Source organism: Ursus maritimus, unplaced genomic scaffold (assembly GCF_017311325.1).
Source record: "Ursus maritimus isolate PB19 unplaced genomic scaffold, ASM1731132v1 scaffold_3, whole genome shotgun sequence".
NCBI lineage: Eukaryota > Metazoa > Chordata > Mammalia > Carnivora > Ursidae > Ursus > Ursus maritimus.
The window spans coordinates 68028846-68100934 of record NW_024425563.1 but is presented as its reverse complement, the minus strand read 5'-3'; positions in this window follow the sequence as shown (position 1 = coordinate 68100934).

Below are 72089 nucleotides of genomic sequence, written 5' to 3'. Positions count from 1 at the left end.
TTTCCTACCAGCGGTGTATAAGAGTTCTACTTCCTCCATATCCTCACTGGTAACTTGCTATGACCATTCTTTCTATTTAGAGCTATTTTAATAATTTTGTAATGGCATATTATGTTTTAAATTGCAGTTCTCTGTTGACTGATATTATTGAACATCTTTTCATATGCTTATTTCACATCTGTATATCTTCTTTAGTGAAGCGTCTGTTCAAATCTTTTTTATATTTTGTTGGTGTTTATTATTGGAGTTTTGAGAGTTCTTTGTGTATTCTAGATAAATCTTTTTTCAGATATGTGACTTATAAATATTCTCTCCCAGTCTGTGGCTTGTCTTTTCATTGTCTTTACAGTGTCTTTTAAGGAGCAGAAGGCTTTAAATTTTGTTCGTATATAATTAATCAAATTTTTTTTATGGTTCATGCTTTTGATTTTCATATCTAAGAAATTTTTTCTAACCTAGTGATTTTCAACCAGAGATATTTTGCTTCCCAGGGGATATTTGGCAAGTCTGAAGACATATTTGGTGGTCACAACTGGGAAGGTACTACTAGCTTCTAAAGGGGAGAGGCCAGGGATGCTACTAAACTTCCTAAATGCACAAGACAGCCTTCCACAACAAAAAATTATCTGGCCCCAAATGCCAATAGTGATGGTTTTAAGAAACCCTGCTCTATTATTTTTAATAATAATATTTTTTAATTATATTATGTTAGTCACCATACAGTACATACCTGTTTTTCTTTTTTTTTTAAGATTTTATTTATTTAACAGAGAGAGACAGCCAGCCAGAGAGGGAACACAAGCAGGGGCAGTGGGAGAGGAAGAAGCAGGCTTCCAGCAGAGGAGCCCAACGTGGGGCTCGATCCCAGAACGCTGGGATCACGCCCTGAGCCAAAGGCAGATGCTTAACGACTGTGCCACCCATGCGCCCCACATCCCTGGTTTTTGTAAAGTTCCATGATTCATTAGTTGCGTATAACACCGAGTGCACCATGCAATACGTGCCCTCCTTACTACCCATCACCAGCCTATCCCATTCCCCCACCTGTTTTAAAAAGTTGCTTTTTTGTATATGTTATGAGGTATGAGTCACAGGTTGTTATTTATTTGTTTATTGTTGCTTTCCATATGGATGTTCAATTGTTTTAGCACAATTTGTTGAAAAGACTATTCTTCCATAGAGTTGCATCTATGTAAAAAAATCAGTTGTCAATATATATATGGTTTTATTTCTGAATGCTCTGTGCTGTTCCATTGATTGTTTTGTCTATTTTTTACTCCAATATCAAACTGTCTTGATTATATAGACAAAGATAAGTTGAAATTAGGCAGTTTTAGTCCTCTAAATATGGTGTTATTTTTCAAAGGTGTTTAGACTATTCTATGTCCTTTGAATTTCCATGTAAATTTCAGAAACAGTTTGTCAATTTCTACAAAAAATGTTTGCCAGGATTTTGATTGTAATTGCATTTAACCTATGAAGAATTTAGGGGGGCGCCTGGGTGGCGCAGTCGTTGGGCGTCTGCCTTTGGCTTGGGGCGTGGTCCCGGTGTTCTGGGATCGAGCCCCACGTTGGACTCCTCTGCTGGGAGCCTGCTTCTTCCTCTCCCACTGCCCCTGCTGTGTTCCCTCTCTCGCTGGCTGTCTGTCTCTGTCAAATAAATAAATAAAAAATCTTTAAAAAAAAAAAATTTAGGGAGAATGACAACAATATTGAATCTTCTCACTCAGGGTATAATGCTTCATTTATTAAGGTTTTCTCTAATCTTTTCAGGACTGTTTCATAGATTTCACGGTACAGATTTTCATATCTTTTATCACATTTACCCCCAAGATTTAATATTTTTGGTGGTATTGAAAATGATACTGATATCTAATTTCAATTTATGTTTATTGCTGACATGCAGAAATACAGCTGACTTTTTGAATACAGACTGGATGATTTGAACAATAGAAATATATTTTCTCACAATTCTGGAGGCCAGAAGTCGAAGATTTAAGTGTGAGCAGGATTGGTTTTCTCTGAGGCCTCTTTGTTAGGCTTTCAGATGTCTATCTTCTCTTGTCTTTGTATGGTCTTTCTTTTGTATAGGTCTGTATCCTAGTCTTCTATTCTTATAAGGACATCAGTCATATTGGATTATGGCCCATGTTAATGAACTACATTGAACTTATTCTTTTAAAGACCTGATCTCCAAATACATCACATTCTGATAGAGTGTAGGTTAGGACTTCAACATATGAATTTGAGGGAAACACAATTCAGCCCATAACACTAAGTTAGCTAGAGGATTGAATGTTTTATTTTGGAGTTCCTACCTAATTAACAAGCTCTTGGCTTTCCCTAACTACTTTTGTTTGGGTTTGGGTTTTTTCTCCGTCCCACCCTCCCGCCCTCCCTCCTTTCTTTCCTTTCTCTCACCCTTCCTCTCTCTCTCTCTCTTATTTTTTTTACTTTACCTTTGTATTAATACCTCTAATATGTCTAGAATTCTTTATTGCAATAAAGTAATACTTTCAGGCACATTCCATTTTTCTTAAACCTCAAATTCAATGTTTCGGTATGATGTTTTCACTCATATGTACTTTCTTACACCTCACATTTGCATGCTATATATTTTTCTCATCCTTTTACTTTAGATTTTAAAGTAAAATCTCTTTGTTTTAGGGGGGTCTCTTATAGACCACAGAGGTTTTTTGGTTTGTTTTTTTTTCCAAACTCAGTTTTATTCTTTTAATTAATGATTTTATCCCATTTTTATTTGTTATTATGACAAACATATTTAGCTTTACTTTTGTCATCTCATAAATTTTCAGTTTTATACAAGTTTTATTATTTTCTTTGTGTTCTTATTTCCTCTCAAATAGCTACTGTGCAGTTGTCATGGCTGCTGTTGTTTCCATTCCTACCTGAGCAGATTTGGAAAGTCTTAGAGCAGTTTTCTGTCCATTTGTAGTTACCTTTTGCTTAGCTAAAAACAACCACTAAACTATTTATAATGGAAATATGCCTCTTCACAGTCATTATTTTTCACTGAAACCTTTTTGTTGTTATTTAACTGCAGGGGCAGTTTCTGTTTTATAGTCACCATAATCAAGACCTGTAGTCTATGTTTATTCTATGGTTATTATAGGTTTTTGGACTAGGCATTGGAACTTTCCTTTCAATATATGGTTATGATGACAGAGCATCATTCAAGGGCATTTTACACACTTCCCATAAGAGAATAATTTTTGCCTTGCTTTATTTCCATCTCTTAAAATACAGACAACAGTTTTTTCCCCACAAAAGAGTTTCAAGGATCTTATCATTCTAAGGTGATTATGGCTTGTCCTGAAATGAATAATAACCATCATGGTCTATCTCTAGCCAGATATAAGAGTTACATTAAAAAGAAATATATTCTATATGGTTGCTATCCTGACAAATATCCTTATCAAGCATCTGCACTATGATGAATATGGCTCCTAATATAATTTATCTTTAAAAACTTGTTTTAGCAGATCAACTCTTGTTTACTTAGTGAATAGAAATGATGGTCTTGGCTTAACACTCATATAGCTTTTGATTTCCATACAAACACTCCACTTTCTAAGCAGACTGCTGATTTCCTGGCTCAATTCTCAGTCAGAATCTAACTTTCAAAGAAGAGCATATGCTGTTGGTGGATAATGGGGCTGTTATCCCTTCAGGTATCTTCAGCAGTTGTCCTCAAAGCCCCCCAAAGGCTGAAGGAGAACAGAATATAGCAGAATTTAAGGTTTTAAAGTTGGCTTTTCAGTCAAAAATAAGTTTAATAAATTAACAAAGAAGTCTTTGAGAAAGTCTTCATTTGAAAAAGTAGAAGTATTCCATCTTCTCTCTCATTTATACCATGCCTTAGAAAATACATTTATATTACAAGACATTCCTTAAACAGTACACCCAGATAAATAGGAATCAGAAAGGGCACTTAGATAAATAGATATCAGAGTTGGCTCTCTTTTTGCTTTACCAAGCTTTATTTCCCACAGGCACATCAATGATGTGAACTAAATGGTATCATTCCACAATTCACCTCTCAGTGCTTAAGTCGGGTGGCGACAATCCTGAGTTTAGCCACCTTGAATAATAGGTTGGAAAAAAATATAAAGAGGAGTTGGGAACTGATAAATAGACTCAAGTCTTCTATTGCTTAGATGGATGAGCTAAAAAACAAATCAGGCTAATCTGAGATTTCACTTGGGAGCTATGTTAGTTCTAAGTTAAAGCTGCCACTGAATAATTCCTTGCCTAAAAATAAAGTTTTGCAGTCAATCCTTTAGGATATGTCTCACTCAAAGGTGCTGCCTCCATGATTTTTGTTCTGGATTGTCACTGTGATTGAGTTTTGAACTTGTTCTCTTTTACCTTCAGAAACTTTGAGAATTGTCTAAAAGATTTTTTAAGGTCAAGATTATATTGACAGATATTATTCCATGTAGATAAATCCCTTGGAAAGAAGGACAAAGTAATTTGTTATTAAGGCATAAAAGAAGAACAAGATTATAGGAAAAAAATATAAAGTATAATTCATGTAAAAAAAAAAGTGAGTGAATGAGAATCCTTTGTGTTTGTTTTTTTTTTAATTTTACTTATTTGTCAGAGAGAAAAAGAGCACAAGCAGGGGGAAGGGCAGGCAGAGGGAGAAGCAGGCTCCCCCACTGAGCAAGGAACCCTAAGTGAAACTCCACCAGGAACCTGGGATCATGATCTGAGCTGAAGGCAGATTCTCAACCAACTGAGCTACCCAGGTGTCCCAAGAATCCCTTTAAAAAGAAGAACTTGTACTCTGAGGTAAGATAAAGGTGAAAGGACTGGAGAGCTTCCCCAAAGAATTATTAAAAACTCCTTTACACCATAAATAGAAGCATACTTAAATCCTTGACTAGTATTGAAAATTCTTGATTCAGAAATGCAAAATTATTTGTTTCTGAGGAATTTCCCCAGGGAATTGATATTGCTCAATAAGAATATCTGTACATCTACTTATTGAAGCTTTGAATTCAGAAGTTAGTAGCTAGTCGATATATTGTGTAATTTCTAAGCAAAAAAAAAAAAAAAAGAATCAGGCCTTTAATACTAATTCCTCTTCTCCAATACTAGTACGACAGTAATCTCATGTCTGGAATTCCCTTAAAATGTCATTGGAAATCCCCTGTATAGTTTTTGCACTGTGAAAAAGTCAGGAAATTATGATGAAGTTATCAAAGTGATATAATTGCCAATATTTGCTCATTCCAAAGTTACATTGCCAAATCCAAATTCCTTCTCATGTATCTGTGTAGAAACAGGGCTTTCAAGAATGGGATTCCATGGAATATGACATAGATAATGAAGGAGCTGTGGTGAACAGGGTGGGAAAAAAGAAATTCTCAGACATGATCTGATGATGTAAGGGACTTAATGCCAAAGATTATAATGTCAGAAAGTCAGAAGATTTGGGATCGAGTTTAGCTCCCCTATTTCTGTGCAGTGGAAACTTGGAAGATTTACTGGATTTTGCCAGGCTTATTTCTCCTTTAGTAAAATGGGTTTAATGTTATTTATCTTGCTGGGTTATTATGAAAATTAGGCAAAATATTGCAGTTGAAAATACTTACAAATTGTGAAGCGGCTGCTGTTGTTTTTGTTGCCGTTGTGTTCTTGCTGTTTGTATACACTTTATCAGTTCTTCTCAAGCAGGGCTATACATAAACATCCACAGTGGAACAGCTTCAAAATGCACATGCCTGGACTCCATTTAAGCGTTGAAGGTGGTCTCAAATATGCCTAGTTTGAAAAGGCCATTCAGGCAACTCTGGTGTGCAGCCCTTGTTAAGAACCATGAGGTTTATTATACTCTACTCTCAAGCCTCCGACTTCCTCGTCCCTAATGTGTTATCACAGCCATGAACTAGAAGACCATGAGGAGGCATCCTCTCTGCTTACAGTCCCAGAAGTCAATCAATGGTCATTTTATCCCCTAAGTTTCTAGTGAAGTGAATATGGCATTTGCTACAATAGTGAGGAGTTGTAGTTTGGGGAATAAATAATTCAACAGTTTAAGGAATGCCAGTGTTTTGTTCCTTCCAAAACTAGCTAAATACCCATTTCAATTCTATGTAACGTACCTATCACAAAGCCCATTCCCAGACTGTTTGACTGATGGGGTCTATTCCTAAAGATTATTCATCCTTCTCTCCATATTGTTAGAGGTATAGAGATGTCAGGGTACAGGGCTCCATTTGCTGCTTACTGCATCTCTCAGTGGCAGACAAAGGAGTTGAAAACTGCCCTCTCAACCCACACAATTGGCAATACTTACTCATTTCACTATATCCATGTAACCCGCATATTATATGACAGGCACTGAACTTTACTTAGGGAGTACGTGTAAGTAGTGTTTGCTGTTGAGAAATTCCTGTCAAACAGAATCACCAGAAAGCAAATATAAATGTCAGCAATTATAATTTTGTGTAGACAGCAATAAAAGGAAAATGAATAATATCTTCAAGTTAATTTAAACCAAAGGCAGGACATGAAGTGTGCACTAACCATAAAGAAAACCTTACACCCAAAGCTGTGGTGATTAATATTGCTTATATCTGCTGAACATTCTAACCCCTTCCAAGGCTTATTGCTGTTTATTTTAACACCATTTATTATTCTTTACTGCATGTAAACCCCCCAACTGGTATGATCCTTTCCCACCAACCCCATTTGTGACATTCACTCATAATGGACTTTGTTGCCTGGCTAACTCATATCCATCCTTTCAGTTCACTTCAAGAGTGTCCTCTCTTCTAAGTCTTCGCTGATAGCTACTCTGTTCCGTACTCTGTTCTGCTCCTTGCTGCACCCATAGCATGCTACTGAAAACTGCCTTCTAGATTTCTAGGTTTCATGGTAACTATTTAATAGTTCATGAGTATGGAAAGTATCTTAATTAACTTTCTTTCATTCCTAGAATTCTCTGCTTTTTCCTTCATAACAGTTGTCAAATTTCTACTTTCCTTATTCTTATATATTTGGCCCAATTGTTAGGAGATCTTTAAGCATTTCAATCACACAATTTATCTTTTAAACTGATTCAGATTTTACCAACTAATACGTGACATCACATACTTTCACAAAAAGAAATGCATGAAGTGACCTGTCTTTCAGGCTTAAAATATTGTTGTGATTTACACTCTCAAAGAAGGGCTTAACTTAAAGATAAGGAAGCTGTGTGCATGTGTGTTTATGTGTGTGTCAGCTATACAAGCAAAACAAAAAAATTTGTCCCTTTTCTAAAATTATGACACCAGGTCATACAGTCTGAATCAGTGATTCCAATGTCCTATATGGGCCTGTCATCATAAAAGGTGACATAAAATCAGTATAATAAGATTAATTCATTTTAAGATATGTTTATAAGTATGTAACTTTTTATAAATATTTTATTATATGCTATTATTTGGTTGGTGCAAAAGGCAAAAAAAATCAAAACAGAAGGTTAAACTCCATATCCCCCCACCTTGCAATAACCACTGTAAATAGTTTGGCATGCATTTCCAGACTCCTTCTGCTATGCCTATGACATACACCACACACACACACTATTTTACATAAATAGTATCATACATCAATTTGGTAAGCTACCCTTTTCACTCAGTAATATATTGTGGACACATTACTATGTCGTAAGTAATATATATATTTATGTATGTAACAGTGGCATAATATACTATTGAATATATTTTAAAACTTTTAGGAGAAATAACAATGATATACTGAAATAAGAGGACATCAAAATTTCAGGGTAATCCCAGAACTTTGCATGGCAGGAAATAAGTGCATTGAGCCATCTGGGAAGGCTCTACATGGTGAGCCAAGTCAATATCCTGTCAGCTCATAGTTGTTCATGTCTCCACTTTGCGAGGCCCCAAGAAAAGAAAAACAGATGCGTGATTACACTGCCTAACTCTGAACTCCCTTTTGTCTGTTGGCCTCTTCATCATTCCTGGTTTGACTTAATCATCCATCCTCAGCTTTTAATTGTAATTTCCATTGATACCACATGGTCTTTAAATTAACTTCAGTTTTGGTTTCACACACACAACAGATATTCATAAATCCAGCTCAAATGAACCTGCATATTTTGAAGGCTCCACCAGGGACAGAGCTAATGGAAACCAGTCCAATCAGCCTAATCATACTAAATATTCAGTAAAGACAACAGTGGAGTCTGAGGACACACACACACACAGGGACAAGTCAGAATAAAGATTAGATCGAAGTCAATAAAAATCATAAGTTTTGGAAGAATATCACATGTAAAGAAAGACTCACCACACTTAATAGGAAGTAATTTCTAAAAAGGAACAAAAAGAAGAATCTTGGATCCTGTGACTATGTGCTTTCTTGTTTGTAGTCGGAAGTTCTAAGTTAGTCATCAGTCAACAAAAGCATGTGGAATATAGTTCTGGTCCCACTATGACCCTTCCAACATGAAAAAAAACCAATTCGCCAGGCCACTGGGCCCAGTCTTCACCTTCATCTGAGGTTTCTTGAGACTAAAACCTTTAAATAAATTCCCAACATGTAAGACCTTTACTCTCAATCCTCCACCGCATCATAATCTTCATGATACTGTGTACTTCTTTGCCTGAACCCAGCCAGTGGGCCCTGTCAAAGTATCATTTCAGAATTTGTTAATTCCTCTTTATTTTGGCCTCTTCTCTGAATTTGCTGTCTACTTTTTTGCTGTCTCAGCAACCTGCTCTTACCTTAAAATGCCCTCAAGTTTTCTCAAGGAATAACATCACATTATTTTCTCTCATCCTGTATACCCGCAATCTAGAAAGTAGGATTGATGTTCTCTTGTTCCTCATTGCTACTTTTAGGTCATTATCTCCTCATTCTCAAGAAGAGGAGAAGGGGGAGGAGAGAAAGGGAAAGAAGGGGAGGAAGAGGGGAAAGGAAAGACTCTTTGAGGCTTATATCATTCAGTCACATCAAATTCTCTACCTCTTAAATGCTGCCATCTTCTGAAGTCAGGATCACTGTCTGTAGATCACTAGAGAATTTGATTATTGGCTTGTTAGAGTCCCCACCATTCCCAGGACAACATCCTTGTCTCCTTGGGTCACCTGGCCCAATACTTTGGGATCTCAGTTCCTTGGTCTCTGCATCTCCAATAAGCATGGTCTTGCCTTGGACTTCTCTATGTCCAAAGCAATAATTCAAATATATTTCAAATATATTCTTTGAGCACTAACTTTTTTTCTCTCATTTTTTTTCTTAATTATTTCTATTACAACAATTCTTTGACTTTGTCATGATCTCCAATCTAATGCTCCCTCTACTTTGTCCCAGTTTATGTCCCTCTTCCTTCCTTATTTCCCTTCTGAGACCATATAGAATACATGCTCCATTGCTTCTTGACAGTGCTACAAATTTCATTGCCTTTCTGCTTTATTCATTACTCCCCTCTAAGGAAACCCCATAACTGAATGTGTGTGACTATCTGCTTTCTTGATGCTACCCTCCCAAGAAACAGCATGCAGTCAGAGAAAATCACACAGTAGACCAGGTTCGCTCCATCATAAACCTGCAGTCACCAACCTCAAACGGTGCCACCTAATCTCATCACCTGTCTCCAGTTTGGCTCCTTCACTTTTACGCTCACCTCAAGGATTATGTCCGAAGTTTTCCATTCTCCTGAAACCACTCACCTCATCTCCCCAACTCAGCAAAATAAACTTTTCATGAAGATATAGGAACTTTTCAAAGTACTGGGAATTTACCTCATTTCCTTGATATCAGACAAACATCCACCTACATTTTCAATCATTGAAGCTTTCTTTTTTCCTGAAAAAAAAAAGCTGTCTTTTTTTTCCCAGCTAAATTGAAATTCTCTACCACTTCTGCTTTGGACTCATTGTTTTCTTGAATGATTAAGAAGGTTTTGGTACTGACTCTCTTTCCTCTCTCCTGTATATTCAATATCTCACCTCTCGATTGAACTTTTCCATTGAGTTTTACACAGTCTAAGTTTCTTTCATTAATTTTCAGTGGTTCTTTATTCCTCTGCAGCTACTTCCCCAATCTCTTCTTTTCTTCACGGTCAGACTTCTCAAGTTGTCTGAACCTTTGTCTTTGTTTCATTTCTTCACTCCTCAGCCTAATCTATCACCTGGCTAAATGTCTTCCCTGTAATGGCTCTCAATAAAGAAACAGACATCTGTAATAATGCTTAATCCAGTGAACATATTTTATCTTATTTGATTCTGCAACACAATATGTCACCATTAACCACTTTCCTTCCTGAAATACTGTGATTTCTTGATAGATGAGAAAAGGAGAAGGCCTAGGAATTAAACTCAAGAAGCCTCATTATCTATTGACCTCAGAGAGAAAGATGATCTTTTGAATATAGCAGAGAAGGCCCGTGCCTTGTGGTCTTTTTACTCATTCAGACTTTCATCCTGGCAACTTCATCTGTATCTACAGCCTTAATATCCAACACCCACAGGACTAGAAAACTACCTCCAGCCAGTACATTTCCTCTGAGCTTAGAGTACCATATTCAGCTATCTACACATCTCATCCAGGAATTTTCAAAGACATTTCAACAGATGTCCAAAACCAGACAAAACAGTCCCCTGAATCTGGTAATTTTCCATTGTTTTTAAACTCAGGACATGGCACCACCTTCCAAACATTAAACCAGAAACCCTACATGTTTTTATTTCCCTCCACCCTACTTTCCATATTCTTTTTCACCAATTTCTATTCATATTATATCCTAAATATCCCTCAACATTGACCACTTTCTCCTTCTACACCACAATCACTCTAGTCCAGGCTATTGAGAACTCTCTCCTGGATTAATGCAATGGTCTTCTAACTGGCTGGTCTGCATTCATCATAACTTCTTCTAACTGTTCTCTGTGGTAAAACTAGTGATCTTTTCAAATTAAAAATTTGATAATATTACTTTCTGCTGAGTCCTTCAATGTCTCCCAGTTACTCTTAAACTCAAGATAAAAATATGTAATATGACCTAGGAGGCCGTGTGTGGCCTGGCTCCTACTTGCCTCTCTAGTTGTATTTCATATTATACATCTATTACTCTTCCCTTCAAAGCTCTGCTGACCTTTGCAGCCCTTCAGACTGAGCACAGACTTTGAACACACGGTTTCTCCATCTGTAATCCTTGGCTACCCTTTCCTTACATAATTAATGCGTATGTATCTCTCACTTCTCAAGTCAAGTATCACTTTCTCAAGGAAACCTTCCCTGACCTTCTTAGCAGAGTTAATTCCATTATCTCTCTATCTTGGTCCTCTTCACAGTTGCATTTATACACTTCTTTGTGAAATTATGTGATCAATATCTTCTTCCCTGTGTTAAATGGCAAGCAACATAAGGGCAAGTAAAGATTTGTTTTCTGCCCATCGTTTTCTCTCTGGGCCCAGGACAGTGTTGTATAGCAAGCAGTCAGTAAATATTGGTTGAATCCGTGAATTGCCTGAAGAGGATTGGAACTCTCCTAACTCTGGTGCAGCATTGTTTTATCCCAGAGAATTATTTTATGAACCCCTGAGTCAGATCTCAATTCTGTGATTCTATGACCTATGATTCTGTCCCTCCTCTCAAGAAGCAGGCATTTCCCCTCTCTACACTTGCCCATCTGAGAAGCATCATCAGTAGAGAAGATAAGTGAGGAAAAAAAGAAAAAAATAAATGAAAGACCACCCCTTTACTCTTCTGTTAAAAATATGAAAGTTAATTTTACTGTGTACTTGATTCAATGTCATCTACTCAATCTGTACTCAGATACATGCCAGAGGACACTAGAGGCTTTGGGCCTCAGTTGGGCCATAGACAAGTTATTCCTCCATCCTGGGGGACAATTGAATGAAAATCCATGCATGGTGTAGTTTAATCTATTATTTTAGGTAACAATAAGCTTGAAACACTCAGCACTATTTGTCCTTATGATATGGTGTGGGACTCTCAGCTTTGATTGTTTATCTAACATATTTGCAAACTCACATTGCATGAGTTTAAACTTTGCCAATCATCACTCCTACTTTACTCATTATTGATGGCCATGGTCTGCTTTAGTCTATTTAGCACATTATATTGGATGACATTCCAAAAGAGTAAATGTGCATTTTCTCTAAGCACACACAATAGATTACAGTCCCAATAGCTTTTTAGGCACAAATGTTGACTCTGGTAATTTAACCATGACCCTATCTCTGAATTTGATTATACAGCCCTTGTGCACTTTGGTAGAGCAATAAGTCTCAAGCAGCCAAAAAGAGGCCAGATGCTAACTCTACAATATCCCAGTCTTGGAACTGGCCATTTCTATCAGAAATTTCACAGGAAAGATCTTTAATTTAAAAAGAAAACAAGGTAAAGCTAAAGTAACAATGGGTATGAAATGATGAACTAGCACCACCCCAGGCTGCTGCAGAGACAGCACATGAGAAGGATGTAGGTAGGAAGCTGGGCTTTGTAACTCCTGTGCTATGGTGGATGCCTTTGTTTTCCAGCTCTAACTACCAGCTCATCTTCATGTGGAAGATAAGCCACAAACAGTGGAAATTGGGACCGTTTTTCTGAGAAGTGTAGCAGTATGCATCTAGAGACTTTAAAATATTCTTAGGGTTTAACTCAGAATTTCCATTTCTGGAATTTATCCTGAAGGCAGGCAGAATACAGAGGTAAAAGTACAAAGATTCTAGTCAAAGCATGATTTAAAATAGCAAGGAAAACAAGTGGAACAAATAGAGTGGTTAAAATAATTATGAAATAATTATGAAAACACAAATGATAAATATAAAAGGCCAAAGCCAGTTGTTAGAAAACCATTCATTTAGAGAATATTTAACAACTTACGAAAATGTCATATGTAATATATAATTTAAAAATCCAGTGCTATAATTATGATATTTGCTTAATAAAAGATACGTTGTTACATATATGCACATAAGGTGTCAGAAAGGAAAATCCCCAAAGTACTGTTTACATGTGAGCAGTAAAATCATGGGGGATATTTATTTTCTTCTGTACTTGGCATATTTTCAAAATGTTCTTCAAAAAATAGTATTATTGTCAAATAATGTTACTTTTTAAATAAACAGGAATAATTAACTTTTAAAAATCTCCCCACCACCTCAGCAGGTATCAGCTAAGAAACATGCAAAGTAAACAGGACCCCAGGGCTGTAGCAATGGGGATTATACTACCAGAAAAACAGTAAGTAGGGCCTGCCCATTAGGGTCAAGGAAGAGACTTGCCTGTTCATTGAGACTTGCCTGTGGAAAGCTTAACAAGTGCCAAATACTGTGCCAACTTCCATGGGTGCAATAGCAAACAAAACAGATGTGTTCATATCCATGGAGGTACAATTCCACTGTCTGATAGAGGATGTTGAAGCCTATGAGCAAGGAGGGAAACAGTAAATAAGTTGGCAAGAAGATGAAATGAGGACAATATGTGTCTTGCCCTTATCTGGCTATGATTTTATGAAAATTCTTATTGAGAAATGACTGAAAGTTACTATCAGAGCTACACTGTATATTATTTGTTATGTTGCACATTAAATGTGTACAACTTGTATAGAGTTCATTGTTCAGTGCTAGCTCAACCAATCTCATTTAGTTATCTTGATGAAGTTCATAATAGAAGAACCCTTGGCTCTTATTATAGATGGAATTCAAGCACCTGATTTCAATCATCACTGTAGTTATGATTCCAGTGCCTGCAATGAGTAAACAAGATAAACTGCTCTTCTTTTGTTACTGAATGGCAGTTTTCCTCTAGGTAGGCCAAAATTGGCAGCAATTGCATGCTATCACAAAAAAGATTTTATAATCTACCATATTTTTTTTATAATCTGCTTACTATTTAAATACTGGATGAAGTTATGGCAGTGTTCCCTAGAGGAAATTGAGTTTGACAAACTTTTGAAAATTCCTGGAATAGTCTATTCCTAGAATTGAAAACTGAAACTATATTTATCTTTTCAAATATAAGGAATATTAAAGTTAACCACATTTGTTTCCTACAGAAATTAACCATTTCGTAAAGACCATCAAATATTAGTATTAATGACAAATTAAAGATTAGTATTAATTGCCATCATCTGTTATGTCCTCTCTCATAATAAAGTCTAACTAATTCTATAACTGTCAGGCTAATTGCTTAGTAAACATACTACAGCAATGTTCTCAGCTGTGGAGAAAAGTCATGTCACTGACTATAATCTAGTCCTAACAAGAAAGACAGACTCATTTGCCATATCAAAGGAAATTTGTGCAATTGGTACAGCCCTTGGACTTCAGTATTTTGGACAGACAGGAGACTCAGAAGAGATTTCAAGAATTGAGAAAAATTCTGAGACATAATTCAGCAAGAGGCATTCTGAATTCTGGTATTCTGTAGCTCCCTATCCCACTTCCTGTATTATCTGCATGGAGTTCTTAATCCCTTCTTTAGAAGGTACAGTGCAAAACTGTGACTCTGCTCCAAAGTGTCAAGGCTTGATTGCCTCCTAAATCTGGATGTGTGTTTGATGACCAGTAGATCATTTAGTCTCCTAATTTTATGTCCAACTGAGTATTCATTATTTATTTGTGTAATAGAAACGTTTTCTCTTTTTCTAAAAATGAAAGGGCTACCAGAATATAACAGGGATATACTAACTTTCTGTTAAAGGTAACTTTTAAGAACTGAAGAAATATTCATGTAAAAGAAAGTAGTATTTTCTATATGCTGGGGAGACAGGGTTGTGGGGGACAGTGATGATCACGAAATGGTGATGAGGGAAGGAGTTAGGGCTTTTCACAATTACCAAGTGCTCAAGATGACAAGAGCTTGAATAGATCTTAACTTCCCCACCCCCGTTTTTGGCAGGTGGAGGGACAGGTGGTTGCAGGCAATGTAATTTGTCTACACGTTCTGACTACTTCAAAAAGGCAGGTCCCAGTTTCATAGGTTAGAAATGAATCACTCTGTTAACCTCAAAATTCTATTATCTTTTATGGGATGGATGCAGTAGTTAGGCCCCTCTTTTCTCTAATAACATTAAACAGCAGCTGCAACTTGAGAGAGAAATTTCTCACTGGAAAATCTTAAGAATTAAATGGTTCATTTGTTACAAGATGTAAAATATATCTTCTGGGAAATATGCACAATAATCTTAGTGTGACTAATTCTAGAGCCTTAGATGAAATTACCATTTGTTAATTCCATTTGTTTCCAGGGAGAGAGGAAAAAAATCATAATGGGATGTCAAGTGTTAGAAACCTTAGACCTATAAAGGAGCATTTTACCAAGGCTTTCCTACAAACAACTGGTTTAGATGGTATTTGGCTAGTATACACTAGGAAGTGGGATGGAGTAAGCAATAGCTTCAGTGATAGGATGTAAAGAGGACTCGAAAGAGCTTTTCCATACTAGGACAATGTAGTGCTTAAAATTCCCATCATTGATTATTCCTATGAGTGAAATGTTTTATATCTTACATTATATATTTTTTTCAATGACTTGTTTCCCACTGCACGTTTTTGTCATTATAATCCTAATAATTTTGGATTATGATTAATGAACCATCAGAAGATTCCAGTATAATTTCAGTACTAATGACAGAGGTGGTAAGACCTATGTGGTCTTTTTCTTAGTACAGAATTGATTAAAAGCATGTATTTTGCAGCCTGTCAGGCTGACTTTGAATCACAACTTCACCTTTAACTGGATGATCTTGGACCTCACATTCCTCATCTATAAATGAGAACTTAAAAAAAAAAAAAAAAAAAAAAAAAAAACCTAGGGGTTCCTGGGTGGCTCAGTCGATTAAACATCTGCCTTCAGTTTAGGTCATGATCCCTGAGTCTTGGGACTGAGCCCTGCATCATGCTTCCTGCTCAGCGGGGAGTCTGCTTCTCCTTCTCCTTCTCCCTCTAGTCCGACCCCCACTCCCCCTCTAGTGCTCTCACTTTCTCCCTCTCTCTTGCTCTCTCTCAAATAAATAAATAAATAAAATCTTTTTAAAAAAACCTACATAGAAGGTTGTTCAAAGAGTAAACAAAATAATCCATAGAAAAACATATACAAGATAAATATTAGATATTATCACATAGAGAACAATTCCATTAAAAATCAATGTATTTCTTCTTTACAATTTGCAGAAACATTAGAAAAAATGCACATAGCTTGGGATTTCATAAATATTCAAAATAAAGAACAAAAAAACACCTACAAATAATTTTTAGTTCCTTTTTGTTCTATACCTTCTAGGGAGGGCACATCTTCAGCCAACAAGCCATGTCACCTTTCAACATCTCAGTTCTCTTTTCTAATAAATGAGATGAGTAGACTAAGTGTTAAGGTTTCAAAAGTTTTTATTGTTTCAGTTGAGATGCTGTCATTCAAATGAAAATTTCCCAGATGCTCAACTATGAAAAGCTATTCCATTTAAAGTTGGGGTTGGGTTGGGAGCAGAACTGCACCCACCCCACTAGACCAGAATAAAATGTTATTTCTGTTAATATTCTATGATCCCAGATACAAATTCAAGGTTCTTCAAAACCATACAGGCAAAGATCAAAGGCAACTGCTAATAAATGAAGTGATAAATCACAAAGGAAACTTTAATAGCATTATTTACTTAGTGGCTTCATTCTACTGGTTGTTTAAAACTAGGTTTTAAAGAACTAGGCCTGAATTTCTTATTGCAAGATACTTCCACAAAGCTATATTTCATCAGCAAATGAAGAGTGTGACATCAATGGAATAAGATCAAGCATTTTTAAGCGCTGTCGTTATGGGAAAATAATAATAATAGATGATAGCTACTGAGGATCTAGTTATTTTGTTTCATTTTCATCAGTTTATTAAAGTAATTTTTAAAATGAACAGAATACTTAACTGTAAATGTTTTTAATAAAGCAGATTATTACAAATTATATAAAATATGTTGACACTTTCAGAGGAAAACTGGACAAAGTGTTAGATTTCATGTTAGTAATGCTTTACTTCCTATAGTAAGCCTATAAATAAACTCAAGAGCATTCACTGTGTGATGTCCTTCCTCTGGAGAAAACAAACAAATACTAGTAGCTTCCAGCTAAGGACATAGTAAGTTTTCCCTTGTAGAGGGCTACTCTACTTTCCTTTGAGAATATCCCCATCTTGTGGAATCTCCGCTGCCCTAAGGGCCTGTCACGTGGAAACTCCCATCTGCTTTTCAAACTGGAGGCTGGAGAGTCCTCAGATAAATACAATCCCTGATGATCTGGGCAAAAATCCCAACTTCCAAAGGGGTGTCTACACATGTTCAGTGCATATGCCCAAAGCATGTGCCCCGAAGTCTCAACCAGAGAAATGTAGAGTTGTTCCAAAGGCTTCAAACTGTCTTTTTGAAGCCTTATCTCCTGTGTGTTCTGATTACTTGGGGTTACCAGCAGGAAGACTGTTTTGCTAAATTAATGCACAGGAGATGCGAGGGAGATGAATGTCCTCCCCGTTGAGAGGCAGCAGGAGGGCCAGCTGCGGTGGCAGATGCTGTCTGTTTAAACACCCCCCACTCCCAGCGTAAGTGCCTGAACCTTGAGGAAGACTGCCTGAGGCAGAAATCAAGGTTGTCAAACTCCAACACACTTGCCACCCTGAGGGCTCTCCTATCTTCTAGCAAGATTGTGTGCTTTGCGGTGCCTGTTCTCTGTAAGGGCGTTAAATTAACAACACGGGAGGCGTGATAGGGCCAAGCTACGAAAGAAGTAAGGTTATCTACAGGAGAATCAGTCCACATCTGAAAAAAAGAAGAAATCAAAACCTTCAGAGCGACAAGGAGAATTTCTTTCCAACAGGCCCAATTCAAGTTGTTTTATAACATGAAGACAACCCATCCACTAAGCATCAACCACTTTAGCACTTAAGAATCAAGACAGTTGACATCATTGTTCAGGACTCCCAGTGCACATGGGCGAGGGTTGTTCAGCTTTTTAGAAAGTAGCTTATGGCTTCTTGGTGAACCATGAAATCAGTTTTGTGAGGGGGAAAATCATCTGTTTAAAAAAATGAAAACAGAGGAAAGAAGAATTAAAACATCTTCTAACCATGTATTGTTTACTATAACATACTAAATACACACACACATGTATACATATACACATAAGTTGTGAAACAAATTAAATCATGACCCACCCCCAATCCCTTTACTTGAATATTACTTATCCCTATATCATGTTCAGAGTACCTGTGGTCCTTTCATATCCCATCTCTTGCCTCCCCATTATAGCCCAGAAGTAACTTCTATCCTCAAGTATGTGTTTCTCATTCTTTATGTTCGGGACTACAGTCCCTTATTTGAAAACCCTTAGAATCAGATGTGTTTCAGATTCGAATTTTTTTTCCCCAGAAAGATCACATAGGTCATAATTCGTGTATTACGAACACTCTCAACAGAGTCTGGAGAGAATTCTGTAGTCAAGCTCATTACTATATCCAAGGCAAAATGGGTAGATAGTCACATCTCTTTTAAAGAAACACCACAAATAGCCTTGTGTCTATTTTTTTTCCACCAAATAATAAAGTTGCATATGAAAATAAACTTTCATGGGGCACCTGAGTGGCTCAGTGGGTTAAGCATCCGATTCTTGATTTTGGCTCAGGTCATGATCTCAGGGTCCTGAGATGGAACCCCGAGTCGGGCCCCACGCTGTGCTTAAGTTTCTCTCTCTCCCTGTGCCCCATCTCCCTCTCTCTCTAAAAAATAAATAATAAATAAGCTTTCGTATTTCATAGCTGTATGGATTTTGCAATTGCAGGTAAAGGAGCTGGTGTCTACAGTTAAATTTATTAAACTTTTCTCATGTAGCTAATCCTTTTTGCATTTGTTTAAGAAAACTTTTCTACCCTGAAATTATAAAGATATACTTTTAAATCTTTCTTTTTGTAAAATTTTACCTTTCTTAATATATTTAATTCATCTGGAAATAATTTTTGTGTATGTTATAAGAGTTTTCTAATTCCTTCTTTTCCCCCCCTCTATGGATAAATAATTATTGCTGTTACATTTATAAGACTCCAGCACAGTTATTTATCTTATTTCCATGTATGAGATCTATTTCTGGGCTGACTATTCCACTGATCAATTTTTACTCTTGCACAAATACCACACTCTCTTAATTAGCTTAGTTTAATAGATCTGGTAGCTGGTAGGGCAATTCTCTTAACCTTATTCTTATTCATCAGGAGTATCCTGACTCTTCGTGACCCCTTGATCTTCTATTCAAATATTATCATAAGCTAGTCAGGTTCCTCAGAAACCCCTTTTGGGAGTTTGATTGGATTTGCCCTGAAACTCTCATTTAATTTAGAGAAAATTGACATCTTAGCAATATTGATTCTTCCTAACCCTGAATATGAGGCTATCTCTGCATTTATTTATTTTTTATGTCTTTCAATAATGTTTTATAATTTTCTCCATACTGACATTTCACCAACAATATAATTGTTGCACTTATTCCTGAGTACTTTATAATATTTGTTTATATCGAAAATAGTTTCTTTTTTTTAAGTTGCTTTCTCTATTTGTTGCTAGTGTTTAGAAATGCACTTGATTTTTTATTTGATCTCATATCCACTTTCCTAATTTTTCATATTAATTATAAACTATCTCTACACTTGTTTAGATTTTCTAAACAAACAATTATGTTATTTGTAGATAACAGTTTTGTTTCTTTCTTTCCAAAGTTATATTTATTTCTTGTTCTTAAATTTTACTGGCCAGAAACTCCAATGCAATGATGAAAAAAAAAAGGGGGGGGGGGATAGAAATCCTTGTCTTATTCCTAATTTTAAAAAGAATATTTCCAAAATTCGCCGTTAAGAATGTTTGCTGTAAACTTCTGATAAATATTTATGTTGCTCAGTTGGAAAAGGTGATAATCATGAACGGTTATTCAATTATATGAAATGATTTTCTGCTTCAACTGAGATGATCAAGTGGTATTTGTCCTTTAATCTGCAAATGTGGTGAAACATATTAATTGATTTTATAATGTTAAAACACCTTTATATTTCTGGGATAAGTTTAGTTTGATCATGATATATTATCATTTTTAGAAAAACCATTGGATTTGGTTTGATAATCCTGTGTTTTTCATTTTGGCATTAATGTTCACGAGTAAGATTGATCTATAATTTTCCTTTCACATACAGTCCTTAACTACGTTTGGTAGAAGGATTATACTTGTATTAGAAAATAAGTAGTGGAGATTTTTCTCTTTGTCTATTACCTGGAAGAATTTGTGTAAGTTTAGAATTACCTGTTTTCCTTTAAAATTTAAAGAATTCATTGATAAAATTGTGCTTGCTATTTTCAGTGTGGGGAAATTTTTAGCCACGAATCTGGATTTCTATTTCTTACTGAGTTAGTTCCCATAAATTATAGTTTTCTACAAATCTATCCATTCCATCTACGTTTCAGTGAAATTTTTGATAAAAAATTATTACTCTTGTGCCTTGTCTTTGGCTTGATAAATTCTACCACAGGTTCATCTATATTACTAGTCTTTTAAAATAACTAACTTTTGTGGCGCCTGAGTGGCTCTGTCGGTTAAGCATCTGCCTTTGGCTCAGGTCATGATTCCAGGGTCCTGAGATCAAGCCCTGCATGGAGCTCCCTGCTTAGCAGGGAGCCTGCTTCTCCCTCTCCCTCTCCCTGATGCTCTGCCTGCTTGTGCTCTCTCTGCCAAATAAATAAAATCATCAAAAAAACACAAAACCTTTTTCTTTGTTGATTCTCTTCATTATATCTGCTTTCTATTTCATTAATTTCTCTTACTATCTAGTTTTTATACTTTGAATTTATTTTGTTGATTTGCTTTTAAAATCTTAAGATTAATAATCAGCAAATTAATTTTCAGCCTTTCCTTTTTTCTATTTTTAGCATTAAAGGCTTTATACATATATATACATCACCTTCAAAATATTCATTATTCTTTGTTTTAGTATGTGGTAGTTTTATTATTATTCTGTTGTAGGTATTTGTTATTTTTCAAAGAGATGATGGTTGCAAATTTTATCCTTTAATGTATGATCTCTATCTTAATAGTATTGAGATCTATATGATACTATTCTTTGAAATGCATAAAGGCCTAGTATGTAAAGCTACATGTGTAATGCAGAAGAATATGTATTCTCTAAGGATTGGCAATATGGTTCCATGCATGCCCGTTAAATCAAGCTTGTTGATGTTTTGTTCAGATGCTCCATATTGTTACATTTTTTCTTCTGCTTGTCCTAGAAATAACCAAAGATAAGGATAATTTGTGGATTTGTAAATTTCCCTTGCAGTTCTGTCATGTTCTGCTTTTATGTATTTTGGTGCTGTTTAGATGGATCCATATAAGTTTAGAATTGTTATATTTTTCTGGTGAATTGAACTTTTTACAGTCTTATACGGATCTACTTTATCCTTAAAAATGCTTTGTGTTTTACATTTTATTTTTGTTCCATTTTTTATAAGATTTATTATTTATTTGAGAGAGAGCGAGCATAAGCAGGGAGAGGGGCAGGGGAAGAGGGCCAGAGGGAGAGGAAAAGAATCTCAGGCAGACTCCCCACAGAGTATGGAGCCTGACATGGGGCTGCATCTCATGACCCCAAGTCCGTGACCTGAGCCAAAATCAAGTTGGTTGCTTAACTGACTGAGCCACCCAAGCTGTTGTGCCTTGCTTCTTGCTCCCTTGACTTTCTCCTTTTTTTTTTTTTTTTACATTCACCAAATTGAGGAACAGAATATTACCAGTTCCCCAGCCCCTTGGTGTTCCCTGTCAATCACTATCCCTCTGTACTCCCCAAAATAATCATTCACAACTTCTTATTTTATTTTGTTTAGCATGTTCCTGGTTATCTTTCTTTCCATTCTTTTATGGTCAATCTCTCCAGGTTTCTATGTGTCTCCTAATTTAATCTGATATTCTCTTTTAACTGGTAGTAGTTAAATTGCTGTAACTGGGGAAATTATTATATTTTTATTTATTTATGATATATAATAACTTGTGAATTTAATGTAATTACTTGTATTGCTCTTTGTATCTGATTGTTGTTTATAAATATTTATGTTGTTACCTTCACATCATGGAAGAACACTTGCCCATTCCGTGGATTTTGGCATTGGCCATAGGACTTGATTTGGAAAATAGGATGTAGTAGACTTAATGCAGCCTAGGACTGAATTATGTTTGTATGTTTCTTTGCTATAGCCATGAGGAAAACACTCCTAGGTTAGCCAGCTGGTTTTGGAGGAGGATGAGAGACATATGGAGCAGATCCAAACCATTTAGCTCAGGCACGCCTTGATTACCAATCCTTAATCCATCTAAAAGTCCATGAGCATGGATGCTTATGTGTTAATTCACTGAGTTGTAGAAGGATTTGTTACTAAGAAATTTGTGGCAATAGCTAAATAATATACTTATTGATATGCTTTTTCTTTTGTTTCTACTATTTTGACTTTGTGCTTCTTATTTGTCCCACTATTATCTCCTTTTCCTTTAGGAAATATGTCAAAATTAAGATTCAGTTGTTTATTTGCTTTTTCTCATTGCAATACCTCCCCCTGTTTGTTCGGAGGTTATATTTTCCTTTCTATTTTTTGATAAATACTCCTAAAATTTTATCATAAATGTTAAACAAAATCTAAAGTTAGTATCTTATCCTTTCAAAAAATAACAAACAAGAATTTCAGAATAATTTGATTTTAATCACTTCTTCCCAATATACCGTTGTTTTCTAGTAGGTTAGTTATATCTTATTTAACTCCCAAATTAGGTGTCATTAAAATTAATATTTTATGTAGGTTATTTTTAAAATAATTTTTAAAGATTTTATTTGAGAGAGAGAGACAGAGACAGAGAGCACAAGCAGAGGGGAGAAGCAGAGGGAGAAGCAGACTCCTCGCTGAGCAGGGAACCCAATATGGGGCTCTTTCCCAGGATCCTGGGACCATGACCTGAGCCGAAGGCAGATGCTTAACCGATTGAGCCACCGCAGGCTCACATATATGCAGGTTATTTTTATCTAGGTTTTTTTTTTTTTTTTTTTTTTAGATTTCTTTAAATAGCTTTTCTTTCTTCACTCATTATTTTTAATTCTAATTCAGGTCTTCATTTTTTTTCCCCCTAAAATATAGCCTTTAACTAAAAGCAAAGGTCTTTTAATGATATATTCTACCAGGGTTGCTTTATTTTAAATACTTTCATTTTACTCTTGTTTTTAATTTAATTTAATTTAATTTTTAAATTTTAAATTTTATTTACTAAATTTATTAAATTTTAAATTTTATTAAATTTATCAAAATTTAAATTTCAAATTTTATTTATTCATTTGAGAAAGAGAGAGAGTGGGAGAGAGAATCTGAAGCAGACTGCACTGAGCGCAGAGACAGACACGGGGCTCAAGCCACAACCCCAGGATCATGACCTAAGTTGAAACCAAGAGTTGGACACAACCCACTGAGCCACCCAGGCACCCTGTACTCTTGTTTTTAAAACCTAGTTTTGATAAGTACTAGTTTCTTCCCACAATATCTTCAGTACTATCTTTTGGCATCCATTATTGCTATAAAAAAGTCTGCTGTTAGTATAATTGTTACTCCTTCATGTGTAATATGTATTCTCTTTCTGGCTATTGTCAAGATCCTTTCTTTGTTACTAATATTCTGCCGTATTGCAAAAAATTTACTCCATATGGACTTATGTTTTTATTTATCTGCTTAGAATAAAATGAGATTCTTATGTTGTAGATTTCTGTATTTTATCAGATGTGAAATTTTTTTAGCCATTATATTTTTAACTATTTCCTCAATTTAGAGGCATCTTAATTTTTTTTCCTTCTAGCTTCTGTAATTATGGAACTTTCATATTCCATCTCGTCCTCTTTCTGTGCTGCTTTTTGGGGGGCTTATTTAAATTTATATTTTAGTTCAGTCTCTCTTCAGTGGCATTAACTGTGGTTAAGACATCCATTGAGCTCTTAATTTCAGCATTTACATTTCTTATATTTGGAGGCTTTATGTAGATGATTTTCAGATATGCCTGGCTATTTTATATATTCTTGATTCTTATTTTTTATTTCATATTTTACCTTTCAAAAAAATTTAGGGTTGTATGTTTCATATCTGCAAATTCTAATATTTGAAGTCCTTGGGGATGCATTTCTATTGTTTGCTATCCTTCCAAATCTCTCATGGTGGCTAGTTGCTAGTTGCTTTGGAGATTTTTACTGTGAACTTATTTTGTTGAACTTATTCTGAATTGAAAGTGTCTAATATGTACATACTTACATTCAGAGAAGATTTGTACTTACTTCTGCTGAGAGTCAGAAGTTACTACTAAGCTAGGACACATTATTCCACTTCAAGGGCCCTGAATTAATGAGAATCTCAGGTTCATCTCTTCTACCCTACTGCTTATCCAAGGCTTATTCTCCATTCACAAAACTGGTATCTACTTTTGCCTAGACAACCTTAAATTTCACCTTTGGGTTTTTTTTCCCCTCTTCTATATTTAACTCACTGCTCTTTTGTTTTATTTTTTAACTGTCATTTTGTTTTGTTGATTTGCCATGGAGATTTCCCTTACTCCCTAAGAAGAGCAATAATCCGTTAAAAATTCTAATCAAGAATTTGTCTAATTATTGCAGAACCTAAATATATACTTAATGGATGGGACTTCAAATATCAAATGACCCACATTGTCCCAAAATATTTTCACTACATAATCTTGTTAAGGCTTTAAAACAATTTTGAGGATGGTGCTGCATTATCACCAATATCAGATAAGAAAAGTTGAGTCTCAAGTGAATTGTTACTCTAAGGACACAGAATGCCAAGACTGAACATTTGTCAAGGCTGGTATTTTAGAGATAAAATAGAATTTATGCATTGTAGGACTCTGACCCAAAGAAGCTTTCAGTGTAATGTGACATTCTTATCAAATCAATATTTTGTTTTCAAATGAAACAAACTTTTTTCCAGTTAATAATTAATAATATCCTTTTGATTTTTAAAAATTTTTATACCTACCCTTTAAAAATTATTTTAAATTTTCCTAACAACATTTAAAAATTCCTCAAATGTTGCAAAATTTGACCAAATGCATTAACAGGCATTAGGATTTAATGACAATTTAACTTTAAAAATTATTTTTAGCTATAACTTCATGGAGACTGAGATAACAAAAAAGCTAACTTTTTTTTTTTCTCCAAATAAGCCAATGCTCCATAGTAGGTGATTTTGAAGTCAAAGAGGGATTTCAATTTTTGAAATTGTATGGAGTCTTAACCATAACTTCTCTGGGGAATTTTCCAAGTCTGCAAAATAATACTTTAAAATAAGTACTTGCAAATCCATAGCACTATTCATGTGAGCCTGAGCGTCATTAAGCCTTACATGACATATTCCATCTTGCAGACATTGATATAGAAACACAGAAGCATTAAGTGATTTTGGCAATGCCACAGAAGGTCAGCCAAAGATGAGTCACTAGCAATATATTTCATAAGTATCTAAAATAAGAATCAGTTCCAGGGGATTCTCAGGCTTAAGAGACTCTGAAATAGCTTGGGATGGTGGTTCTCAACAACATCACCCAGGAACTTTGATAGAAATGCAAATTCTCAGGCCCTATCTCACACCTACTAAATCAGAAACTGAGGGGGGAGCCAAGCAATGTGTGTTTTGACAAGCCCTTCAGGTCATTCTAGTATACCCTACATTTGAGAACTATTACTGTAGACAAAAGTATGGACAAATACATGATTTTCCTCTTCCCACTTCCCTGGAGAAACTGCAGTAACTTTCAGAAAGGAAATGAAAAGCAGTATAACAGATTGGAAAGTCCATAGATGCTACCTACCAGTGTGATTTTCTACAAAGATGCTTTGTAGGACTGGTCCTCGACCTTGATGTCAGGCTAAACTGGCCTGTCATTATATTTGAGGTAAGTAATATGTTACTAATAATAAAGTAATGACTTTTTTTTTTAATGACTTTTTATTATGTTAGTCACCATACAGTACATCCCCGGTTTCCGATGTAAGGCTCGATGATTCATTAGTTGTGTATAACACCCAGTGCACCATGCAATACGTGCCCTCCTTACTACCCATCACCGGTCTGTCCCATTCCCCCACCCCCCTCCCCTCTGAGGTCCTCAGTTTGTTTCTCATAGTCCATAGTCTTTCATGTTTCATTCCCCCTTCTGATTACCCCCCTTTCTTTATCCCTTTCTTCCCCTACCGATCATCCTAGTTCTTATGTTCCATAGATGAGAGAAATCATATGATAGTTGTCTTTCTCTGCTTGACTTATTTCACTTAGCATTATCTCCTCCAGTGCCGTCCATGTTGTAGCAAATGTTGAGAACTCGTTCTTTCTGATAGCTGAGTAATATTCCATTGTATATATGGACCACAACTTCTTAATCCAGTCATCTGTTGCAGGGCATCTCGGCTCCTTCCACGATTTAGCTATTGTGGACGTTGCTGCTATGAACATTGGGGTGCATATGGCCCTTCTCTTCACTACGTCTGTATCTTTGGGGTAAACACCCAGTAGTGCAATGGCTGGATCATAGGGTAGCTCAATTTTTAACTTTTTAAGGGACCTCCACACTGTTTTCCAGAGTGGCTGTACCAACTTGCATTCCCACCAACAATGTAGGAGGGATCCCCTTTCTCCACATCCTCTCCAACAATTGTTGTTTCTTGCCTTGTCTATTTTTGCCATTCTAACTGGCGTAAGGTGGTATCTCAGTGTGGTTTTGATTTGAATTTCCTTGATGGCTAATGATTTTGAACATTTTTTCATGTGTCTGTTAGCCATTTGTATGTCTTCATTGGAAAAGTGTCTGTTCATATCTTCTGCCCATTTTTTGATTTGTTTATTTGTTTCTCGTGTATTGAGTTTGAGAAGTTCTTTGTAGATCTTGGATACCAGTCCTTTATCTGTAGTGTCATTTGCAAATATATTCTCCCATTCCGTGGGCTGCCTCTTAGTTTTTCTGACTGTTTCCTTGGCTGTGCAGAAACTTTTAATCTTGATGAAGTCCCATAAATTCATTTTATCTTTTGTTTCTCTTGCCTTTGGGGATGTGTCATGAAAAAAGTTGCTTTGGCCGATGTCGTAGAGGTTGCTGCCTATGTTCTCCTCTAGAATTTTGATGGATTCCTGTCTCACATCGAGGTCTTTCATCCATTTGGAGTTTATTTTTGTGTATGGTGTGAGATAGTGGTCAAGTTTCATTCTTTTGCATGTAGCTGTCCAATTTTCCCAGCACCATTTATTGAAGAGACTGTCTTTTTCCCACCGGATGTTTTTTCCTGCTTTATCAAATATTAGTTGCCCAAAGAGCCGAGGGTCCATTTCTGGGCTCTCTATTCTGTTCCATTGGTCTATGTGTCTGTTTTTGTGCCAGTACCATGCTGTCTTTGTGATCACAGCTTTGTAGTACAGCTCGAAATCCGGCATTGTGATGCCCCCAGCTTTGTTTTTCCTTTTCAACAGTTCCTTGGAGATTCGGGGCCTTTTCTGTTTCCATACAAATTTAAGGACTATTTGTTCCAGTTCTTTGAAAAATGTCCTCGGTATTTTGATCGGGATAGCATTGAAAGTGTAGATTGCTCTGGGTAGCATGGACATTTTAACTATGTTAATTCTTCCAATCCATGAGCATGGAATATCTTTCCATCTTTTTATGTCTTCCTCAATGTCTTTCAAGAGTGATTTATAGTTTCTAGAATATAGGTCCTTTACGTCTCTGGTTAAGTTAATTCCAAGGTAACGTATGGTTTTTGGTGCTATTGTAAATGGGATGGATTCCCTAATTTCTCTTTCTTCGGTCTCGTTATTCGTGTATAGAAATGCAACTGATTTCTGAGCATTGATTTTGTATCCCGCCACGTTACTGAATTGCTCTATAACTTCTAATAGTTTGGGAGTGGCTTCTTTTGGGTTTTCCATATAGAGTATCATGTCATCTGCAAAGAGAGACATTTTGACTTCTTCTTTGCCAATTTGAATACCTTTGATCCCTTTTTGTCGTCTGATTGCTGTTGCAAGGACTTCTAGTACTATGTTGAATAATAGTGGCGAGAGTGGGCATCCTTGTCGAGTTCCTGATCTTAAGGGAAAGGCTTCCAGCTTTTCCCCATTGAGAATAATATTTGCAGTAGGCTTTTCATAGATGGCTTTTATGAGATTGAGAAATGTACCTTCTATTCCTACACTCTGAAGGGTTTTAATCAGGAAAGGATGCTGTATTTTGTCAAATGCTTTTTCGGCATCGATTGAGAGGATCATATGGTTCCTGAGTCTTTTCTTGTTGATATGATGTATCACGCTGATTGATTTGCGAATATTGAACCACGCTTGCATCCCAGGTATGAATCCCACTTGATCGTGATGGATAATCCTTTTAATGTACTGTTGGATTCTATTAGCAAGTATCTTGTTGAGGATTTTGGCGTCCATATTCATTAGGGAAATCGGTCTGTAATTCTCCTTTTTGAGGGGGTCTTTGCCTGGTTTGGGGATCAAGGTAATATTGGCCTCATAGAATGAGTTTGGTAGCTTTCCTTCTGTTTCTATTTTTTGAAATAGCTTTAGGAGAATAGGTATTATTTCTTCTTTGAATGTTTGGTAGAATTCCCCAGGAAAACCGTCCGGGCCTGGAGTTTTGTTATTTGGAAGGTTGTTTATCACTGACTCAATTTCTTCATAATTAATTGGCCTGTTTAAGGAATCAATTTCTTCCGGTTTCAATCTTGGTAGTTTATAGGTTTCCAGGAAGGATTCCATCTCTTCCAGATTGCTTAGTTTATTGGCATATAGCTGTTGATAAAAATTTCTAATAATCCTTCCAATTTCAATGGTGTTCGTCGTGACCTCTCCTTTTTCATTCATAATTTTAATAATCTGGGTCCTTTCTCTTTTCTTTTGGATAAGTCTTGCCAGTGGTCTGTCAATTTTATTGATTCTCTCAAAGAACCAGCTTCTAGTCCTGTTGATCTGCTCTACTGTACTTCTGGTTTCTGCTTGATTGATTTCAGCTCTAATTTTGGTCAACTGCTTCCTCGTGCGTGGATTAGGCCTGTCCCTCTGTTGCTGTTCCAGCTTCTTGAGGTGAGAATATAAAAACTGCATTTTAGATTTTTCTATTCTTTTGAGTGAGGCTTGGATGGCTATGTATTTCCCCCTTAGGACTGCCTTTGCAGTATCCCATAGGTTTTGGACTGTTGTATTTTCATTCTCATTGGTCTCCATAAATTGTTTAATTTGATTTTTGATTTCCTGGTTTATCGAGTCATTCCTGAGCAGGATGGTTCTTAGTCTCCAAGTGTTTGAGTTTCTTCCAAATTTTTCCTTGTGGTTGAGTTCCAATTTCAGAGCGTTGTGGTCTGAGAATATGCAGGGGATAATTTCAATCTTTTGGTATCGGTTGAGACCTGTTTTGTGTCCCAGAACATGGTCTATTCTTGAGAATGTTCCATGGGCATTAGAATAGAATGAGTATTCTTTGGTTCTGGGGTGTAGTGTTCTATATATATCTATGAGGTCCAACTCGTCGAGTATGGCATTCAAAGCCTTTGATTCTTTGCTTAGTTTTTGCCAGGGTGTTCTGTCTATTTCTGAGAGTGGAGTGTTGAGGTCCCCTACTATTAATGTATTTTTATTTATATGTCTCTTTATTCTGGTTAAGAGTTGGCTTGTGTATCTTGCTGCTCCCCTGTTGGGGGCATATATATTTATAATTGTCATATCCACTTGTTGAATACTTCCCTTAAGAATAATATAGTGCCCTTCTGCATCTCTAACTATAGTCTGTAGTTTAAAATCCAATTTATCTGATATGAGAATTGCTACCCCAGCTTTCTTTTGAGGTCCATTTGCGTGAAAGATGGTACTCCATCCCCTTACTCTCAGTCTGAATGCATCTTTGGGTTCGAAATGAGTCTCTTGTAGACAGCAAATGGATGGGTCATTTCTTTTTATCCAATCTGCAACCCTGTGGCGTTTTATGGGATGGTTCAAACCATTTACATTAAGACTGATTACTGAGAGATATGATTTTAATGTTGCCATGTTGCCAGTAAAGTCTTTGTTTGTATTGGCTGTGACTTTCTGTTCTGTATCACTCTTGGGGCCTTTTTACTTTTATAGAACCCCCCGTAATATCTCCTGTAGGGCTGGTTTCGTGGTTACAAAATTGGTTAGTGACTGGCGATTCTGAAATGTCTTTATTTCTCCATCAATTCTGAATGACAGCCTTGCTGGATAAAGGATCCTTGGCTGCATGTTTTTCTCTGAAAGAGCTTTAAATATGCTCCCCCAACCCTTTCTCTCATTCCAGGTCTGTGTAGACAGGTCTGACGTAATTCTGATGCTTTTGCCTTGGTACGTGAGAAATTTCTTTGCCCTGGCCGCTTTCAATACTGTATCCTTGCATCTAATATTTGCGAATTGCACTATGACGTGACGTGGCGTAGGTTTGTCGTGGTTGAGCTTGGGAGGGGTCCTCTCTGCCTCTTGGACACGAATGTTTGTTTCCCTTGCTAGATTAGGGAAGTTTTCAGCTACAATTTGTTCAAATATCTCTTCTAGACCTCTGTTTTTCTCCACCCCCTCGGGGATGCCGATGATTCTAACATTGGATCGTTTCATTGCGTCAGTAATCTCCCGTAACCTACATTCGTGGGCGTGGATTTTTTTAAGACCATCTTCTATTTTCATTTTTTCCTCTATTAACCCATCCTCCAATTCACTAACCCGTTCCTCTGCTTCTGCGACCCTGGCCGTCAGAGCCTCTAGTTTTGCCTGCATTTGGCTCATAGAATTTTTAATTTCTGTCAGATTCGCTCTCATTTCTGTCCTTAGGGATTCTATATTCTCAGTAACCTTTTCGTTAATAGTTTTTTCAATTCTACTCATCATTTTGACCATCGTTACTCTGAATTCCATTTCTGATAATTTGGTTACATCCATATCCATTATTTCTGTGGCAGAGGCCACAGACTCACTGTCTTTTCTTTGCTGGGGGGGGCTTCTCCTTCTTGTCATTCTGATGAAGAGAGGTTGCGGGGTTTCCAGAGCCCAAATTATTGACTGGGTCCCAGGCCGTGCCCCTTGTTTTATAGGGATCTTAGGGATGTGGGCTTCTTCTTTAAAGATTTTATTTATTTATTTATGTGGCAGCCAACCAGCGAGAGAGGGAACAGAAGCAGGGGAGTGGGAGAGGAAGAAGCAGGCTCCCAGCGGAGGAGCCCGATGAGGGACTCCTTTCCGGAACGCCGGGATCACGCCCTAAGCTGAAGGCAGGCGCTCAATGACGGCGCCACCCAGGCGCCCGGGTTGTGGGCTTCTTGATTTTTCAGCCTGCCTTCTGTGTTCTGGGGGAGGGGCCTGCCGCGCCGATACTCAGGCAACCCTGTTTGGGTAGAGTCTCCGTGTCCCCTGCGAGGGGGGATGGGGATGGGCACTCTCTGAGCCGGTATTTCCAGGCTTTTGTTCTCTGGCGGCTTTCCCTGGCGGTTTGCTGTGCCTCTTCTGAGAGTCAGAGCAGCAGCGGCCGAATTTCAGCCTCTGTCACAGAACAGAGGGATTGCGGCCCGTTCTCTACTAATGTTCTGGCCACTTTAACTCTGTTACTGTTGGTGCTGCTCAACCCTGCAGCGTCCCGGGATGTGCGCCCCACACCCGGCAGCCCAGCCCTCACTTCCAGGGCCTGTGCGTCTCTGTCCTTTGTGTTTCTAACGCCGCCAGCCGCCAGCCCCCCCACGCGCTCCCGTATCTACCAGTCTCAGGATATGCACGGTGAGCACACCGGGATTCCGGAGTTCCGTGAGAAGCCTGGTGGCGCGCGCACCCGGTTCAGGGTCTCAGTCTGCTGTTTCGCGGGTGCCGACCTCGAGTCCGCCCGCTCCCCCGTGCAGGTGGCCCGCCAGCCGCCAGCCGCCCCGCGCGCGCTCCGGGAGCTCCCGGTCTCAGTCTGGATCCCGTGAGCACACCAGGATTCCGGTGTTCCGCGAGATGCCTGGTGGCGCTAGCACCCAGCTCACGGTTTCAGTCTGCTGTTTTGTGCGTGCCGACGGCGAGCCCCGCCCGCTCTCCTGTGGAAGTGGCTACCGCTTCCCGACGCCCGAACGTGGCGGCTCCCTCCCCCTTCCGTTTATCTTCCGATATCTGTGCGCGGTTTCATGGCTCCCTGCTTCGTACCTCAATACTCAGCGCTGGAGATGTTCATTTGTAGAGATCCAGATGCATCTTCCTGCGTCTCAGGCTGGTTCCGTGGTTGTTTAGGCTGGTCTGGTACCTATCCAGCTTGACTCGGGGGACCGGCTGAAAAAGCTATCTCCTACTCCTCTGCCATCTTAACTCGTCTCTCTAAAGTAATGACTTTTAGAAATTATTAACTTCATGTAAATAGTAACGAGTTTAGGAATATCCTTACAATAATGTCTCACTCAATCATGTATATTCTGGTATATTTCTCTAAATTCAAGAGAAGTATGCAGAGTTACTGCTTGAGTGCTACCAACTTGTCCATATCCTTAGGGTGTCTTATCTATGTGACAGCCAATAGTGAGAAATAATTAATAAAGCATATGCTAACAGTTTTAGAGATTCAAGATTGTTAGAGTATCGTAATTCTCAAAAATTCTTACACATTCATAATTCATAGCATTGTTTTACATAAATAAAATTACATATTCTAGGCTCACAATTTTCAAATTTAGAGTAATTTGAGTGATGAGTACAAATCAATAAGGGGTATGGAAGGAAGGAAACAAGTCATGACCTGGAAGAAGCCAAGTAACATCTATTTAGCATGGGGGATTGGGAACAGAGATAAAGGAATGAAAAATTATGTCTTGTATACTTTTGCCTACAGCAATAGCTCTCAAACTTTAGGGTATACTAGAATCATCTGAAGGACTTGTTTTCCTTTACTGTACCCTAGCCACACAGACTGCCCCAGAAAAATAATGTGACATACCAAAGTTAGCTACATTTAAGATATTGGATGGTATCATTTTAGGGGGTCCAACCTTACAGGCAAGTGTGGTCAAGGAAGAGAGTTGACTTTAACAAAGACTCTGAGAGAGTGGAGTGCAGGAGACCACACCTGAGCATAGGATCTCCCCCGGGGCAACATTACTGAGGGCTGAAGGATGGTTTAACTGTGCAAGAAAATTTGGAGTAAACTGGTCAGAGGTCAAATGCCAAAATAGTTGAAGTCTAAGATGTCAATGTAAGAAGTAGAAAATTAGTCCAAACCAAGGTATGGGAAATAAAATTCTAATGCAGGTCTTATAGAAGAGCAGAGAGATCAGCAGAGATATCTGAATGAGACAGAATTTTCTATAGAGGAAAGGAAAGACAGTGACTGCATGTGAAAGGAAATAAATTTTTGCTGCACTCTCTCACATCCGATTGTCTACTTCTCTTTATTCCTAAGTGCAAAGATGGTTCCTGTAGTTCTTAACTTTTCCCAGATTGTGCATTTGTTGTAGACAACACAATCAAAAGCTAGGTCAGGCTCCTGACTCCCAAAATTTACATGATAAAGCAAAGCATCCAAATATAACAGACAGAGATCTGCTTTGGGTTGTGACTGAGCAAGCAATTGGTTTTGGTCTTACCCTACCACCATAAACTGCTATAAAACTCATCACTTTTTTAAAAATTTTCCAGCAACCCTCAGTTTGTTTCTTATACTAAAGAGTCTCTTATGGTTTGTCTCCCTCTCTGATCTCATTTAATTTTTTTCCTCTCTTCCCCTATGATCCTCTGCTTTGTTTCTTAAATTCCACATGTCAGCGAGATCATATGATAATTGTCTTTCTCTGATTGGCATATTTCGCTTAGCTTAATACCCTCTAGTTCCAACCACACCATTACAAAAAACTCATCACTTTTATCAGATATCAGTCAGTGCATGCAATTAGCCCCACGTTAGCTTGGGCTTTCTGTCTTAGGGCAATTTCCCAGCCTCAGCACTGAATAGTGAAGTTTAACCGGAAAGCAGTAGTCTCACTGAGATGAGGAAACAGAAATAGGAGTTTAGTGCTGCTGAGTTGGCTGAAAGTTACAGGACAGGATATCAGGGAGGAGGAAGCTTTACTTAGGGAATAAATAGCAAAAGTTTCCATGGAGCTTCTGCTTAGGTTGATGACTGAGAACTATGATGTCATGCACAGTGTGAAATATCAGGTGGTCAACCAGAAAATGTCTGCAATCAGACTGAAAGCTGAGCAGAGATATTGATGGTCATGCATTTCTGGAAGACGTTGGAATTCTGGCCCAACAAAAGTAAAATCCCAGTGGGTACCTCCCGGCATTCACTTGGGGCCTCAAAAATATCATGCCCTGAAGAAAGCTCATATCCTAGGACACTAAGGACACTAACAAAATATTAAAAGACATGAGAGTATTAAGAAAATATACCAGTAGTTTGGCTATCTATCACAACAAAATTCAACAGTCTCTAAAGGAAGACAACATTATCCTCACTCCCTACTGTATGAAATCTGCAGTGTCCAGCATGCAATAAAAATTACCAGACATGTGAAGAAGCAGAAACTCTGACCTATAATCAATAGTAAAAGGCAGTCAATAAAAAGGGACCTCAGAATGACCCAGGTGTTCGACATAGCAGACAAGGACTTTAAAAGATATATTTACACATATATCTAAGGACTTAAAGGAAAAATGAATGTAGTGAGAATATAGATGCAGAATCTCAGGAGAAAAAAAAATTTTAAAGAAGGAATTCTAGAATTAAAATGCACAAAATACGAAATTAAAAAAACTTACCAGATGTGCTTGCTGGCAGTTTGGACACAGCAGTAAAAAAAAGATCAATGACCTTAAAGATAGATCAATAAAAATTATCTACCTGGTAGAACACACAGGGAAAAGGTTAAAAGGATTAACAGATCATCTGTGACTTGTAGGGCATACCAAGTATCTTGATAGTCTTGATACTTGATAGCCTTAGAGGAAAAGAATGAAGAGAATGGTAGAGAAGAAAAAATTGAAAAAATAATGCAAAAATTTTCCCAAGTTTGAGAAATATGTCAGCTTCAGGAAGATCAGCAATCTCCAAACAGGATAAATCAAAGAAAATTATTCTTAAGCATATTATAGTCAGATTGCAGAAAAACAACCACAAGGTAAATTTAACAGAGAAATAAAGAATGAAGAGAAAGAGTATCTTAGAAAAAGAAAGTGTGAGGTTGACTGGGACTGAATTGCTTACAAGATTTAGTGCATATATCAGAATTCCAGGGATTGTCAATAGGCTGAATACACATCTTATGTCCTTGCTTAGAGATTGAGATCCTCAATCTCTGGATATCTTCCCTTCTGGAGAGAACCACAGACCAATCAGAAACGAATCTCCACACCATATTTGACCAACTATGAGCGAGCCTGCGTTCTGCTGGGCACCGGAGCCCTCCAAATAGTGATGCGTGCCCCTGTGATGGTGGAGCAGGTGAGGGAAACAGATCCCTTGCTCATCACCATGAACGAGCTCAAGGCCTGAAAGATCCCTGTCATCATTCACTACTACCTCCCAGATGGGAGTTACGAAGACTGGGGGGTAGACAAGCTCATCATCACCGACAGCTGGGATCATCTTCCTGACTGTGCCTCATCCTAGTTTCTATTTTCACATTCTTTATACCTGCAAACAGTAAACTGTTCAATCTTTCACCTGCCAAAAAAAAAAAAAAAATGTTTAAGAAAAATTTATAAAATTCCTGGTGGTGAATTGGTTTACAGGCTAATGTCCCCCGTTACTTCTTGTCTTTGTGCAACTGGATACAAATGTTTTACAGGGCTGACACTGGGGTCCATACATCCCAGCCTGAAAAGCAAGTAATGCTCCACAGCAGTATTCCCAAATCACATCACACAAGATTAATAACTCCAATCTCTTATTACTGTGCCATGATATACCCAAGAACTCTCTGGGATAGGAATTTAGAAATTCTTTTTTAAAGGATCATCTTTACAGTTTTCCTCCTTGCTGCTGGACCTATAAATCAGATAAGGTTCCTTGAGCTTGAAGAATATCCACAAACAGTAAAAACAGGAATCGAGAGACTTGATGTGGTGCTAATAAGGAAACCTGCTATAACTGCTGGTCATGGACCATGTCTTTGCCAATCAAGTCTTAAGGCATGGGATGATCTTGCTACAGTTAATGATGTTGACATTGATGCAGATTCCTACTAGAATATAGGAGTTCTTCCAGTTTTCTCATTTATTCAAGAGTACCTCACTTCACTGACTTGGGATCCAGTGTTTCTGCCTTGTGATTTCCTTCCACAAATTAAGAACACTTTAATTTTGCCACCTCTACACAGTGCTTGGTAGAGCACAAACACTGTACAGTACTACCACACAAAACCTCACTCTAGCCTGAGGCAAAAGGAAAAATGTGCACCCCCATATACATTTATCAAGATATTTTTCCATATTTTGAACCAAGTGGAAAAAAATTGATAAAATGTTTACAGTCAAAAACATGATGGCACACAAAGCCCTGCACTGCCCAATCCCTTCATACACCATTGTAAACCCTCAGCTGTGGGCTAGGTGGAAGTGACTGTTCTCTTAGCATAATAATATAAGGCTAGAAAGCAAACAAACAACAACCTGTCCTTAGTTAAAATTTTGATATTTTGTTCATCTTGGATTTTCTGCATTTATTTTTGTCAAGCCAAACACTGTGCATTGGATCAATCCCAAGGGAGCAGAACACGGTGCACTGGTTACCAGTCCTGGGGAGGACTCCAAACTTCTGCCCATTGCATCTTGCTATCGGAGTTGCCAAGGAAAACACAATACAGTGCGGCACTGGATGTAACAATGCTCTATTCACATAGCGAAGAAAGGCAAGTTCAATTCCATTAGTCCTTCATGGCTAGCAATTAGCCCGTGCACCCTTCTCATACCATAGTAGTACCCCAACCCTTTCCCTGTGGATTTAGACATACTGAAAGCAGGGGATATGCCAGAGGCACTGACATACATGCGTAAGCAGAGCAAAGGAACATACATCTAAAACAGGGAAAGGTATTTCCACACAAGGTGATAACCCTGGCATGGACTCTGTGGGCTCTTTATTTCTTGGTAAGGATGTATTCAAGGCCAAAGGCCCATTCTTATGTAGCTAGTTGAGGCTCAAAGACTACATGCATGAGACTACCTTTCCCAATAATTTTGAGCTTTTAAAATATTGTTTTAATATATCATTTATTTTAATTACTGAGTTTTGGCATCTGCCTAGATTTTGCACTTCAAAATCTAGAGAGAGTACCTCACTCACCTTACCCTAATCCCACCCCTGGAGTTTGTCTTAGGGACAAAGAGCCCACATACATCCTTATCTAACAACCAACTGTAGCCCATGATTCCGGTGGTAGATGGAATAATGGGCTCCTAAAAATGTGCATAACTTAAACCCCAGAACCTGTGAATATATTTCTTTATGTGGGAAAAAGGACTTTGCTGAGATGATGAAGGTCAAGGACCTCAAAATGGGGAGATTATCCTGGATTATCCAGGTGAGCCCAATTTAATCACAAATCCTTTAAAACAGCTCTTTGTAGCTGCAGAAAACCAGAGATGGCAGTGCGAGAAGCGTTCAATTTGTCATTGCAGGCTTTGAAGATGGAGGAATAGGACAATGAGCCAAGGAGGCCTTGGGAAGCTGTAAACGGCAAATGAATCTCCACAAAGGAATACAGTCCTTTGACTGTAGCCTTGATTTTAGCCCAGTAAACCCCACGTGGGACTCCTGACCTACAAAACTCTAAGATGATACATTTGTGTTAGTTTTTAAACCACTGCATTTATGGTAATTTGTTACAGCAGCAGTAGAAAACTTATGCAATCCCTTCTTTCTCGGCTAATTGCCAGTCTTTGCCACTAGGACCTAGGACCACCTGGGTTTACTCCCTGGATTTATAACTCAAAATCCTTGTTCTTTGAAAGAAGAAATTGGTGTCTTGGTACCTTTTTAATCCCAGAAATATTTCTCCCACAAATTTTGCAAGATCCTCCTCCAGAAACTTTCAAATTCCTCAAATCAATAGCTTCTCTCCAAGGAAAACAACAGTACAAAAATACAAAAATACGCAAGTTCTAGAGATCCTGCTATAAAGTATTTCTCTGTTTGAGAAATTCTCAAGATTTCTTGAAATGAAGTAATATGTCCTCCCAGCTGCATTCCTTTAAGTTAATTACCTACATAGTTTTATAAAATACTAAGTGAAGTGTGGTGTTAGGGAAGGCAGACATACAGTAGGCAAGGAATGAGGGACAGTAGGCATAGGATTGAAGTGTGGCTCTGCCCAGGTCATATTAATTCCCTGGGATAAGGTTTGTTTTTGTGACTGAACCCCCATGTTAACACCCTGCTCTTGTCCTTTGAAATCAAAATACAACTTTTCTTACAGACCCAGTTCAAAACTTGCCACTTCATCTCTCAGGGCAGATCAACTTAGAAGACTGGCTTAGAAACACACCTGAAGTGGTCAGGCTTCAGTGGACTTGATGTAGAATAGTTAGAGAACGGAGAGGATACAAAGGAATTAAGAGGGGCTGACACAGCGGGAGATGCGGTAGGGGGCAAGAGGCAGATGATATCATTGACAATTTAGAATTTCGCTTAACACAGTTCAGCCCTTCACAGGGCCTCAAATGTCTAGATAAAAAGTGTGCTCAATCCAAGTTCAGCTCCTCATATAAAGTGTTTTAGCTTAAGGGGAAAAAAATCTTTTAAGCCCCCAAAAGTGATAACTTGCAATCTCTAATATTAAACTCATTCATGAATAGTTCAATTCACTTGATTTTCAGTAAGCTTTTACATGTGAAATGCATCCACAAAATCAATTTCCCATCTGCATATCTAGATAGGAAATGAAAAAAAAACAAATAGTTTTAACTAGAGGTCATTTAAGGAAAGGAGGGGGGGATAATGAACTTGGCCCTAGAACAGTATCTGCAAATTGTAAGGGATTATTTTACATGATAACAGGAAATTGTATAGTCTTGGCCTGATGCAAGAGATTAGCAGCTTGGTTCAAGTTTGCCACCTGCACTTCCTTGTTTTGGAAGTGATTCTCGAATGTATACGTTCACATCCATATGCAAATAAATGTTAAGTGTCATCAATAGCTTTTTTGTAATGTAGAGCATTCTTTTTTTTGTTTGTTTAAGAACAGGGTCTAAAGATTTACCAAAATCCTGAAAACTAACTGATACTGAATCAGTATCCCAGGGTTCTCTTCCACTCCTGTGACGGTCTTTTCCTTTCAGTTCAATACCTAGAAGCCAAAATAATGATACTTACGGAAAACCCAGGAGTGCTGTGTTCAAAAACAAACAAAAAACAGCTAAAAAACCAAACCAAAACAAACAAGCAAAAAAACCCAACAGGCTCTCAGTTTAAAAACGAATTAATTGGTTGTATGTTTTATAGAGTCTAATTCTTCACATTCCCAAGAAAGGGAAGACAGGGACAGGGATCCCTTTGGAGCTTTTAGAGAACATAGTTTCTTCCCACTATTGACTGCAGAGAGCACTTGAGGTCCCCAAGGCATGTCAGCACTGCCAAGAAAAATCTCTGTCCCCCACAAACTAATGAGCCCTCATTCCCAACTCAATAGCGCATGTGGTCCTTTGCCTTTACTGGGAGAAAACAAGGGTGGCCCAGGTGGAGTTGAATATCAGAAAAGAAACACTGTATCTAATTTAAGTTATCTAACAACTGAGCTTCCTTTCCCACATATTTAACAGAAAAATTACATTGATAAGGTATGAAATGAAAAATTTTAAAACTTGACACATCTTACAAAAGACAGTCTTACAAGAACACACATATATGGGCATTTTCCACGCTTGATGTAATATTCCTCCTCCAAGTTTATTTGAAGAAACTATGGTGTAAAGAGGCATTTTATTTTTTTCTCTTGATGAATCAATAAAATCAATATAACCCTACAGTTATATTTTATGTGCATATGCTGCATATAAAATGTTCAGGTATGTTGTATTGATTTTTCTTTTCTAAAACCCTTATTCTGTTTCTGTTTAATACTTTCTACTAACAAGACACCTGGAGTTTGGGGTTCTACTAATTGGGCAGCAGCTATGCACCAAAACACATATGAGGCAAATTTCCCTACCTTCAGAATCACAGCAGTGTGTAGTTCTGTGAAGAAAATGCATTTTCTGACGTAGGAAAACTTGCCCAGACCTTAAAAAAAGAGTGGCTGCTGCTGCTGCTGCTGCTTCTTTTTTTTTTTTTTTTTTTTTGGTCTTCTATTAGAAAAGTTCTAACATGTCTTCAGAATTTTTTAAAACTTATCATTTCCATGTAATGATCCCTTTCTTTGGCTTAACAGAGACTTCTGTTCAGAAGAATGTAGGACTAAGAGAGTTGGTCACCAACTTCAAAATCTTTACACTTCAGATATACAGATACAGTGATATACATACATTCATTGTTTTTTCTGAAATGTATAGGTTGTATATTTATACAACTAGTTGTATTTCTGGTGTTAAGTAATGTCAAGCAAAAATTACACCAGAGAAAGTTAAATAGGCCAGGAAGAGTTTATTCAAGCTATTGCAATAGGGGAGAGAGAGTGAACTCAATTCTATAGAAAGAAGAGTTGGGAGTTTGCTGAGAGCCAGGGTGAGCTAGTGGAAAAGTACTAGAGTACATTAGTGGAAGATTGATCAGTTAGATTTCTGGAGCACATTCTTGAGTTTACAAATGTTTTCCTCTGTGATGAGGCCATCTGTGTTTGTTAGCCCATCAAAGTTTGGCTCTTACCCCTCTCTCCTCACCCCCACACAGAGACTGGGAGACAGAGGTGCTCCCTCCTTTGATGTTTACATTTCAAAGACCTGGTTCCCTGGTCCTTAAGAAAGACATATCCTGAGTTGTAAACCAACAGGAAGCTGGGAGAAAATTTACATCACTTCAGAGAAGCTGAAAAAGAATTTATAATTACAAGCTTTCTAAAGTAAATGTTCTAAGAAAAGGGGGATCATGGTCCTAGAGTCAGGAAGACTAAAGCTTCATGAAGGGAACCTGTAAGGCCATCTTGGTCCAGAACAAGAGGAGGGAGAATCTAACAATGAAAACGTTACTTTTGAATAAAGTATCTTTTACAGGCTGAGATGGGGCTCTGCCAAGAGCAAGCTGACAAGTTTCATCCAAGGACTAGTAAACAGAGCCTGGGAGCCAGAGTAGAAAGTCTGAGTGTCAATGAGTGGGGGGAGAGTATGGCTCTTAGTTACAGGAAACCAGGGGGTGAAGGGCCTTGACACCTGTGATTAAGAGTGCTAATTTGGCTTAAGAGGTAATTGGGCATTGGTACAGGACTCTGAGAGGGGAAATAATGCAATCAAAGAGAAGCCAGAGGAAGATGACTGTAACAGCTGTGAGGGATTTGAGGGTGCAGAGTCTGAGGCGGGAAGACCAATAAGGAGGTCATTATCACGCTGCCTGAATGTTAGAGTGCTCCATCTCCCCACTCGCTCCCACTCTGTCCCTTTTTCTTTCGTGAAGCACTTTTCCTGTCTCTCCTCCTTAATTATCTTTTCACACTCCAGTCCCTATGACCACCTTTTAAAAAATCCAACTGCCCTTCTTGTTTCTTTGAAATCTTTCCACAAGGCACACTTCAGCCATGAGATTTAAGATGTAATTAAATAATCAGATCCTTAAGGCAGAAGATGTGAAGCAATAATTAAGATAGTTTCCTAAGTTTGCCTGATATAAGACCCAAGCTGGGATGGTTTTTTAATACAATATGTTTAATGTGTTTTGGGGCTTTTTGACATATATTCCTGGGCCACACTGCAAACCCACTGAAGCACTGTTGTCCAGGGGAGGGGTACAGCAATGTGTTTTTTTCAAGAGAGTGCCCCAGATCATCATCAGTTTGGGAAATGTGTTAAGGGATAGCCCATAGCTGGTGATACCATGAGAGAGGCTTCATGAAAGAAGTGAGTGTTTAATGAGTTGTCTTTTGGACTATTTTTCTGTTTTGGTTCCTGATGGCAGTAGTACATTAGGCTGGTGGTGACTACCTAATGAATGATATTACCTGGAACACTGGTAAAACACAGTGGGAGTATGTTCCTGTCAACCACTGATTGGCTTAAGAGAATAAATGCAATCTGAATGCAGTCTACAGCTACTGAAGTACTTTTTTTTAAGCCGAATTTCTGTGTCCCTTTAGCCCTATCCCAGTATAAAAGGACTATGGTAGGTCAAAATCTGGATGAGAAAATGAATATTACACCATACCGATACTGCCAGGTTTACTTTTTAAAAAACATTTTAAGATTTAATTGATTGATTAACTGATTGAGGGAGGGAGAGAGTGCCAGTGGTGGGGGGAGCAGAGGGATAGGGGAAGAGTGAATCTCAAGCAGAATCCCCACTGAGGGAGGAGGCTGCATGACCCTGAGGTCATGACCTGAGCTGAAATCAAGAGTCAGATGCTTAACTGACTGAGCCACCCAGGTGCTCTAACACCGCCAGGTTTTTATTGCTATGCACCAAGCGAATCAACAGTGAAAATGCTCCTTTAAAGCTTTGAACAAATGCAAAACAAAGTATCTCAAAGGAATAAGCTTTAACCTGCAGTATTATTTTAATCAGCCCAATTTTCCCCATTAAGAAGAGACATTAGTATATCCATCTTGGGCCTTCATAAAAGCCAGTTGAAGGAATCCGAAGGAAAAGTTGAAGGAAGCACTTGGAGTCACACCTAAAACAAGGGGACAGTCTGGTGTCATTTGCACTTTTCTGCTAAAGAGCTTACTACCAATTTTCTCTTGCCTAAGTGCACCAGTAGCATTTGAGTAGAGAGCTGGATAGAAAAGGGCATCCAGTTTGAGTTGGGATTTGAAGGTTGGACGAGAGTAGAACAAGATGGTAACAACTCTCACCGACATCTGTCACCGTCTGGCCAGCTCTGGCACGACACAGTGCTCATCTGATTGTTGAAAGATCCTATTTGTTAAGACTACCATTCTCTCTTTCCAGCTGATCCAGATCATGTCCTACTGAAACTGAGTGATTTTCTTCTTTCAAAGTACTATCTTCTTTTGGTCAGGACCCTTACCTAATTTTCAAACAGAAACAAAATAATGAGCAGTCTCTACAGACCTTTCCATGTCAAAAGTTCTTATTCTCTAAGCACTTGGGGGAATTATGTATGCATGATTCATGTACAGAGTGACATGCACTATGCGAACAATAGCCCCATCCTGTCCCACAGTGGCAAGCCTGTGGGATACTTAATTTGCTTTTCAAATGCAATGGAAAAATTGAAGGTTTTTTCCCCCTTCGATTTTCTTCTAAAGCAAACAGTACGGAAGAAATGAAATGACAGAGAAGGCAGGATATTGAAGTTCCAGTATTACAATCTAATATAGACATATTCTAGAAAAGATTTTTCAGCTTTTTTAAAGTTTAAGTCGATGTGTTGATTTGATATACTTACGCATTGAGAAATGATTACCAAGTAGCATTAGTTAATACCTCTATCACCTCACATAATTATAATTTCTTTTTTATGGTAAGAACATTTAAGATCCACTCTCTTCACAACTTTCAAGTGTATAATACACTATTGTTAACTGTAATCATTATGCTATACATTAGATCCCCAGAACTTACTCAACTTTTTTTTCAATTTCAGCTTCATTGAGGTATAATTGACATAAAATTGCAAGATATTTAAAGTGTACATTGTGATGATTTGATATACACATACATTGTGAAAGGACTCCTCCCATATAGTTACTTAACACATCCATCACCTCATATATTTATCTCTCTCTCTCTCTCTCTTTTTTTTTTTTTTTTTGGTTAGAACATTTAGTTCTACTCTTAGCAAATTTCAGTGATTCAATACGGTGTTATCAACTATAGTCATCATGTTTTACATTAGATCCTCAGACCTCATTCATCTTATAGCTGAAAGCGTGTACTCTTCTACCAACCTATCCCTATTTCTCCCATCTCCTTGCCCTTGGGATCTACCATTTTATTCCCTGTTTCTGTGTGTTGGACTTTTTTTTTTTCTTTAATTCCACATATCAGTGATACCATGCAGTATTTGTCTTTGTCTGGCTTATTTCACTTAGCATAACGCCCTTGGGGTCCATTCATGTTGTCACAAATAGCAGGATTTTCTTTTTTAAGGTTGAATAATATTCCATTGTAGACACAAAAGATTTTTAAGGCAGTTTGAATATGAATGCAACAGAAAAAGAAAGAAATAATAAGGTTATTAGTAAGAATGGTAATGGGAAGAAAAGTATATATGTCTTTTGCATAAGATGCTGGTTTTTACAATAATAACTTCTGACCACTTTTAAGAACTCCATGTGTTCTTCCTTCAGTACCTTGATGCTAGTTGCACGTAATGGTAGTCTAGAAGTCTATGCCTGTTCTCTTATTATTTTGATTAGTAAATATCATTTATTTAAATTTATTAAATAAATTATTAAAACAAATATATTAAAATAAATTAATATCTGCCTCGTTAAAGCAAATATAATATTGGGTTATGATATTTATGAATAAGGACTATATATCTTGATTTTGAAACATATGAAAAAAGTCATAAGCAAACTTAAATTGCAAATGACAAGCTTGGAAGAATATTTCCCAAAGTTAAAATGTCTATATCCTTAATATAGAAAGAGCTAATACAGATTACTAAGAAATATTATTAACATCCTATCTGAAATATAGGCATAAGCAGATAATCCTCAGAAGAAAACTACTTATGAATAGGTTCTATGGCCAATTCCATTTTATAATAATTTGCAAATTAAAAAATGAAATATAATTACCTGAGAATATTTAAGATTGGCAAAGGTGCAGTGATACAGGCAGTGTTTTCTGTCTAGCAAAAGTATTAATGGGCATAATTTTTGTGAAAAGTTATTTGGTAATAGGCACTGGAGTTTAGAGCTTTCCAGTCAGTAAACAACTAAAATGCTATCCTAGGCAATAAGTGATGTGAAATGATTCATGCACAAGGGTAATTCTCATAGAATTATTTGTAACAATGAAAAACAGAAATACTCTAATTTTCATAAGAAGAATTGTTACAATAAGCTTGTAGAAGATTTAATGAAACAGGGAAATACAGTATATGACATTGTTTAAATAAATAAAATACAAAATATATACAGATACATAGTTATGATCCTAATGATAGATTTTAAAATATATTGACCCACAAGATCTGTTACTTCAGGAATATATACTTTGGAAGTTCCCACATTTTTAAATATTACAGTGGTGTATGCTTTCCCAAAAATTCAGTTTTTACACCACCTAGAATTCATTACTCTGATGTATACTTAGTATGGGGGTTTCTTAGACCCATTTCTATCACAAACTCAAGTCACTGCCAGATTCCCTAGTCCATTTTTAGCTAGTTTAAAATTTTAATTTTCGGGGGCTCCTATATGGCTCAGTTGGTTAAGTGTCTGAGTCTTGTTTTGGCTCAGGTCATGATCTCAGGGTTGTGAGATCAAGCCTCATGTGGGGTTCTGCACTGGGCATAGAGCCTCCTTAAGATTCTCTCCCTCCTTCTCCCTCTGCCCCTCCTACCCCTAAAAAAATAAATAAATAAAATTTTAGTTTTCAAATAAACAACCATAATTTCTCATACTTTTGACTCTCCCTATCCTGGCACTAGATGCTGGTTTTCTTTTCAGGATGATTTTTACAAACAAATGAGATTTTTTCTTGCTTTATAGAAACTAAGAGATTGGAAAGAAATAGAAATTCTTCAGAAGAAGCAAACTTCAATTTGTTCTAGAAAACTTTTGAAAAAAGTTGAATTTTAAATCTCAAATGCAGGACATCTACTAAATAAGAATATTCATTCACGGGGGCTGAGAGGAGCAAATTATGCTGTGGTAATCCCCACTGAAGGAGTACTGGAGATTTCATTATTGATTTATATAGGCTTTAAAAATTTTTTTTAACAATTAACATGTTTTGTTTAAATTATGATGTATTATAATTATGTATGTGTTTATATATTAATTTATATATTATAATATAATTATAATCATAAATCAATCTTTGTTTCTGGCCTAAAAGATAGTATATTTAGATGAGTGGATAAAAGTATGAATTCTGGAGCCTGGCTGCCTCGTTCCTATTCTGGCTCTGTTAAGACTACCTGGGTAATCTTAAGTGAGTTATTTATCCTATCTGTGCTTCAGTTTTCTCATCTGTAAAACGGGGATGATCAGAGTACCTACATCATCAGGTTGTTGTGATGATTAAATGAGTGAGGTATGTGAAGGGCACAGAGTAGTGGGCGGCTAAATAGTAAATGCTGTGTAAGTGCTCACTGTAAATATTTTGTTCTAAATAAATGTGTTTAGTTATGAGAACTAAATGGTCTAAAATTTAAAAATTAGAATCAATTTTGGTTAATAGAGATTCTGAAGGACCGATTTAAAGATTTTATGTATTTATTTATTAGAAAGAGTGCACAAGTTGGGGGGGGGATGCGGAGAGAGAGGGAAAGCAGACTCCCTGCTGCGCAGGGAACCTGACACAGGGCTCCAGGCTCAATCCCAGAACCCTGGGATCATGACCTGAGCTGAAGGCAGACACTCAACTGACTGAGCTACCCAGGCACCCCAAGGGCTGATTTAAAAAGAATAATACCACTGCTAATTAGCTAAATCATTTATTTGGTTTTTACCTTGTGTTAGAGACTATCCTAATCACTTTACATATATTTATTTAATTCTCACAGAAGATGTTATGAATTATACATTATTATCCCCATTTATAGAAGGAAACTGGAAAAACACAGTTTTAGAAACTTACCTAAGGAAGTGAAACACCAGAATTCAAAGGCAGGTCTTCCTGACTCCTAGATCAATGTTCTTAATCATTATCGGCCATTAATTTTTCTGGTAGGTATAGTAAATTAGCCTTAGCTATAACTAAAATATTGTTTATTTTATAATTTATTTTGTAATATTCTTTAAAATTTTGTCTGAATATTAGTAATTAAAGATCAGTTGATATTGGTTATTATTTCAGCAAAGAGGTCGTTTATTATAAGCAATAAATATTAGTCCTGCCTATTAAAAATCTGGTTGTTTGGACAATACAGCATAGCCTGTCACTATATTTCTGCAGTGACTTTTACCAAAAGGCAATGCTAGGAGGAAATAAACAGCTCCTGATGGCTACTCTCACAAACTCAACCCATACAACCATGAAAAAATACAAAAATTCCAATGATATTGTTACAGGCACGATCATATTGTTTTAGAATCATACTGTTTTAGAATTGCTGTTCCTTATGTATTGATGTACCATTTTTAAAAAAGAAAAAAAAATGATAAACCTGGCACAGTTTTGAATATTCAGATAGTCTGACCCCAGTGGAGTGGAATGTCTGTTGAGTGACCCACTTAGAAGAATTCATGATGAGGAATGTTCTTATCCTGGGAGTGGGTATCAAGCTCCACTCCCCATTCCCAAATATGTGTGCATTACTGGGGCTTCAAAATGCAGGACTAGAGAAGAAAAAGTCCTATTACTGCTTTAAACTGTTAAGGAGCAGTCAGAGAAGAGACACTCATCTTGGGACATCAGCAACACCTCTCAAGGATGTGCCCAGTATTCTAAACAAGATATTCTTGGAAAACTTTCCGTCACTAACAAAAGAATAGCAAAAGATTGACAAAGACTTGAAATTATCTTGTCCCTAATATAAATTATAAGTTCTTCATTAAAAGCATCAGAATATGTTCTAATGAGGAGTTTTCAGCTTAGAGAGGCTGTTCTGCCACTCTCCACGTTGAGACCATTCCAGGGAGAGTAGATTCTATGATTAAGGTGATTAAGGTAATCAGCCTGGCTGATTCAGACACTCAATCCAGCTGCTGCCAGTGGACCTGCTGGTAATCACCAGAAGAGTGCACTTTGGAGGAGAATTTCTCTCTACAAGTGCTCTTGTGTTTGTTCAAGTTGAAACTTAGTTGGAGAAAAAACCGTGCTTGAAAGTTTTCTAAGCTGTACAAACTACAACTTTCATTAAAGTGTGTCCCTGACCAGAAGGCCCTGACCACATACCAGGGATTATGCTCCTAAGGCCTGCATCACTTTGTCATAAACTGCTCTGCACACAGTGAGTCCTGGATAAATTGTTGTGATAAGGGGACTAAAAAAAACTCCAACTTTAATTAATCAAGGTCCCTTAAACCTTATGGTTCTATCATCAAGGCCACCATCTTGATGAGATAACTTGAGTGTTGATGAAAGCTTCCACCCCTTGATAATTTTCTTTTTTATCAAGTGCTATGATATTTGCTAGCCATATTGACAAAGTTCCTCTTACCCAAAAGTTTTAGTCCCAGTGCCCTTCCCTTCTGTCTACACAGATATTCTTACTTTGGAAACCCTTCCATTTTTTAAATTTTAGAGCTGGAAGAAAACAGAGAATTTAATCCAACCACCTCCCACCTCCCACGTGGACCTATGTTTTCCAGTATAGCAGCCACTAACCACATGTGGCTATTTAAATATAAATTGGTTAAATAAACTTTCAAATTTAGTTCATCAGTTGCATTAGCCACATTTCAAGTGTTCGATACCCACATGCAGCTAGTGGCTACCATACTTAACAGCAACAATGTGGAAAGTTTCCATCATCACAAAGTTCTGTTGGATAGCACTGAAATAGACTAAGGAGGGTGTTACTAGTGCTGCATGATTGTAAGTGGTATACAAAGGATCTTTTTTAACAGCTGTTATTTTAACGTGCACTAGAAATTGCCATTTCTTTCACAGGTATTGCTGAGGATAAAAGCTAAAATATGCATTTAAGTTTAAAATGAGAGTTGATTCAAAGGAAAATATAGTGCAAGGGTTACTTAGATATGACAAAAGTGTGAAAGTGGTGTGTGAATGAGAGAGGCTTGGGAAGTGGGGGGGGGCAGTGTTAGATGTTAAAATAAAAATAAAAAAGAATGGGTAGAGTTTCCAGTATTATCCTAGAGTATCTTATGTCCTTCTAACAAAGATTATCAGATAAAGTGACCAACCAGCTAGACAAGATGAGGAGTGAGATATACAGAGCAGAGGAATGTACATGGGGAGGGTAGCCTAAAGAAGCAGAGAGGGCCACAGTAGTGTGACGGGAAGGGGCAGAAAGGTCATGTCTGTGCACATCAGGCACTTGTTGGGGACAGCACAAACAAGGAAAGAGGGTACGGATTTTCAGTTTGGGCAAAGTGGAGAACCTCATGAAATCATTCACTGTGATTTACTAAGTTTTGAGGTTTTGATGTATATAGTGAATGTCTAATGTGAACATATTTCCAAAACTCTCAAAACTATAATCTTCCTCGCTACTTTCACTAGCTGCGAAATTTTATTAGAGAAGATTTGAGTGGAAAGGTAAAAGCAGTCACAATAAAAGATTATTTAATCTCCTAAGTAAATTTTCGAATTTACTGATCCTTGAGCTAATCCAATAAAACCTTCCAATCTTGCCAAGTCACATTTTGGGGAGCTACAGGTGTTGATGGTTCTTCTGCAATGATCTGTCAAACAGCCCCAAGTGTTCATTACATGGTCAGCATGGCAGTACAAGAGGCTGTAACTCAATATTTGATTTCACATTCCAAATCCAGTGTCCCCTGGAGAATGTTTAGTACTTTTAGCTAGATTCAAGAAGTCCAAGGAATCTGAGGATCAGACTGACATGTATATGTAGAGAGTAGAAGCAGTGTCTTTACAGCAAAAGCAGCAAAAGCAGCAGAGGGAGAGATGTATTCTTTGAGAAGCTGAAAAATGTTATCAACAAGATATCCTCAAAGAAGAAGCTTGCAGCCGTTGTGGGGACATGAGAGGTTGCCCTGGGAATTCTAGAAACACTTGGATGGATTTTTGGAAGAAAGAAAGCAAGGTGTGAGGGACTGTGGTTTTGAAGATGAAAGTAACTGGCCAGCAAAATCTGATGATAAATGTTAATACAACCTGACTTGTCACCACAAAAATGCACGTTCTCAGGTTGATTGAGTTGCACTTGGCAAATATGTCTGCCCTTAATCTCACACAAACCCTGTGAGAGTATTATCCACTGTGAGGTATCATTGCCATTTTGCCAGGACTAGAGGGTCCTGAGTTTCAGAGGAAATATGTTACTCAGCTTGGTCCATCCCAAAGAACCAAGGGAATCTGAAGTCCATACCCTGCATTTCACTGCTTTTTTAAGAAGATGAGCTAGAGACTTCACTTTCAGGGAAGTAAGTTTGCAGGCACAGTACGTAAAGACCTTGGGTCACTGGGGCTGGGAGGCAATCAGATTTCATTGTACCTAGGATTGGTTCTGCTTCCTATATGTAAGCACACAAGAGCCTCTTTAGGTCCAATGATTGGTATGAAAAAGCAAAAATCAAAAGAATTGCAAAAGGCTAATGCCTGTCTCTCCCTTCCAGGAAATCTTTATCACAAAAGATGGGCATATACTGAGCCCCACTAAAGATGGCCTCTTCTTTTTTTTTTTTTTTTTTTTTTATTATATTATGTTAGTCACCATACAGTACATCCCTGGTTTCTGATGTAAAGTTCGATGATTCATTAGTTGCGTATAACACCCAGTGCACCATGCAATACGTGCCCTCCTTACTACCCATCACCGGTCTATCCCATTCCTCCACCCCCCTCCCCTCTGAGGCCCTCAGTTTGTTTCTCATAGTCCCTAGTCTTTCATGTTTCATTCCCCCTTCTGATTACCCCCCCTTTCTTTATCCCTTTCTTCCCCTACTGATCATCCTAGTTCTTATGTTCCATAGATGAGAGAAATCATATGATAGTTGTCTTTCTCTGCTTGACTTATTTCACTTAGCATTATCTCCTCCAGTGCCATCCATGTTGCTGCAAATGTTGAGAACTCGTTCTTTCTGATAGCTGAGTAATATTCCATTGTATATATGGACCACAACTTCTTAATCCAGTCATCTGTTGAAGGGCATCTCGGCTCCTTCCACGATTTAGCTATTGTGGACATTGCTGCTATGAACATTGGGGTGCATATGGCCCTTCTCTTTACTACGTCTGTATCTTTGGGGTAAACACCCAGTAGTGCAATGGCTGGATCATAGGGTAGCTCAATTTTTAACTTTTTAAGGGACCTCCACACTGTTTTCCAGAGTGGCTGTACCAACTTGCATTCCCACCAACGATGTAGAAGGGATCCCCTTTCTCCACATCCTCTCCAACAATTGTTGTTTCTTGAAGATGGCCTCTTCTGATAGAAAAGAACCTAAAGCGTCATCATCAGGAAAAAAGTCATCATGTAGTATGATCAAAATGTTTCCCAAAGCTTCAACTCATATTTGCTTAGAAATATCTCCATACGTTATTACCGGGTCTAACATTCACACCAGAAAGAAACTATTCCTTTTGAGTTTACTTTCTCTTTTTGGAAAAAAAAAAAAAAATGGAGGCATTTTATTTTTTCTTTTCTTTTTGGCTACGTAGCATCCATTTTCCTCCTCTGACATTAACTTCACCCCTCCTTTATTGGCAAAATAGCAAGTCCAAGTGCCTGCCCCCCTGCTATAGAAACCAAAGAAACTCCTCCTGCCAAAACTCCCTCTCATCACCATACCACCATCCCATGCAGCCAAAAAGTGAGTGTATGACCCAAAGTTGGCCAATTGAACTTTCTTAGAATTTTGAATCTTGAGGTGTCCAGAGATGGAAGCAGCAGAGTCCACTCTTTCCAGCTGCAGTGCCTGGGATAGAGTCAAGCAGTTCCAATCATTGAGACCCTTCAAAACTGCCTTTTCAGTAAATTCTATTTTTCACTTAAAAAATAGTTATTTGAAACTGTTGTAGGTTGAATTATGTCCCTCCAAAACTCGTATGTTGTAATCGTAAACCCCGGGACCTCAGAATATGCCCTTATTTGGAAATAGGATCATTGACGATGTCATTAGTTAAGAAGAGGTCAGGGGTGGTTCAGTCAGTTAACTGTCTGCCTTTGGCTCAGCTCACGATCCCAGGGTCCTGGGATGGAGCCCCAAGTCAGGCTCCCTGCTCAGCTGGGATTCTGCTTCTTCCTCTTCCACTCCCTCCCACTCCTGCACTCTCTCACTCTCTCTCTCTCTCTCTCAAATAAATAAATAAATAGATAAATAAATAAATAAATAAAATTTTTATTTAAAAAAAAAAGAAGAGCTCAGACCAGAGTAGGGCATGCCCCTAATCCAATATGACTGGGTATCTTTATAAATAAAGAAATTTGGACACAGACACACATGCAGAAAGCATGCCATGTGAAGATGAAGGCAGAGGTCAAGGTGATGCTTCTATAGGCCAAAGAAATCCAAGATGTTGATCTTGATCTCAGACTTCCAGCTTCTAGAATGAGACAATAAGTTTCTGTTGTTTAAGCCACCCAGTTTGTGGTACTTTGTCACAAGCAGCCCTAGCCAACTAATTGTGTAACGAAAACACCTAACCTGACTTTTCTTTTTTAAACATGAATATTCCTGGGGGAGTTTAAGGGAACAGATTCACATGAAGTTATTGGTTAGGAAAGACCTGGAAGACCTGAGGAGGGGAGTTGCTAAACTGGGGAAATCTACATAGAAAGATAATAGACTGGCCTCTAAATTTAGATATGAATATTTCATAAAAAGCCTCTTTTCCCTGCATTCACAGTCAAAAATTTTGAGGAGAGCAAGCAGCTGATTTTGCAGTTAGCAGATAAAGAAAAGGCTGGAAATAAACAATAACACAACTTGAACAGTTTGAGTTTGAGAAAAGTTATATGATGCATGACTGTCAGGATAAGTTTCTCTGTTACAAGAATTAAGTTTTTTGCTTTTGCTTGTTGTCTAAAATATGATGGATTATATTCACTATTCTCTTGTTGATACCTTGATATAATGTTAGCATCTGCTCTGAGTCAGATGTTAATATGGTGTGGGCAGAAGGCCCAGGCTTGATCTGATTAAGGTAACTGACTTTTTCTTTTTAGTGCCCGAGGATTAAATGGTCCCTAATTAACTCTTATTTTTTTCAGCAAATATCTATTGAGTATATACTCTGGGACAGGATAGGCTGGTGAATAAGTTGGGCAGGTTTTCAACTCTACCTTGGAGGAAGCAACAAATGACATAGGAATTAATGGTCGGGTGTATTGTGGGGAAGTAACATTTCATCTGACAAGTGAAGGTCAAGTGAGATTTAGCAGGCCCAAAGACAGGGTACATTGTCTGAGGGAGGACTGTCTCTGGCAGAGTAGAAGGTACTATGAAAGCCTAGAAGAAAATGAGAATACTTTGGCAATATGGAGACCGTGAAAGAAGTTCACCATGGCCAGAAGATGAGGCTGGGGAGACCAGGAAAGCTAAATTAAGGAGTCTAAATTATCCTATTAGTAACATGAGGAACCATAAAAGAATTTTAATGTGGGAAGTGACTTGATTAGATTTGCTTTCCTTAAGAAATCATTCTAGTCACTGTTTCGAGAATGATACATGGAACAGCTAATCTAGATGCATAGAAACCGATTAGAAATCTGTTGGCATGGTGAGCAAGACAGAGATTAAACTAGAATAGTGGTCATGGACAAGGAGAGGGTATCATGTCTGGGAGAGGAAAAATGCCATGTCACCTGACTGGGAAGATTGCCTTTCATGCCGGTTTGGCCAAGGCTGCCATTCTCGCTTGTTGCCTCTGTGTTCCATGAGAATGCATGGTAGTTCTAATGTGCCTCACTATTAAAGATCAGTGAACCACCCTGGTAGATATCCCCATGAGACTTGTTGGGGGGGGCGGTACTCTGTGATTTTTGACAGATGCCCAATAGACTGGCCATGATCCAGTCCTTTTACTCCTTACAGCACAGCACATCTGGCAAGCCTAAGACCCCCATCTCATCTACTTTTTCCAGACAACTCTTAGAGCCACAAAATGTTGAATTAGGGAAAACTAGGGTGTGTGTCTTAGCCCCAGGCTTCCTTTACCTGGGAGTTCTGTCACTTCTTTCCCGAATTGCCTTTTCCTTCTTTTCAGCAGTGCAGGGGCAGGCAGCAAGTCTACTGGCTAAGCAGAAGTCCAGCTGGGAAACAAAATGTAAATGCGGTGCATGCAGCCATCTTCAGGAACACTGAGTTTCCCAAAAGGGAACTAACTCTTTCTCTCCCCATAGAAGTCCTTTTCTATTGAAAAGGGTGTGGGGGAGTTGTATTTATAAGGTTTATTTTCTGCAGAAAGTTGTTTGGTCACAGCAACTGTTGGTTTCTTGCATTCAGAATTCTAGGTACCTAGTACCTTTCCCGCACAGATTTGGGACTTGCTACAACTCAGAGCAAAAATTAAAATTCTGCTCAACCTCTTGTTGTAATAACTCAAACATTTTATTATAAAATTCCTTGGGGTCCTGAATATGGGAATATAAAATTGTAGCAGGACACTTTAAAAATGGCACGATGGGTTAGCTATCTACCGTCTGAAAGCATTTGATTGGAGTATGTTGTCTTAAGTATTGAAATGCTTATGTTTTAAGTGTAGCTACTCACTTAGTAGGCAGTGACTATTATAAGTACTTAATTGATTTATTTAAATTTTTATTTAAATTCAATTTAGTTAACAGAGTATATTATTGTTTTCAGGGATAGAATTTAATGATTCATCAGTTGTGTATAACAGTCCTCATTACAAAGTGCCCTCCTTAATGCCCATTACCCACTTACCCCATCCCCCCACCCACCTTCCCTCGGCAACTCTGTTTCTTCCCTATAGTTAAGAGTCTCATATAGTTTGCCTTCCTGTTTTTATCTTACGTTATTTTTCCTTCCCTTCCCCTGTGTTCATCTGTTTTATTTCTTAAATTCTACATATGAGAGAAATCATATGGTATTTGCCATTCTCTCACTGACTTATTTCGCTTAGCATAATACCCAATGCCCTCTAGTTCCATAAGTACTTTATTTACATATATAATGTATTTTATATATATATATATGTATATATATATGTATATATATATTGTGTGTGTGTGTGTGTGTGTATGGGATTGGCAAAGAAGAGGCATAACTAATTGAAAGAATGGCATTTAGGATATGATCAGGCAAAAAAAAAAAAAAATTGACTTGTGAGGCTGTCAGCTCCAAATCCGCAATCTCATTTGTTTTTTATTAAGAGTTGATCTATAGGCCAGATCAGCCTGTCAAAAAAATAAAATTTAAGGTGATTTTTGAATACACTGAACTTGAAGTTCCAAAACTTTCCACGAGTCAAAGGTTAGGTATCTCACCCAAGTGGACCCTGAGTTCTCAATATAATTAAGGCTGCTGCTTCTGGCTGTATTTCTGAGGTCACTATGCTTACATGGCTGATTAGATTCCACTCCTGAGAACAGATACTAAACACATTCCCAATGACAGCAATTGCTTTAAACTCCTTAAAGCCTTCAAAATAGAGAAAGTTTAATTTAGAACTCTTAGTTAAAATAATTAGCAATTAAGACTCCAGGAAATTACATTTAAATCACTCCTGTAGCATCCTGGAAAAGTTCCACACCAATTCAGAAGTTCCTGTATGATAAAAGAAGAGAGTGTTCATTGTTAAAGTTTTTGAACTTCCTTTTTCTCCAACTTTTTATTAAATCTAACGCAACTTGAACGTAACTCTAACTGAGCACTAATCCCTGGGTAGGTGTACTTCCGGGATCCCTGAAGTGGTGAAGAGGCCCACCCGCTGGGGCATTTTCTTTGGCAGTTTGATGAATAATGGCTCCTCTTCAACTTCATCCTAAAATAGGAATCCACCCCTTTCACAGATCCAAAGATTTCAAAACAGCTTTCCTCATTACACAAAACGAACAACTTGGGTTTTTTAAATTGCTCTGTGCATTTATTAGCTAATATTAGTTCAGCAAAGAAGGAACAAAAGCTCACAAACACTCTGCACAGTTTCACAAGACACACTGTAGGGGGAAAAGTGACTTAGAAGGATCAACAATATTCTAGGGTCTTGGGGGCTGCATTCCTGGGGAGTTGAACCTCTAATTCCTGGTGGGAGGTGTCTCATTCCTGGAGGGGACATGCCTATTGGCGTCCTTCGAGCAGGGGGAAGCCCAGTTGGTGGGCCTGTGGGTGATCTCATACCAGGTGGAGGCGCCATAATGCCTGGAGGTGGTGTTGCCCAGCCCACAGGAGTGGGTGGTGTCCCTCCTACTGGTGGGTACTGAGTTGAGGCTCCAGCAATGCTGACAGCAGCAGCAACTGCAGCAGCTGCTACAGTGCCTTTTCCCTGTGGAGTTATTACCTGTTGGGATGCCCCCCCCCCACCCCTTGGACAAGGCCTTCTAATCCAGCGGGTACCTGGGGAGTTGGACCGCTAGCTGGCACTCCTCTGCCAGCTGCCCTGCCAACCCCAGGGCCTCCTGCAGTTCCTGCAAGTGGTACCCGAGCAATGCCAGTATCTTTGGGGAGTGGTATTGTAAACTCCCCCTGCCTCCGAGAAGCAGTTCTTTCATCAACTGGAATTTAAAAGATGATTCTGGGAGCTGCACTTGTGAGTTTGTGGCAATTCTCAGCCTTTAGTTCTGCTCCACCCTCCCTGTCTGCTCTTTCCCCCTATTCAGGGTCCATTATTCCCAGCATACGGTGCTCTATGCATCCTTGTGAAGGAACAAGGATCCCTCTTAAGGCAGTTCTTTCAATACTCTAGCCCAATCCTGGCTCACCTTTTCATCAAAACTACATGCCCTGTGTCCCAGAGTTTTTCAGGAAGCCAGCAATTTGACATGCTTATTTTAAAATGTATCTCTACTAAGGCATTAATGAACAACAATGGCATATCTTTCTCAGAAAACATTTGCTGTCAAATTTCAGCCTTCATTACCTTAACCTGAAACAGTGACACTCTGGCAAAGACAGAGGAAGAGATATTGTGACACAGAGGAAAACTTTGGCTCTTCCTCAGTTCATATATCCAGTTACCACTTAGTTTTATAACTGGCTGCACTCACATATTTCCTAAAATTGCAAAACCTTAGAGCTGAAAAGGATTTAGAGGTAAATCAACACTTCCACTTTAAAGATAAAGAAAGTAAAACACAGGAAGGTTAAGAAAACAGTCCCACAGTTACTGAACAGAGAGAGAAGCTGGAACTCCTGGCTTCAGTTCTGACACTTGTCCCCTTATCTCTTAGATTCTGTTAATGAGCTTTCCAGAAAAATACATGTGCACTGCTAATTCTTTCTGTGATTTCCAGTGGGATGAGGGGAGTTGGGTTGGAGAGAGCATATATATGCATTTCCAAAAGGCATGTTCAGATTTAAGAAGCATAATTAATATCAGAATATACTTCCAAATTGGGAAAAGGAAAATGCTATCGCTTTAATAACAAGAATGACAAGTAGTAACTTGTAGCAAGACACTGGCAGGTAACAATTCCATTCTATCCATGTCAGTGATTCTCCAAGACTGATGGCGGTGGGCACTGGGGGCACATCAAACCCTCCACAGGAAGACTGAGGCACCTAGCTTTATCTGAAATATAGAAAATATTTTGGCTCTTTGTTTTTTGAAAATTGTGGCTCCAATTATGAAATTTTTCAAATACAAAAATACAGAAAAAGCATAACTTCACATATCTCCCCACTATATTCAAACCACATTGTTCTATCACATTTGCTTAATAGGTCTCTTTACTGTTTAACTTTTTAAAAGAAGTAATACATACAGGCACAGATAAAAATCCACCAGCAGTGTGCCTTTCTTCCCCTCTCCCTGAGCAACAGGCACCCTGATCAAGTATGTATGTATTTTTGCCTCTTAAGTTATTCTCTTTTATCACATATGCATGGATGCATAAATAATGCATATTATTGTTTGATGTATTTTCAAATTTTATTTAAATGATACTAGTGCCTATATCTTTTTACAATTTGTTTCTTTCATTACATACACTATTCACGAGGGTTTTTTTTTTTTTGATATTGACATCTGTAGATCTAGTTAATTCATTTGACCTGCTGTATAGTATTTCTTATATAAGTAAACCCAACTTACCTGTCCAGTCCCCTACTAAGGGACAGTTATATTGTTTTTACTTTTTCACTGTTGTAAACAGTGCTGCAATGAAAATCTTGACATTTGACCCCTTGTGCGTATGTATGAGAGTTTTTCTAAAGATGTATAGATATAGATAGAATTTTAGGATACATGAGTATCCATGCATACTAATTAATGAAATATTGTTTTCCAAAGTGGTTGTGCCAGTTTATCCTACTGCTAACATTACCTGAGTCCTGTTTCCCCACATCCTTACCAACATTTGTTGATATCAGACTTGTCTTTCTTATTTCTTGGGAATGAAATTGTTTCTCATATTATTTTAATTTGTATTCCCTATATAACAACGAATTGAGTATATTTTCATATATGCATGAAATACTCCAGTTTCCCCTTCTGTGAACTGCTTTTTAATATCCTGTATCCATTTTCTAAAAGGTTGTTTTTCTTTTCCTTATTGATTTATAGAAGATGTGTGTATACTGAATACTGTTCCTCTGGCACTTATATAGATGCAAAATATCTTTTCTCAGAGTGTGTTGTTTTGTTTTATTTTATTTTATTTATTTTATGTTTTGCTCTACTTATGGTATATTTTGTCATGCACAGGTTTTTAATGAAGTCAAATTTATCATCATTTTCTTTTATTTTGCTATTTTTTGCTGTTGTTTAAGTAATACCTGTCACTTGAAGTCATATAATATTGTCCTGCATTCTTTCTCGAAATTTTTAAAGTTTTGATTTTTACACTTGGTGTTCAATCCATCTGCAGTTTGTTTTTGTGTATGGTATTAAGTAGGAGTCTGCCATTCTTTCCTCTGTGGATTAGCCTGATGTCACATCACCAGTTACTGACCAGCTTTCCCTCATGCATTTGTAAGACCACTCCACTTTGCACAAAGTTTTCCTACATAGAGATGGGTCTGTCTTTAGGTACTCTGTTATCTTCCATTGATCTCTTTGTCTCTCCCCACGTCAATAACACTGCCTTATTTAATATGATTATATCAGAGTTTACTCTTTGTGGGGTATATCTCTGCTTTTTATTTTCCTTCTCGTCCTGAGCCTTATTCTTACTATTGTTGCTCAAAATCTTCCTATTTTGGTTCTTTACCACTGTGTTTGGCTGACAATATTGTTTCTTTGTTTCATTATTCCACTACATTTTACTCATTTTTTGGACAAATTGTATATAAATTTCTAGGCTTGGAGTTTCTCAAACAGAGTATTACAAAATCATATCTAAGCTCTATGGAGTGAAGCAAAGGCAAGGGTTTGTGATTTCCAGGGAAGATGTCTTCATTTTTACATTTTCTTGTTATCTCTCCATGCTGCCTGGGTGGGTTTTTTTAAGGCCACCTTTTCATTTCTCCAAGGGACTTAGCTTTAGGCAGTACTCTTAGTGTTACCTTCCCTTCCTTGTCTGGACCCACAGCCCCCCTCTTCAGATCCCATCTAGGTGTTAGAACCAAACATCGGAATTTCCAGGGCCCTATATGCTGCTCCCCGAGGCAGGATTAGCCTCCCTCACTTGCCATTGAGGTTTCTAGTTTTTTCTTCAGTTCTAACTCATGGGGAGAATTCCATTTCTGTTTTTTGGGGGAGGGGGTTCAAATATCTAATAATTTTGTTGTCATTATTATTTCATAATTTCCCATTTTCTAGTAGTTTCTAACAAGAGGGTATGTCTGTTATCCTAGTTGACCAGCTTGTTGAAAGAGAAAGTTTTCAATTTGTATTTTAAGACACATAAATTCAATATTTAGAGAATTCATACTTCTGTTTTTCTGTTAGATTATATTTAAAAGTGCTACCATTTATAGAACATGCAACAAGGTACAAGATGCTTCATTTTGATTGTTGTATTTAGTTTTTAGAAGAACTGTTTTACAGATGAAAGAACTGAGGATTGGGGTTGTTAAATTATTTCGCCCAAGTTCACACAGTTATTCAGCACCAGAGGATGCAACTCACATCTATCTGACCTCAAAAGAGATGTAACTGATTCTCAAGCCCCTAGGATTCTCTCCCACCTTGGGCTGCTTTTTTTTTTTTTTTTTTTTTGGCTTTTCTGTTGTTAAGCATCACCCCTTTCTTATATAAACCTACTAGTTCCAGGAATTTCAGTAAAAATCTGAAGGGCAGGAAAAACTCTCTATGACTTTCACCTTAAAATGCCCCCTAGACACTCTCTTTACCCCCTAAAAAATTAGTAACTATGTTTGAATAATAAACATTATAAACATTATAATTATAAACATTGTAATTTAAGAAGAGAATTAAGGAAAGAGAAGCATGGATTTCAACATCAATTGGATCATTTTTGAAGGTGAATTCCAAGCATGCAAATTTATTTCAAAGCTTCCCTGAGGATTGAGTGCAAAGCAGCTGGCTGGTACTTTTAAGCCGCTCACAGTTCGGCACATGGCTCCTAATGCTGGCAGAGCTCCTGTGTCACCAGGATCTGCAGAGCGTGGCAAGCCAAATGAAAGAGGAAGTTTGCAATTAATTAAAAATAAATGAAAACAAAAATCTTCCCCCAGTGGCTTGCTTCTCATCTTGGTTGTAATCCACAGTCAACATGTGGAGGCCACGTGGGGCATTTACCAAATGGAAAAGGTATAGGACTGTGTCGAAGAAACCACAGACTGCCGCTCTGGACCGCACTAATAATTCTTTTAAATCCTCTCATTCCACCTCGTCAGGAGACACAGCAGCATTTTAAATCTGACTGACCCATATAAATTACCTTTCTACTCATCCGGCTGTGAAATTAACAGTCGAGGAAGACAGGTCCTGTCAAGCTTGCTGTGCTGAGCTGCCGAAGGGTTCAGAATAAATGGGGGGTGGGGACAAGAGACATTGCGCTTTAAGAAAACAAGGAGCTGGAGAGCTGCAATCAGCACAGCAGGCTCCAGTACAGCGCCTGCTGCTCTGGAGCCTGGTACCAGCTCGGGAAGGGGGTTCAGCGAGAAGGCACATGTTGTGTGGTGCCATCTGTTGCACTGAAATGCAAAGTGCTGTGTGCCTGGGGGTCTGCTGCAGAAGTGGCTGGGACAGATACCACTTACCTCAAAAAGGTTAAGCCTTTGGAACTTGAAAAATATATCCAGAGGTACTCTCCATTCTTAGTGTCACCTAAACTCACTAGTGTCCTGAAATAAGGCACTTAAACTTTCTTGGTCTTGGTTTCCTAAATATTTATGTAATAGTATTTCTAGATGTTAATAAAAAAAAAAAAAAGAAGCTACCTTCTAAAGAAGTTTCATCGGTAAATCATCCTATAATTTTGTGTTGTTTGAAGATGTCATTTAGAAGAGGTAGAATGAACCTCTTACTCTTAAACTCCCATAATTTATTCCGTAGCCTCACCAATCTCCAAAATGACAATGTCAATAATTTCTTTCCTCTATCCTCCTATGTCAATACCTAGTCTGACTTAAGAAGAATTGGCTTTATCTTTTGTTCTACATCAGAAAAAGACCAGTCTTATCATCAACTTTTTACATATTAGAAGATGAAAGCAACGGAGTGGGGAGATCCCCCTGCCAGTCTCCACTGGACACGTGCCTGTGCACGCATGCCTGCACACACAGACGCGAACAGAAATATAGCCTGATGTAAATGCAGCAGCACCTATGCACACTTCGGCCTGCAGTCTGTGTGAGTTGGCCACATGACAGCATGGAAATAAGTAGACAAAGAATAGCTTTGATAGCACTGCATGCCAGAATACCAGAGAAGCACAGGCAAGACCATTAGTTGGTAATTGCTATTAACCATTTTATTAATATTGTTATGAAGGATTATGTTGGTGACTTTTTATTTATCATCTGATGTTTTCTTCAAAAAGATTTTGGACAGATTTTATTCCTCTTTCATAGATGAGACTCTTTGGCCCAGTGATGTCATGTAATATCAAAGAGCACAACTTATAAGACAGAATTGGAATTAAAACCAAAGTTTGATGCTAAAATGTCACAAAAACTTTCAATTCCAGAGTCCACTGTAACTCAGAAAGAAGAGAGAAGACTAACATTGAAACAGTAATACTACTAATACTCAGGCAGTATAGTCCTTTCCTCTTCTTTTTTCCAAAACACCTACTTCTAAAAGAGAAAACAAAATCAAGAACATTCTAGAATGAATGACTTCTGCTCAGACTACTGAAACTGAAAAACCTTGAAGATCGTTGCCCGTATTCCTCTTTCAAATAGAGAAAGCTGAAGCTCAAAGAGCTACTTACAAATGGTCTCAGTCTCTAATGCCAGAGCCAGGACTAGAAATAGACAACACATATTCCTAGACCAGCTCTCTTAATTTCATCAAAAAAAAAAAAAAAAAAAAAGGCATTTTCAAGATCAGAAAGTTGCTTTCCTCATTGTTCATCTGCTTCCATGGTCCTTAGTCCAGAAACCCTAGAATAATTTGGAGAATGGATGAAAAGAAAGGATGAAGAGAAGGTTTTTTCTTTGTACACCGAAGGCATGAATTTACAGTTAGTGCTCTCCCCGACCAGAAAGGAGAAAATCAAAGCTATTATATGAGAAGATGTTGTGTCACTTTTCAGAGAAAGCTATATTTTGACATCAACATATTCTTCTTTTCATCCTTAGCTCTCTGACAAGGAAAGTTCTGAATGAGGTCAGTGGTGTTAATTTTACTTCAATTTTAACTTCCCGAGTGAGTTAGTCTGTAGAGTTTCTATTTTGGTAATTTGAGTTTTAGCAGTTAAGTTGTACTCTGATATTCTGTATTCCATGAAATTAGACACTAGAGGGAATACCTTTGAGACATGAAGAAGTCTCCAAAGAAGAAATTCATAATCTTCAAGCTAGAGAAAATTTGATTTACAGGAAAGTTAAACAACAACAACAAAAAACCCAAGCAAAATAAATAGGGATGACGGGAGCAACTCTGCCTGTGCAGCTACATATGAATAAATAGGCTAACATTCATATTAGAAATTTAATCCTACTTTGAAAATGTAATTGAAATTGATCCATCTTTATTTGAGTTTCTAACCAAAGTTAAGAAAAATGAGTTTCTAAAAGTAATTTTCTGGGCTGTTTTATCTGAGTTCCAAATGCATCCTTCTTTCTTCCTTACTCTGTTTTGGAGAAACTGGGGCTGGAGTTCTCCGAAATGTATTTCTCCTTTGCTGGCTGCCTTCCTGCTGGCTTCTGCAGCTAGGAGGCCATGGAGGGAGGCTGAAGACTGGGGAAGGGGAGCAAGTTATTTCCTCTTCCTGTTGGGTTCAGCCTGAGGCTTCCTTCAGCACTCTCAGAGCCAGGGTCATCTCCCTCTCCCCAGTGATAAGACCATGAGGCAGGCAGTTCCCCAAACTCAAGCGCTGAGCCGTGGCTTAACAGAGGCCCTCCTCCAAGCTGCTGAGGGGCCAGCACCAATGGGAAGCACTGCCTTCCCTGTTGTCTGATTGCCAGCATCACAGGGCTCTTTCTTGAGCCAATGAGGTATGGCAGCAGCCTAGCACCTCTCTTCAGAAGTGTGAGGGCCAGCTCCACAGAGTTCCCCTTCAGGCTCCTGAGAAACCAGAAGCAGTCCAGACAGCATTCTCTCTTCAATCCCAGCTCTGCAACATCCCCCTCCCAAACACTGGATTCCCCTGAGAATCCCCAGCCCTAGAATGATAGCTGCATCCTGCAGTCATTACGTCTGTGTTTGCTTTTTGCTTTTTTCAATCTTTTAATTCCAGTTTAATCAGTTCCCTATATTAAATTATCTTGTGAAATACCTTAGCGTGTTTTTTGTTTTCCTAACTATACCCTGACATAGAAGTAAAAATGAAATAATGTGTGGAGAAATAGGTGAAGTTGGTGGCCTAAAGGATTTGGAGTGAGAAACACTAAAGCATGAAGTTCGTGACTATTATTTTAAGTCTTAATGAGAAAGTGAGGGAAGGAATCTCTCATTTTCTTAAATGCAGCTGTTTTTAGTCTCCCAAGAGCTATCATTGGTGGACAGCCTGTAATACTACTAGATACCAAGTGGGTAGAACCTAGGGGTCCAGAACAGGACAGCATGGCAAAGCTGAACTTCCTTTTCCATGACTTTCTTAATGGTCAGCGGAATCCTTAGCTAAGATGGTCAGTGAATAAGAGTATTGTAGAAGAGATTCGATTTAATATTCTCAAAACCCCAAGATTCAATGCTTCTAGCAACAGCTGGCAATCAATAGAAAGGTAGAGGAGGGCTGTGCATTGGAGCATCCTTATGCTAGGTTTACTGTTACAGTCCAGAAGCAACAAGGACCAGTCCCATTGCCTGTGAGATCATATTGAGGACCCAGAAATTGATCTTTAAAATTCCTGGGAAAAAATGCAAATGGTGGGGCGCCTGGGTGGCATAGCGGTTAAGCGTCTGCCTTCGGCTCAGGGCGTGATCCCGGCATTATGGGATCGAGCCCCACATCAGGCTCTTCCGCTATGAGCCTGCTTCTTTCTCTCCCACTCCCCCTGCTTGTGTTCCCTCTCTCGCTGGCTGTCTCTATCATGTTGAATAAATAAATAAAATCTTTAAAAAAAAAATGCAAATGGTAATTGACTAATGTAGTCACCTCCTATCTGATATGACAAAAGCAATGTGAGAAGTAAGTAATTTTAAGAATTAAATAATGTAGGGTTGAGGCACCAATTGTTTCCATAGTAGAGTGCCATCAGGGGGTGAACTAGCCAGTGTGTGATATCAAAGACTCTGGAACCTGGAAGCACAACTCTTAAAAAAATATTCTTCTAATATTCTAGTCTAACACTATCCTGAGATTTCCTTGCTCAATATTGCATTTACGTAAACTTCCAGTCAGGAATATCCAAAGATAGCTGAGGGAGACTAACTCTCTAATCAAGTTTATAATAGAATAGAAAAGTAAAAATGAAAACACAGAGACCTTCTAGTCAGCAGGTGTTCCCGCATGCTGCCCCTTTTCTTTTTAAATTTTTTATTTAAATTCAATTTAGTTAACATAGAGTGTATTATTAGTTTCAGGGATAGAACTTAGTGATTCATCAGTTGCATAGAATACCTAGTGCTCATCACAACAAGCGCCCTCCTTAATGCCCATCACCCAATTACCCCATCCCCCTGCCCATCTCCCCTCCAGCAACCCTCAGTTTGTTTCCTAGAGTTAAGAGTCTCTTATGGTTTGCCTTCGTCTGTTTCCATCTTATTTTATTTTTCCTTCCTTTCCCCTAAATTCCACATATCAGTGAAATCATATGGTATTTGTCTTTCTCCGACTGATTTATTTCGCTCAGCCTAATACTCTTTAGCTCCATCCATGTCATTGCAAATGGCAAGTTTTCATTCCTTTTGATGGCTGAATAATATTACAGTGTGTGTGTTTGTGTGTGTGTGTGTGTGTGTGTATCACACTTTCCTTTCATTTCCATTAAGTCTTCTCCCCAAATCCATGCACTTACTCCAATGCTCTGAATCTAAACTTTTCATTTCTATGATACAAGTTCGGTTGGCCTTTTCTTCTTAGCTCAGAAGAACCTCATAGTATTCAAGCCATAAGAAATTTCCAAATAACAGTGGCCCTTCGAGGCAAAAATAGTTATAAAAGACCCAATAACATGTATGTTCAATGTTTCAAAGGGTATCTGAATGTCATGTGTTTGCCCCTCAGTAAGTTTCTGAATGTAGGTAATCAACACAAATGTAGGTGAAGGAAAAAGTCACACATCTTGCCTTCTTTTCATTCCATCTTTCTCTCATCATCCCCTTGAAGTCCTCTCTAAATGCTGTAATTCTGTAAAAGCAGTTTAGAATATACGCTCATTATGGGACTTTCATTTGATTTTGGGAAATATTTCTGCCCCCTGAAAACCTCTTGGGAAGTTTCAGTTTTCACGAAAAAGTTTCAGTCAGAAATTAATGGGGAAAAAAAGTGTAATGCGAAACAGCTAAAGTTGAGCTCAAACCCCAGAGCCTAAGGATAAAGCTCTGTGCAATTTTAACCATACTCTTCACCCAATAAATATTTACAAATGTAGATATGACAAGACCCATCCAAAGAACTAGCATTATAATGTCATTTCTGAACAGCTGTTTCTTAACATACTATGTGTTATAAAGAAGTCTCACTGCTGGGGCGCCTGGGTGGCACAGTGGTTAAGCGCCTGCCTTCAGCTCAGGGCGTGATCCCGGCGTTAAGGGATCGAGCCCCACATCAGGCTCCTCCGCTATGAGCCTGCTTCTTCCTCTCCCACTCCCCCTGCTTGTGTTCCCTCTCTTGCTGGCTGTCTCTATCTCTGTCATATAAATAAATAAAATCTTTTAAAAAAAAAAAAAAAGAAGTCTCACTGCTTGTCTGCATCCTTTAGAAAGTGGATTCTTCTATATCTTTATAATACATTTACATATGATGGGTCTTTGAAGTTTCGTTTTGATTTGTTTTGTTTATTAACACAGTGGGCTTCAGGTTTGAGTTTCCCTCAGAACTTGCCTGGAGAGCACCAAATGCTGGTTTGGGAGACCTGCAGTCAAGAAGTCAGGTCTGCATACCAAAAGCAGAACATAGCTAAACGCAAAATGAGGGAATTTAATCAAGACCTCCACAAATTTGTTAAGAATATGGGTGGCTAGTGGGGCACCTGGGTGATTAAGCGCCCAACTCTTGATTTCGGCTCAGGTCATGATCTCAGAGTTGTGAGATCAAGCCTTGCGTCAGGCTCTGCATCGGGCATGGAGCCTGCTTAAGATTCTCTCTCTCCCTCTCCCTCTATCCTTCCCTTCCTCCCCACTTCACACCCCCACCGTCACCCCCACTCATGCACTCTAAAAAAAAAATACGGGTTGCTAGTTACATCTCTTCATTTAAGCAAAAATGGAATCTTATATGAGTAGCCTTCTGGAGGGCCTTCTGGAGGGTAGTTAGTTGTTGCTTTCCCTAAATGTTCTTAAGAATACATTAGGCACATATTAGGCCACCATGGACAGTCTGGAGACCCACACATCCATGGACCTAGAGCTGTTGTCACACAAGGGTGCAGGCTGAAAGCAATCACTGGAGTTCCTAATTTGATAAGAGATATGTTAACCACATATAAAGACTGTGGTACAGCATCCTTAGCTTTGATTTTGCAGAGCGGAATTAACTTTTTATCTTCACCTTTGTGAATCTTTCTCATTCTTTAAGACTCAGCTCAAGTTTTACCTCCCCCAAACAAATCTTCTTAATTATACTCAATCAGTGTTCTCTTCATCCCCTGAAGTCTATAACATATAGTACTTGCCTGGGTTGGCAATTATCTTGTCACAGGCATATTGTCACCTCCCCAGCCAGGTATTACATTTCTTTATATCCTCTAAAATGCTTAGCACAGTGATAAAGATATAGTAAAAACTCAAAAATACTTACTGATTAGATAATCAATCGGTTGAAGGTTTTATCCAAAATCATTTTAAATACTTCTTCCAACCTTCAGTCTTTTTTCTTTGCAGGGAAGATCTGTTTTTTTTTTTTACTTTACCATTTTGGCTTTCCATTGTACTCATTAGTTATACAAAATTTTACCTTGGTTTGCACATGTAGACCAGGGATGATATTCAAAATATTTAAAATCATTATGTTGGGGTACAGACCAATCATAAAATCATTTTGTTGGGGTACAGACCAATCATAAAATCATTATGTTGGGGTACAGTTTACCAGAAGCCACCTGTTGTGTCGATCATTAACCCATTAGTTGATGAATTACAGGCAAGGCTCAGGTATGTAAGGGGATGGCCCAGGATGGCCAGAACGACTGGAAGGTACTAGCAGGGCAAGGTCTCTCTACCAACAGAAGTGGAAGTACTTTAATAGTTTTCAAATAGTTTAACAACTAGTATGGCTAGGATGGTGCAAACTAACAATTACCAACCTTGGCCTGGCCCTAAAATCTTCGAAAGCAGCAGTTGCAGGCAGGGAAAATAATCAGCCATCAGGCAGGATCTGTAGAGAATTGAGTCCCTACTCTTATATGTGCAGGTTTAAAAAAAACAAATAGAAGAAGTCCCCATCCTTCTTCCTAGCTTTGTATAGCCAAAATTTACAGGTACTTTAGATTTAGTTGAAACTATAAGAAATTTGTTTCTAAACCAAAGCTTAGAGTAATTTATTTTAGTATTACCTAATGGCATTTACTTTTGAATATTAATATTCATCATTTTCTATGCATTCACTGACCCTGCAAACATTATTATGAATAATTGTTATCTATGTGTACTCCACCTTGTTTCAAGAAAAATGCTTAGGAAAATTCAAAAAAGATCCCATGCAATAAGATAAAATATATTTGGTATATGTGGGATGAACTAGATAAAAGTAAAAGAGGAAAAGATAGAATTAGGAGTGATATTTGTATTCAAAGTACTTACTATAGAGTCTGATACATTTGCAAAAAGTGAGCTATGAATTTGGGCTCTAATCTTTCTAGCAGATAAATGCAGAGGGAAACATCAGTTATAAAACATACAGAGTCCATTGAGATAAAAACAAACCAATTGCTCAGAGAAACACACTGATTCATTCTCCTGAGACTGCTATCAGTAATAAAGGTGTTTGCTTAAAATAGAATTCTTTTACACAACTATTTTCTTTAATCAAAAGCTTGATGCAGAAAGCTAATAAACAAAAATCCTCATTTTTGCAGGTTTCCCACTTAAACTGAACTTAATTTATTCAAGCCTCTCTTCTCCCAACAAAGTTGTGAAATGATCCAAATCCTTATTAGTAAGCCAGTTTTACAATTTTGAATACTGGACTAAGTAGTCCGATCCTATTAGAAATGTTTATTCCCTCTGAACTGTCAAAACCTGAATGAAATAGACATAGGTTTTATAACATGTTTTTGGCCCTTGGATCTCCTAAAAGAAAACAGTAGTCAAGCGTCAAGGACAAGCTCAGACCTTGTAAATATGCCACAGCATTGCCAACCTCAAGCCTGGAATTCCATTTTGAGCAATTACTGGTAGGCCTATTTAAATTTGAAATTCAATTTATGTGGCTGTTAATTCTAAGCAACTCTGCTATGAGGGAGAGGCTTTTCTAGTATACATTTGGGATATGTCCCTTTGTGTTTCTGAAAAAGAGATGTGTTTTAGAACTTTCTGTGATAGATTGATGTAATTGGCTTCTGTGATTCAGAAACAGCATTCATTTCTGAGGCATTTATGGAAAATACATATTAATAAGCAAAGAGCCTCTCTCTTTCTCTCTCTCTCTCTTCCTCCCTCCCTCCATTCCCCAAGAGGCTTCTTGGAGGAAACTAGAAGGTGTGATTTCTTTCAGTCATTCCGTCGTGCTCTCTTTTTTCATACAATACGCTAAATCAGGTAAGAGCAAGGAGCAAAATTAGGGGCAGTGTTGGAAAAGAGATGGGCTTTATGCATCACTGTGATCACAGCCTCCTTGAAGGCTCAGTACCCAGAAACCCGAAGTCCAGTGGCTGGCACTGCAATGCCTGGGAGGCATGCAATGAATGTGATGCAGTGGTGGTTAAGTGAGAGAACAAAATGTGTGTCATTTTGATCATTTGGCTATCGACCCACCAAATCATCAAACCCTCTGAGACTCAGTCGATTGTTATGGTTAACTCTCAGAATACGTGATAAGGCTGAAGGAGGTACATTTTCAACTTTTTCAAAAATTCAGGATGTATAATTAGTATTACCTTGCTTACTTTAATTGTTCTGAAACTATAGAGGACTCGAGGAACTATACAAAATTATTTGGCTTAATGAACTCAGTTTTCAACTTATCTAAGTCACTAATCTTATTTCCTTTAATAAGGGCATGAACAAAATTCCCCTGGCTCATTAATCCTGAAATCAGAAGTCGACTCCAAAGGGAAAAGTACTTCATATACTTAAAATGTTGAACATTTTTACAGTCCGTTCTCATACAAAGTCTTATTTAAAACTATCATATGAGAAAGTTTTTGTTTTTTTTTTTAGCTTTGAGAGTTTTTCCCTTAGCACAGGTGCCCTTGGTGGGCATATAATAGAGCCTTAATAAGTATTCATTGGCAGAAAAGGAAGGAAGGATGGGAAGGAAGGGAAGAAGGAAGGAAGGATAAAAGGGAAGAAGGAAGGAAGGGAGGGAGAGAAAGGTTCATTTTACATATGAGAAAATTCAGAGGAGTTAGCAATTTGTCAAAGCATATTGGGCTGGTGGGAATAAACCAAAGTCTTTTTTAAAAATTTTTTTTATTATATTATGTTAGTCACCATACAGTACATCCCTGGTTTTTGATGTAAAGTTCGATGATTCATTAGTTGCGTATAACACCCAGTGCACCATGCAATACGTGCCCTCCTTACTACCCATCACCAGCCCATCCCATTCCCCCACCCCCCTCCCCTCTGAAGCCCTCAGTTTGTTTCTCAGAGTCCATAGTCTCTCATGCTTCATTCCCCCTTCTGATTACCCCCCTTTCTTAACCGAAGTCTTTAAGTCCACCATTCTTTATTGCTCAAAACAGCTTTTGCTCTGCCTCATATATAAAATAAAATTTGGCGTTTTCTGGAAAATCACAATATCATTATTTGTGATCTCCAAATTGTTGTTCACTGATAACATTTGATTTCTTCACCAGTCTCTTATTCTGATAATTTTGATCGTTATTCCACTCACTGTAATGAAATATTAACTCTAGCTGCAAACATATCCCAAAATTAGACCAGCATTTTTGAGTGTTACTAGTGGCTTTAAGGCATGACTTCAGTATTTAACTTTTTATGCTAATTCTTAATTTGTTTCCAAGGCTTTGAGCAGAAATTTCTCATTTGCAACTCAAAATAAAGGGGCATGATTCCTTACTTTTTTATTATTGCCAGTTTCTCCATGTCACTCATTTTAGCTCCTAAACAAATAATTGAATTTTTCATTCAAACCTCTCAGAAATATCATAGTAAAAATAAGAATACATAAAGGTGCAAGACATATACATGGAAGATAATGTGGTTTCCTCAGGCTTACCAGTGAATAATAAATGTATGCTCATACTATTCATTTCATACTGTTGTTGATTGCACAATCCCACTGGTGTAGATTGAACTGTATTCCCTCAAAATTCAGATGTCCAGGCCCTAACCCCCAGTGTGATGACATTTGGAGGCAGGACCTTTGAGAGGCAGTTAGGGTTAGATAAGGTCATGAGGATAGCACCCTCATAATGGAATTAATGGCTTTATAAGAAGAGGAGAGAAAGATACCACTCTCTCTCTACCATGTGAGGATGGACACAGCAAGTAGGCTGCCATCTACAAGCCAGGAATAGAGCTCTCACCAGGATCAAACCAGCCTGAACCTTAATCTTGGACTTTCCAGCCTCCAGAATCATGAGAAAATAAATGTCTGTTGTTTGTGCCTCCCAGTCTATGGTATTCTGTTATAGCAGCCATGTGCCAACAATTTTAATTTAAAATCTAAATTGTATTTAGTCCATAATTAATGAGATGATTAGGACTGTGTTTTAGGCCTTTTACTATTTAGCAAATGTTTCCTGGTCATCATCATTATTAATCTTTACCAACATCACAAGTAACATGTCAAGAATCTTACCTCCTTTTCGTAAAGTAACTGGATACAGGCAGGGCTATTAAAATATGATAATTTGCCAGATTAGCCACTGAGCCAACCACAGAGACCAGACTTCAACTTGGGGGTCAAAGCTTGTTTCTTTAGGGTCGCTCAAACTCATCCTCTATGAATCATAGATTTCTGAAAAGGGCATTGAATGTTAAGAAATCAGTGGTACAAATTAAATTGCCCCTACCTCCTTGACCTTGGACATTTTCTATATAAGTTCCTGCAATATAGTATTATATTTTTACGTATCTAATTCTCTCTCCCGGACCCTGAAC